The sequence below is a fragment of the Schistocerca serialis genome, chromosome 5 (genome assembly GCF_023864345.2).
Source record: "Schistocerca serialis cubense isolate TAMUIC-IGC-003099 chromosome 5, iqSchSeri2.2, whole genome shotgun sequence".
Lineage (NCBI taxonomy): Eukaryota > Metazoa > Arthropoda > Insecta > Orthoptera > Acrididae > Schistocerca > Schistocerca serialis.
The window spans coordinates 84,857,535-84,929,623 of NC_064642.1; the positions used below are offsets into that span (position 1 = coordinate 84,857,535).

At 43.9% G+C, this 72,089-nt stretch overlaps 1 protein-coding gene across 1 annotated transcript; it reads right to left on the reverse strand.

Annotated features, from left to right (window-relative positions):
• Positions 1–23,395: 23,395 nt before the first annotated feature.
• LOC126481759 (piggyBac transposable element-derived protein 4-like) lies at positions 23,396–32,249 on the reverse strand. Its single transcript, XM_050105714.1, has 2 exons — positions 31,401–32,249; positions 23,396–23,491 (listed from the first exon to the last, which is right to left on the reverse strand). Exons 1-2 carry the CDS (start codon positions 32,247–32,249, stop codon positions 23,396–23,398), a joined length of 945 nt encoding a protein of 314 aa, XP_049961671.1.
• Positions 32,250–72,089: the final 39,840 nt, after the last annotated feature.

A 72,089-nucleotide genomic window follows, 5' to 3' on the forward strand; every position in this document is an offset into this window, starting at 1 on the left:
CATAGGCACATAGACACAGGCAACAGAGCATGCACAATGTCGGCAATAGTACAGTGTATATCCACCTTTCGCAGCAATGCAGGCTGCTATTCTCCCATGGAGACGATCGTAGAGATGCTGGATGCAGTCCTGTGGAACCGCTTGCCATGCCATTTCCACCTGGCGCCTCAGTTGGACCAGCGTTCGTGCTGGACGTGCAGACCGCGTGAGACGACGCTTCATCCAGTCCCAAACATGCTCAATGGGGGACAGATCTGGAGATCTTGCTGACCAGGGTAGTTGACTTACACCTTCTAGAGCACGTTGGGTGGCACGGGATACATGCGGACGTGCATTGTCCTGTTGGAACAGCAAGTTCCCTTGCCGGTCTAGGAATGGTAGAACGATGGGTTCGATGACGGTTTGGATGTACCGTGCACTATTCAGTGACCCCTCGACGATCACCAGTGGTGTACGGCCAGTGTAGGAGATCGCTCCCCACACCATGATGCCGGGTGTTGGCCCTGTGTGCCTCGGTCGTATGCAGTCCTGATTGTGGCGCTCACCTGCACGGCGCCAAACACGCATACGACCATCATTGGCACCAAGGCTGAAGCGACTCTCATCGCTGAAGACGACACGTCTCCACTCGTCCATCCATTCACGCCTGTCGCGACACCACTGGAGGCGGGCTGCACGATGTTGGGGCGTGAGCGGAAGACGGCCTAACGGTGTGCGGGACCGTAGCCCAGCTTCATGGAGACGGTTGCGACTGGTCCTCGCCGATACCCCAGGAGCAACAGTGTCCCTAATTTGCTGGGAAGTGGCGGTGCGGTCCCCTACGGCACTGCGTAGGATCCTACGGTCTTGGCGTGCATCCGTGCGTCGCTGCGGTCCGGTCCCAGGTCGACGGGCACGTGCACCTCCCGCCGACCACTGGCGACAACATCGATGTACTGTGAAGACCTCACGCCCCACGTGTTGAGCAATTCGGCGGTACGTCCACCCGGCCTCCCGCATGCCCACTATACGCCCTCGCTCAAAGTCCGTAAACTGCACATACGGTTCACGTCCACGCTGTCGCGGCATGCTACCAGTGTTAAAGACTGCGATGGAGCTCCGTATGCCATGGCAAACTGGCTGACACTGACGGCGGCGGTGCACAAATGCTGCGCAGCTAGCGCCATTCGACGGCCAACACCGCGGTTCCTGGTGTGTCCGCTGTGCCGTGCGTGTGATCATTGCTTGTACAGCCCTCTCGCAGTGTCCGGAGCAAGTATGGTGGGTATGACACACCGGTGTCAATGTGTTCTTTTTTCCATTTCCAGGAGTGCATATCTGTCGCTATTGTCTCCAGCTCCTATACACACTGCCACAATCACAACTGTACCCTTTCATACACGTAGGCCCATTACCAAAGATAATTCATCCAGTTATTTGAAATGATCAGGGTAAGATATTCTGCGTAAATCACTACTTGTGCTATCATTTCATCCCCCCCGCCCCCCTTGTTTTCTAATTTGTTATTATCCACCTCCATACCCGTAACTCAATCACATGCCTCGCTTGCAAATTCAGCAACAGAATCGACAGAGTTCCCCCCCCCCCCCCAACCCCCCCCCCCCCCCCCACCCGCGTCCCGTGAACCACATGTGGCCCTAAGCAAGTATCAGTGCGGCTCAAGAAGTGAGCCTCTGCCACACGACCGGTAAAAGAAAAAAAAAATCATAAAATTCCATTTATGTAAAGTTATGATAAACTGAATATTTTCCATTTGTAATTCTCGTCACACGATGCTATTCTCTCATTGGTCCATCTCTTTCTCAACATCGCTGCCCAAGCTCTTCTTGAACCTGCAGAAACTCGTTCTCGTAACCGATCAATCTACCAGACATGCTGGTCTGTTATCTTTCGACTACTTCAATTGCATCTGTGAAGCTGGAGATCTAGACGTCTAATGAAACTCAGTAATGGAAAAAACAAGGATATTCTGTGTTATTTCTGTATATTCGTGGAACTGAATCATCGTCAGTTCCAGGAATTCCTGAGAAGTTGGAATGCTGAGTATGGTGATATCGTATATTTTACAAACGTGGGGTTGATCATTCGAGGCCAGATGTTAAGAAATTTGATACCATAATTAACGAAAGCGAGTCGTTCATGATATCAGAAATTGTTCCAGAACTTGACGATGGGCTTATTTAGCATTTTTGGCAGATCTGAATGCTCATTTAGGTGATTTACAGACGTCTTAAAAGTAAAACCTACATACAAGTACAATGTTTCAAACAATAAATGAGTTGCAAATGAAACTGAAATTATGGCAAGCACAAGTAAATACATACTTTCTTTTTTACGTTTCGTCACGTTGGCCAAAAATATTTACATAGAAGGTATAATGTACGCAGATATACTTTCGATTTTATGCAAGAAACGGGAAATCGATTCAGGATTTTTTAAAAATCATCAAAATTTTTGTATTTATTCTACAACTTTTACAAATAACATGGAGATGTTGTAACGCATAGAGCTGCAGTCTGATATCGATTTAAAAGAAAAGTTTGATCGTGTACTCTTTTTGGACTTTTACAGATTATACCCACCTAGAGACAAAAGCCCTTTTACATGTCATCTTTGTATAGAATTACGTATGTCTGCAAACAGTTATTTTCAAGATTAAAGCACACAAAGTGTTAAAAAAGAATTAAAATCTCCCATTAACACCTAGTGAACACCCTGATGATAGCAAGCACTTCGACTGAACCTGATCTTGATATGTAAGGTTACCAAATTCATATTCAAATATCACATTCATTCTATGATTTGTAGTTACCTATATACAAATTTACAATTATTTACAATTTGTACAGAAACCAGATGGCAGTTATAAGAGTCGAGGGGCATGAAAGGGAAGCAGTGGTTGGGAAGGGAGTAAGACAGGGTTGCAGCCTCTCCCCAATGTTATTCAATCTGTATATTGAGCAACCAGTAAAGGAAACAAAAGAAAAATTCGGAGTAGGTATTAAAATCCATGGAGAAGAAATAAATACTTTGAGGTTCGCCGATGACATTGTAATTCTGTCAGAGACAGCAAAGGACTTGGAAGTGCAGTTGAATGGAATGGACAGTGTCTTGAGAGGAGTATGTAAGATGAACATCAACAAAAGCAAAACGAGGATAATGGAATGTAGTCGAATTAAGTCGGGTGATACTGAGGGAATTAGATTAGGAAATGAGACACTTAATGTAGTAAAGGAGTTTCGCTATTTGGGGAGCAAAATAACTGATGATGGTCGAAGTAGGATATAAAATGTAGACTGGCAATGGCAAGGAAAGCGTTTCTGAAGAAGAGAAATTTGTTAACATCGAATATAGATTTAAGTGTCAGGAAGTCTTTTCTGCAAGTATTTGTATGGAGTGTAGCCATGTATGGAAGTGAAACATGGACGACAAATAGTTTGGACAAGAAGAGAATAGAAGCTTTCGAAATGTGGTGCTACAGAAGAATGCTGAAGATTAGATGGGTAGATCACATAACTAATGAGGAAGTATTGAATAGGATTGGGGAGAAGAGAAGTTTGAGGCACAACTTGACCAGAAGAAGGGATCGGTTGGTAGGACATGTTCTGAGGCATCAAGGGATCACCAATTTAGTATTGGAGGGCAGTGTGGAGGGTAAAAATCGTAGAGGGAGGCCAAGAGATGAATACACTAAGCAGATTCAGAAGGATGTAGGTTGCAGTAGGTACTGGGAGATGAAGAACCTTGCACTGGATAGAGTAGCATGGAGAGCTGCATCAAACCAGTCTTAGGACTGAAGACCACAACAACAACAACAACAACAACAACATATATAAATTTATTAATCAAATCTGATGTATAGAATGTGGAATTAATTCCACCCTGCTCTTCAAGAATAAAGAATCATGAATTAATGAAGTCTACATTATTTAGATGTGTGAACTACAGGATGTATCCACAGGAGACGAGCGGAGAGGTCTCGGGCAATACCCTTCTTTTCTCAGAATCGTGAGTGTTACAATGCCTCCTTTACTATAAGGGAGCTAGACCTGCTCTCAGGTCATCCTGATCCTCCACCCAATGCCAGACGCCATCCATATTCAGACGTTGCAGCACCTTTCTCTCGCGGACAAGCACTTTTTGCTTAATACGCACAACCACATCTGGGCAAAGGGCACATTTCCCCATATGCTGGCAGGGAGCCACCGTCATACCCATACCTAAGCCCGGGCCAGCCGGAGTGGCCGAGCGGTTCTAGGCGCTACAGTTTGGAACCGCGTGACCGCTACGGTCGCAGGTTCGGGCATGGATGTGTGTGATGTCCTAAGATTAGTTACGTTTAAGTAGTTCTAAGTTATAGGGGACTGATGACCTCAGAAATTAAGTCCCATAGTGCTCAGAGCCTAATCCTGGTAAGGACAAAAACCTTCCGTCTAGCTATCGCCCCCTTTCTCTTACCAGCTGCGTTTGCAAGGTGATGGAACGTATAATTCATGCGCGGCTGTCATGGTGGCTCGAGTCTCTCAATTTAGTGACGAATGCACAGTGTGAATTTCGAGCGCGGCGTTCTACAGTTGACCATCTCGTTACTTTGTCCACCAACGACATGAATATGAAGATGGTATCTGTTCTCTAGGACATGTCCGAAAGAACAGATACCATCTTCGAATAGTTGAGGTTAACCGGCCATTGACCTTCTTCTTCTTCTGTGCTGGATGCACACTCATTGCCCGAACTCTTACGGGACTCGGTAAGATTGTCTGCCACGAGTAAAGACTGTAATGGGCAGGGGCACTACGAATATAGTGTGTGGACATTAAGCTGGGAATGTGTGTCTCACAGGGAGCGTGCAAGTCGCATTATCCTCTGTGCCCTCGGTGTCTCAGATAGATAGAGCGTCTGCCATGTAAGAAGGAGATCCCGGGTTAAAGTCCCGTTCGGGGCACACGTTTTCAACTGTCCCCGTTGACATCTTAGGATCTTGATTTGATTATCATTTCATATCACGTCGTGAGTGGTTTTCTGCGGAAGTCCCAGACTGTGTTTTCCGATTTGGAGAAGGCACCCGATACATGCTGGAGAACTGGTATCCTCCGTACTTTTTACGCGTGGGGCTTCCGTGGCCGCCTGCCCTGTTTCCTTCAGACGTTTTTAAAAGACCGAGTTTTCTAGGTGTGTGTGGGTTCTGCCTTGTTGCTCACCTTTATCCAGGAAAACTGTGTGCCTCTGGTTCAATAAAATTCTTCAGGGTATCAGACCGCATCGTCATAATTTAAAATGCGCCAACGTGTGTGCCTCTGGGTTCCGCCCGAGCGTCGTCCTCTTTGCTATCGCCATTAACCCTATAATGGCCTGTCTCCCGCTGGTCATCTCCAGCTCCCATTTCTTGTTGACGATTTTGCCATCTATCGCAGTTCGCCACGTCCCTGTCTCACTGAGCGGCGTCTTCAGCGATGTCTGCATCGTCTTTACTCCTGGACAATGGACAATGGTTTTCGCTTTTCCACTGACAAAACCGTCTGTATGAATTTCTGGCAACGCAGTTCGTTTCTCCCACCATCTTTATATCTTGGGACTATTGCCCTTCCCTTCGTTAAAACTACGAAATTCCTGGGTCTCGTGCTAAATAAGAAACACTCTTCGTCCTCCCATGTGTCATACATGGCTGCCCCCTGTGCGCGTTTCCTCAATGTCCTACGTCTCCTCAATGGTACTTCTTGGGGTGCCGATCGTACCACCCTCCTCCGTTTGTACCAGTCCCTTCCCCGTTCGAAACTCGACCATGGGTGCTTTGTTTATGCGTATACACGTCCATCCCTCTTACACCGTATCTACACTATCAACCATCGTGGAATCCGTTAGGCGCCTTTTACACTAGCCCGGTTGAAAGTCTGTATGCTGAAGCTGCTGAACTACCACCGTCCTACCGCCGTGAGTTTCTCCTCAGCAGGTATGCGTGCCCTTTGTCTGCCATGCGTTGCCATCCATCCTATGCCTCCTTCGTTGTGATTCCTGTCATCTCCAATATGGGGCGCATCTTTCTTCTTAGTTACCTCCTGGAGCCCTCTTTCGGCACTTACTACCACGGCTTAACTTCACACTACCTGTAACTTTCCCGGTGGGTGTGAACCCTTCACCGCCTTGGCTTCGTGAAGCGGCCCATGTTAACCTTGGCCTTAATTCGCTTCCTAAGGACACTAATCAAGCCTCGGTCTATCGCCTTCAGTTTGACGACCTTCTCATGGAACTTCGCGATAGTACCTTTGTAGACACTGATGGCTCTCTGACTGACCGTGGGGGTCGGGTGTGCCTTCGTCGTTGGCACCCGTGTTATTCGATATTGTCTTCCGGCACACTCCTCAGTATTTACAGCCGATCTCTTCGTCCTGAATCAGGCCACAGAGTACATACGGTGAGCAGGCTTTTCAGTTATGTCCTCTGTTCAGACTCACTGAGCGCCCTTCAAAGTCTATGTGCGCTGTAAACTACCCATCCCTTCTGTAGGTTCCTGGTCATGCCCGTCTGCCAGGAAACGAGGCTGCTGACGCTACTGCCAAGGCTGCAGTGCTCGTACCTCATCTGGCAAGTTCCTGTATTCCTTCCGATGATTTCGGTGTTGCCATCTGTCAGGAGCTGGTGTCCCTTTGGCATTGCCAATGATCCTCCATTCATGGGAATAAGCTCCGGCTTCTCCCCCAGCGACTTGGACGACCTCCTCTCGACCCTCCCGCCAGGAGGAGGTCGTTTTACCTAGGCTGCGTATTGGACACGGCCTTTTTAACCATCGTCATTCGAAACGTGGCGCTACTCCTCCACTTTGTACACATTGCGCCCAAGTCTTAACTGACCGCCGTTTCCTGATGGAATGCCGAGTTTTTAACCGTTTACGTATCGGCTTGGGTTTTCCGTCTCAGTTAACGGCCGTTTTAGCAAATGACGCGCGGGCTGTCGACCGCGTTTTACTTTCTATCCACCAAAGCAATATGGCGAAGGCCATTTAATTGTTATTTTTGGATCTTCGCTTCTGTATGATGTTTTTCCACGTGTCTATTTTTAGCTGTCTTCTGTTATGTCAATTGGGACTGACGTACTGCCGGTTTTTAACTCCTCACTGTTTTCATGTTCGATAGTTTGTTTCTTGTGAGCGTATGACCCCAGTTGTTTTTTGAGCCCTAAAACACAACAAAACCAAACCAAACAGTATGTACCTCCGATCGTAGTTTCTTTTCCAATGCAATCATCATTAGTGTTAGGTATATCATGTGCGGGTCAAAAATACTCGCCTCCTTTCAACGCGGCCAGGGTAAGATAACAGGTTGGACATTCCTGCTGGTGACTTGCAGTACCCGTTGCCTGCACTAGCCATGCTATATTTCAAGGAGAACCAATGGCGAAAGAAAGGATACACCACCCCTGTCTCACTCCACTTTCTGGCTTTCGTCTGGCTTCGGGTCCTCTGTCAATTTGTGGATGACATCTACATCTACATTTATACTCCGCAAGCCACCCAACGATGTGTGGCAGAGGGCACTTTACGTGCCACTGTCGAAACCTCCCTTTCCTGTTCCAGTCGCGTATGGTTCGCAGGAAGAACGACTGCCGGAAAGCCTCCGTGGCGCGCTCGAATCTCTCTAATTTTACATTCATGATCTCCTCGGGACGTATAAGTAGAGGGAAGCAATATATTCGATACCTCATCCAGAATCGCACCCTCTCGAAACCTGGACAGCAAGCTACACCGCGATGCAGAGCGCCTCTCTTGAAGAATCTGTCACTTGAGTTTGCTAGACATCTTCGTAACGCTATCACGCATACCAAATAACCCTGTGACGACACGCGCCGCTCTTCTTCGGATCTTCTATATCTCCTCTGTCAATCCGACCTGGTACGGATCCCACACTGATGAGCAATACTCTAGTATAGGTCGAACGAGTGTTTTGTAAGCCACCTCCTTTGTTGATGGACTACATTTTCTGATGACTCTCCTAATGAATCTAAACCTGGCACCCGCCAGACCCACAATTAATTTTATATGATCATTCCACTTCAAATCGTTCCATACGCATACTCCCAGACATTTTACAGAAGTAACTGCTACCAGTGTTTGTTCCGCTATCATATAATCATACAATAAAGGATCCTTCTTTCTATGTACTCGCAATACATTAAATGTGTCTATGTTAAGGGTCAGGTGCCAGTCCCTGCACCAACTGCTTATCCGCTGTAGATCTTCCTGCATTTCGCTGCAATTTTCTAGTGCTGCATCTTCTCTGTAGACTACACCATCATCTGCGAAAATCCGCATGGAACTTCCGACACTATCTACTAGGTCATTTATATACATTGTGAAAAGCAATGGTCCCATAACACTCCCCTGTAGCACGCCAGAGGTTACTTTAACGTCTCTAGACGTCTCTCCATTAAGAACAACATGCTGTGTTCTGTTTGCTAAAAACTCTTCAATCCAGCCACACAGCTGGTCTGATATTCCGTAGGCTCTTACTTTGTTTATCAGGCGAGAGTGCGGAGCTGTATCGAACGCCTTCCGGAAGTCAATGAAAATGGTATCTACCTGGGAGTCTGTATCTAATATTTTCTGGGTCTCACGACAATAAAGCGAATTGGGTCTCACACAATCGCTGTTTCCGGAATCCATGTTGATTCCTACAAAGTAGATTCTGGGTTTCCAGAAATGACATGATACGCGAGCAAAAAACACGTTCCAAAATTCCACAACAGGTCGATGTCAGAGATATAGGCCTATAGTTTTTCGCATCTGCTCGACGAGCCTTCTTGAAAACTGGAACTACCTGTGGTCTTTTCCAATCATTTGGAACCTTCCGTTCCTCTAGAGACTTGCGGTACACGGCTGTTAGAAGGGGTGCAAGTTCTTTGCGTACTCTGGGTAGAATCGAATTGGTATCCCATCAGGTCCAGTGGGCTTTCCTCTGTTGAGTGATTTCAGCTGCTTTTCTATTCCTTGGACACTTATTTTGATGTCAGCCAATTTTTTCGTTTGTGCGAGGATTTAGAGAGGGAAATGCAGTGCGGTCTTCCTGTGTGAAACAGCTTTGGAAAGAGGTGTTTAGTATTTCAGCTTTACGCGTGTCATCCTCTGTTTGAATGCCATTATCCTCCCAGAGTATCTGGATATGCTGTTTCGATCCACTTACTGATTTAACGTAAGATCAGAACTTCGTAGGATTTTCTGTCAAGTCAGTACATAGAATTTTACTTTCGAATTCACTGAACGTTTCACGCATTGCCCTCCTTTCGCTAACTTATACCTCGTTCAGCTTCAGTTTGTCTGAGAGGTTTTGGGTGCGTTTAAATCTGCAGTGAAGCTCTCTTTGCTTTCGCAGTAGTTTCCTAACTTTGTTGATGAACCACGATGGGTTTTTCCCGTCCCTCACGGTTTTACTAAGCACGTACCTGTCTAAAACACACTTTACGATTGCCTTGAACTTTTTCCATGAACACTCAACATTGTCAGTGTCGGAACAGCAATTTTCGTTTTGATCTGTTAGGTAGTCTGAAATCGGCATCGTATTATTCTCGCTAAACAGTTGAAACCTTCCTCCCTTTTTTTATATTCCTATTTACTTCCATATTCAGGGATGCTGAAACTGCCTTATGATCACTGATTCCCTGTTCTGCGCTTATAGAGTTATCAGTAGGTCCACGATGTTATCTCTACGAGTCGGTTCTCTGTTTAACTGCTCGAGCTAATTTTCAGATAGTGCACTCAGTATAATGTTACTCCATGACGAGTAGGTTTTCATTCTCTAGTTTAATGCATAATATAGGGAACGTCTATTATTTGCCCTCACGGAGATCTTATCAGAATTTAAGGGTCGCCTCTTTTTTCACCTGTAGATGTGACATTCCGGTCATGAATCTTGTGACTGAGTGATTAATCAACCAATTTCTGGCAGCTGTTCCACTTTTATCAGCTGAAATGCCCCTGGGTAAGGTGAGCGGTACGTCTACCTCTGCCACGATTTTTCGATGACCTCCCTGACAATCCGAGCTCTCCACCTTCATTTAAAACCCAAAGATTATTTTTATTGTTGCACACATCTTTCCTTTAAGCAGACTGCCTTTTTGGGGCTGTTACCTCGTGACCTACATTCTACTCACGCGGACGGATTTGTACATTCGCAGTGTTGAGAGCGTGACACAAACACGTAACGCGATTAGACGGCCGGCATGCCTGCTGAGTGGTTACCGGGGCAACGGGGGAAGGGGTGCGGGGAGGGGGGGGGGGGGGGAGGGAATTCGCCCAGTACAGGACGGGCGCGGCGAGGCGCCTCGTCAGCCTCCATTCTGGCCGGTAATGGCTCCTTGTGTTTCTCTGCACCCCACCCACCACCCCTACCCCTCTTCGTCGCCGTCGCTCCCAAGTACAGGCAGCCGCCGTCCGCCCAATGACACACTCAGCGCCTTCAGTGAGGGTACTGCGACGCGCGCTTGAAACACAAGTAACTGTGCAACTTCAAACCGTCGCTGGCTGCCCGCTACAAAGTGACTGCCACTCGGATTCCACGGAGAGAACTTTTGAAAACGTTACTTGAAAAACGTTAGCGAGCTTAACGATTGCGCCGGCAACGACGGCTGACTACGGAACAGTTGCGTGAATTTCGCCGCTTCTTTCTTCCTCTAACTCTTCTAGAGCAATTTCACTCTCACACGTTACTCTTATGCATCCTTAGAATAGGCATGCTCAAAGTGTACGTCAAAGAAATGAAAGATTTTATTCTTGTAACCAAAAAAAGTTATGTCACACGTTTACACGGGCCATTGTAATTCAGTATTGCCCGCAGTTTAGACCTAATGGCAACATTGTGAGCCACATAAATTTGCAGACACATGATCGGTAATTTTGCCGGAAAAACATTCCAAACGAAAAGAACAATATAGGGCCTTAGGATGGCTGCGAATTGGACGAATGCGATCTAGTCGAAATGAATGCGGCATGCCTGCATATGCGTTCCACAAGGAAAAATGTAAGAAAAAGAAATCGGTGTTGTGGATACACTTTCTTTTAAGTCAGACAACTAGTAATGAAACCCTAACTTGGGAACTGACGCTGGATAAATACGTTTACCAGAGTCTTTGGACACGATGTATAACACAATCGTGTTCAGAAAAACACAGAACACGTCGAACGACTAGAGATAGGGCGTTCATATTCAAAGGACACGTAGATTACAATGTTCTGCAGAAATGGTTAGCATTTCAGTCATATCGGTTCAGCAAGTGTCTATTGCTTGGTAGGCACTGGGTCCGCCATGGGGCCTTACTAAGTCGTTCCATGCGTGATGGAATTAACTAGTTTAAGCCACGAATAAATTCCTATGATATAGCCATCCATGCTGAATTCACCTGGTTCCAAAGTTCATCTGTGGTGACTGGCACTGAATACCAGCGTTACACCCGTCGTTTTACCATATCCCACACCTTTTAGATTGACAAAAAGACTGGTGATCTGGCGAAAGCAGAAGGCTGACATCGTGTGACCCAAGAAGGCAAGTGTTCGTCAAACAACATGTGGTAGTGCATTGTCCTGCTGAAAAATGGCGTCTGAGGTATGTTGCAGAAAAGGTATGACTGTAGGTCGTAGGATTCCATTCACGTAGGTCACACTGGTCACAGAGCCCTGGACACGCAGTAACTGTGATTTGTGGTTGTACTCAGTAACACCCCACACTGCAATGCCTTGAGTTGGCGCTGTATGTCTTGTGCGAATGCAGTGACTGTGATGCCGCTCCCCATGTCTGCGGCGAATCACAATGCCGTCATCATTTTCAAGCAAACAGAACCTGGAATCTTTGCGAAACACCATTTGATACCGTTCCTGTCCCCAGTGACGACGTTCGATGCACCATTCCCGTCTTGCTTGTTTTCGCAAATATAGGCGGAGAAGTGGACAACGCGCATGTAACCCATGCCGTAATGAGCAGTGATGATCTGTCACCCCTACAGTGCACAATGTGTTACACTGTACCACTGTTGCGTCAGAGACGAGGAGGATGCAAATCTGTCCTGCAATTCCATTCGGATGAGGTGCCGGTCTTCTCTGGGGGTGGTCTGGGTGGTGCGACCTGACCCATCTCATCGGGTTCTACCGCCTTCCGTAAACCACTTTGCACACACCCGTTGCACTCCTGAAATACTTCGCCCCACACGAACAGCAATTTTCCAGATCGATAGATCACATTCTCTCACGCCAATAATGCTCCCTCCTTCAAGCTCACTGATTTGACGATATGGTTCGCGCATACGTCTGCGAAGCACCCTGAACATCTGCTCAAGTCACACTGATCCATTAACTTCGGTTTATAGCAACAACCAGAGGCGTAGATACATTTTACCAGTAGGTGCTGTTGCGCCGCGATATCGATGTTGTCCTTGAACCGGCGATAATTATTTCTGCAGAACATATTAATGTACATACCCTGTGAATATTAACGTCCTATGACTAGTCTTACAAGGAGTTCTGGTTTTCCGAACATGTGTGTACGTCATAAAAGCAGTTCATCCGAGAATAGGTAAAAGATGTATACCAGTTCCAGCCAGATGGGCGATCACTTTTTAATATTTTGCTGCTGGTGTTTCATACACGTTAGATGTCGTTCTTCAAAGAGCAGTTCTCATCAGTTTGCCCTTGGGTACTTAAAGTTGGCAACGCTTTTGTGGAAAGACTCCAGGAATTCATTAAGGTTATTTGAAATCAGAAAAAAATTTATTTTACCATTTTATTGTGCCTTACCAGTAAGATGCTGAATTGTGGATTTCATAAATGTGATACATCCACGACCACGGTTACGGAATATGAATGTTAATGCATGGGAAAATCCTAATGAAAAAAGGGCTCTTGGCAATTTCGTAAAGGGATTTGGTGAAGCATCAGAAAAGTTTAGAATTACTAAGAACGTATGAAAACTACAACTATGGTTCACTGCTGTCGATCTTACACAGCAATGCGCCGATGGCAGCAATGAGAAGAAGACTACTGTCTTTTTGTATACAGTATCTGATTAAAACTACCCGGAAAGCTGTTAGTGGATATTAACATGGGATACTGCCACTTGTAACACTCCCGGGAGTACAAATAGCTGGGGTCGTTCCTTTAACTGTTTGTCGTTTCGGCCGTGCGCCCTGTCCACACCACGTACCTGATAATCCCACGGCGGTCGTATTGTTCTGCTCCACACTGCTGTTGGCTTGCCTGAAATTATCTATGTAATATGGAAGCAAGTTAGGGGAGCCATTCAAGTCAAAGCACAACATTGTTCTACGTCTGGTATGAACAACTACACTCCTGGAAATGGAAAAAGAACACATTGACACCGGTGTGTCAGACCAACCATACTTGCTCCGGACACTGCGAGAGGGCTGTACAAGCAATGACCACACGCACGGCACAGCGGACACACCAGGAACCGCGGTGTTGGCCGTCGAATGGCGCTAGCTGCGCAGCATTTGTGCACCGCCGTCGTCAGTGTCAGCCAGTTTGCCGTGGCATACGGAGCTCCATCGCAGTCTTTAACACTGGTAGCATGCCGCGACAGCGTGGACGTGAACCGTATGTGCAGTTGACGGACTTTGAACGAGGGCGTATAGTGGGCATGCGGGAGCCCGGGTGGACGTACCGCCGAATTGCTCAACACGTGGGGCGTGAGGTCTCCACAATACATCGATGTTGTCGCCAGTGGTCGGCGGAAGGTGCACGTGCCCGTCGACCTGGGACCGGACCGCAGCGACGCACGGACGCACGTTAGGCCGTCTTCCGCTCACGCCCCAACATCGTGCAGCCCGCCTCCAGTGGTGTCGCGACAGGCGTGAATGGAGGGACGAATGGAGACGTGTCGTCTTCAGCGATGAGAGTCGCTTCTGCCTTGGTGCCAATGATGGTCGTATGCGTGTTTGGCGCCGTGCAGGTGAGCGCCACAATCAGGACTGCATACGACCGAGGCACACAGGGCCAACACCCGGCATCATGGTGTGGGGAGCGATCTCCTTCACTGGCCGTACACCACTGGTGATCGTCGAGGGGACACTGAATAGTGCACGGTACATCCAAACCGTCATCGAACCCATCGTTCTACCATTCCTAGACCGGCAAGGGAACTTGCTGTTCCAACAGGACAATGCACGTCCGCATGTATCCCGTGACACCCAACGTGCTCTAGAAGGTGTAAGTCAACTACCCTGGCCAACAAGATCTCTGGGTCTGTCCCCCACTGAGCATGTTTGGGACTGGATGAAGCGTCGTCTCACGCGGTCTGCACGTCCAGCACGAACGCTGGTCCAACTGAGGCGCCAGGTGGATCGTCTCCATGGGAGAATAGCAGCCTGCATTGCTGCGAAAGGTGGATATACACTGTACTAGTGCCGACATTGTGCATGCTCTGTTGCCTGTGTCTATGTGCCTGTGGTTCTGTCAGTGTGATCATGTTATGTATCTGACCCCAGGAATGTGTCAATAAAGTTTCCCCTTCCTGGGACAATGAATTCACGGTGTTCTTATTTCAATTTCCAGGAGTGTATATTCTGAGACGATTAAAGGAAATTGCAGGTTGCACTGTTTACATTCTAATTCATAAGTGTTTATCCCAATTAACGAACGATTACCAGTCCACAATATCACTCTAACGATCGTTCGTGTAGCCGACAAGATTGTTGAATATGCGGAAGCCGAATGATCGTACGAATGTTCTTACGCTCATCACGCATACACAGATATCTGGTACCAGTCCTCCTTGACACTAGTAATAATTTTTAACACTGTTCACAAAGTTAAATTTACAGTTCAGTTCTCAGTTGTACGAGCGTGCGCGTAACCGTCGCGGCGCGGCTGATTGTTGATGATGCGGAAACGCGATGACCGAACGCACGTTCTCACGCTCGCTACAAGACACTGGCACTTAAATACTCTCTTTTGTGGTAAACAGTACTACTGATTCACATCAGTTCATTCTTGGAGACCGAACACGGCGCGGATGATTGATACAGTACGGTACGACACGCAACGAGAGGATACACAAATACATTATTTTCCTCTGAATCATTTGCTTATTTTATCACTTTACTGTAATAGCAGTTGTAGCATCACTTCAACTTCCATACTAACAATGCTTCTTACATGCAGAGCTACCCACAACACAATTTAACAGTTCCGTGAACCGTGCTCGAGTCTACAGACGCGGCTGCCCACAATGATACTCCACAACCAAGCCAGCTATACGACAATACGCTTACACACTCTTCGACTTTATGACGGCTTCAACTCTGCTGGGGACACTTTCAGTGAGTTTTCTGAATGTCTGTGGAGGACTGGGAGCCAATTCTTCTTCAAGAGGCGAAAGGAGAGAATGTAGTGATAGTGATTCTCAACGCCCGGGTCTGGAGCGAAGTCGACGTTTTAACTCACCTTAAAGTAGTCCGTTTCAGGGACTCTGGTCACGAATGTTACTGTCCACAAACCATTCTCTCACAGACACTGCTTTATGACAGGGCGCACTGTCATGCTGATTCAGTCATAGGCTCCGAACTTTATCTCTACTATACCCAGTACACAATGTTGCAAAACGCCTCGCATCCTCCCGCAGTTAGTCTCTCTTTAAAAGGATGAGGAGACGATACGAAAACCAGCTCCATACTTTGACGCCACTTTCGGCGCACTTCACTGTTGGCACTACGCATGATGGCAGGTAACGTCCTCCAGGCGTTCGCCAAACCAAATCCTTGCTCTGTATTTCCTCAGGCTTGATTTATCATTCCAGCGTACAGTACTTACACCAGCCGACCGCTGTTACCGAGTGGTTCTAGCCGCTTGACTCCGGAACCGCGAGACTGCTACGGTCGCAGGTTCGAATCCTGCCTCGGGCATGGATGTGTGTGATGTCCTTAGGTTGGTTAGGTTTAAGTAGTTCTAAGTTCTACGGGATTGATGACCTCAGTTGTTAACTCCCATAGTGCTCAGAGCCATTTGAACTTACACACCTAAAGCGTTGCTTAGCGTCCACTACAGAAATTTATGGCTTGTAAGGAGCTGCTCGACCGTTGTACACATTCTTTTCAACTCATTACTCACGTTCTTCGTGCTAGCTGGACTCTCGGTAGTACTTTGGAACTCATTGCTTCCGTTGATTTCTTGCGATTCCTCACAACCACATTATGAAATGTTCGATGGCCCCTTCCCGTCAGTATACGAAACTAGTCCACGTTAGAAGTCAGTGAGCTCTCCTGATTGATCCAGTCAGCTGTTAACTGCTTCGAGATTTCGGCTTTCAGTCATTTACCTAACTCGCCTATGGCAAATAGCGCGATGGTTCTTTTGAAAATGACATGCCCTGTTTCCTTCCCACCCGTCTCCACTCCGAACACGTATTACGTCTTTAATGACCTCGCTGTCAGCTGGACATTGGCATAAAGTTCCCTCAAGTGTCCACGTAAACAGAGAGGGAAACTAGTTACAGCCTCTTTTGACTGGCAAGACGGTATCACAGATGATGATAAACTTAACTTGCAGGTGTTCGTAAAAAGTCGCCAAACATGTCAAGAGAACGTGTTTAGTAAACTTCAAGAACCACCTCAGAGGAGCGCATTTACCGATATTCTTCACTTCAAGAGCATCTCGACTGAGGTAAGGTAAAGTAGCTACTGCTCGCTACTGAATGTACAAACATTCTGGCCACGCTACGTCAGTGAATGCAAAGGAGAGAATCATTATATGCAGGACCGTAAGGAACTTTCCCTATCGCCCACTAAATAGGGGTCCACAAAGTACTCCATGCAGAGTTATCACATTAGGAACTTTACAAGAGTTATCTCGCAAGCAGTGGATCAGACAACATTTTAACACGAGATACTTTTGTTTCCGTATTCAGTTGCGTTTCGCAAGGTGCAGAGCTTGGGCTGGAATTTTGAGAGACGTTGTAGTGGCACGAAGAGGGCCTTAAGGTTTCGGATACCCTGTGCATTCGCAAAATACCCTCACGGCCATGTGACGATATTGCCAGTAGTGTATGGGGCGAGCCTAATTTTCGCCCGTACACGGCCTGTACTTAAGCTTGCCTTAGATGTGCACCACCTACGTCACAACAGGTTCAGAGTTTAATGCAGTGGGGGAGAGGCGAGGCGGCTGCAGCGTGGACAAGCGGGGCGGCGCCATCACAAGTGCTCATTGTTGCTTTTGTACGGCGCCGGGCCCCCTACACGCGCTGCCGGGAAAGCAGTTGTTCCTCGGCGGGACAATTAACAGGGCCGCCTCTAACGCACGCGACTCGAGCAGTAGCAGACACCGCAGCTGCCCAAATTGGATTCCGCCGCGGGACGTTAAAATATAGCGCCGCGCATTACCTCTCGTGCCTGACAGGATGAAGTTCCCCTCTTCACGAGCGATTAATTGCCGCAGGCCTCTGCCTCCATGTCCCGATATACGCTATAAGCTCCCCCAGCCTTCTGCCTTAAGTCCAATTAGTGGAAAGTATGTCTCCTGAAATATACCCTGAACTGAAAATGCGCTCTCATACATACGTGCAGTAAGTCATAAGTGCTATCGACAGGGGATGTCAAATTGATTCCATATTTTTAGATTTCCAGAAGGCTTTCGACACCGTTCCTCATAAGCGTCTTCTAACCAAACTGCGTGCCTACGGAATATCGCCTCAGTTGTGCGACGGATTCGTGATTTCCTGTCAGAAAGGTCACAGTTCGTAGTAATAGACGGAAAGTCATCGAGTGAAACAGAAGTAATATCCGGCGTTCCCCAAGGAACTCTTATAGGCCCTCTGTTGTTCCTGATCTATATTAAAGACATAGGAGCCAATCTGCGTAGCCGTCTTAGATTGTTTGCAGATGATGCTGTCATTTACCATCTTGTAAAGTCATTAGATGATCAAAACGATGTGCAAAATGGTTTAGATAAGATATCTGTATGGTTCGAAAAGTGGCAGTTGCCACTGAATAAGGAAAAGTGTGAAATTATTCACATGAGTACTAAAGGAAGTCAGCTAAATTTCGATTACGCGAGAAGTCACACAAATCTGAAGGCTGTAAATTCAACTAAATACTTAGGGATTACAATTACAAATAACTTAAATTGGAACGATCACATAGATAATATTGTGGGTAGAGCAAATCAAAGACTGCGATTCATTGACAGAACACTTAGAAGGTGCAATAGGTCTACTAAAGAGACTGCTTACACCACGCTTGTCTGCCCTATTCTGGAGTATTGCTGAGCGGTGTGGGATCCGTATCATCGACATCGAAAAAGTACAAAGAAGGACAGCTCGTTTTGTATCATCGCGAAATAGGGGAGATAGTTTCACAGACATGATACGTGAAATGGAGTGGCAATCATTAAAACAAAGGCGTTTTTCGTTGCGACGGGATCTTCTCATGAAATTTCAATCAAGTTTTCTCCTCCGATTGTGAGAACATTCTGTTGGCACCCACCTACGTAGGGAGAAATGATCATCACGATAAAATAAGAGAAATCAAGACTTGCACAGAAAACTTTAAGTGCTCGTTTTTCCCGCTTGCCGTTCGAGGAACGGTAGAGGCAGCTTGAAGATGGTTCATTGAACTCTCTGCCAAGCACTTTATTGTGAACAGCAGAGTAATCACGAAGACGTAGATGAAGACGAGGGGCGTCTTATAAGTAACGCAATTTTTTTTTCTCCGCCATTCGATGGGTGGTGGCGCTGCAGGTAGTCTTCAAAATGGCGTCTGCAACGGATCTGCGTTCGAACCGGAGAGCTGTCACAGAGTTTCTGTTGCCGGGAAACCAGAGCATCGCAGATATTGATAGGCGCTTGCAGATTCTCTGAGGAGACCTGACTGTGAACAAAAGCAAGGTGAATCGTTGGGTGAGACACCTGTCATCAACACAGCAACGTCACCCAAACCTGTCAGATATCCCACGTGCCGGTCGGCCAACACAACCATGGCTCCGGAAATGTTGAAACGTGCGGACACTCTCATTCGTGGTGATCGACGGGTAACAATCAAACGCCTCGCTGCACAAGTGGATGCCTCTGTTGGTACTGACACACTCGTCCACCAGTTAGGGTAATAAAACGTATGTGCCCGCAGGGTTCCTAAGCGCCTTACAGAAGACCCTAAAAATAAACGAAAGACGATCTGTGAGGAACTGATTGAGCGTTACAAGGCTGACCATGACAATTTTTTGCCGAACATCATTACAGCCTATGAAAGATGGGTTCATTACTTCGAACCTGAAACAAAACGTCAATCCATGGAGTGACGCCACACCACCTCTCCTCCGAAGTTCAACGCTGCGTCCTCAGCCGGTAAAGTCATAAAAACGGTCTTCTGTGACGCTTATGGGGTTTTTCTATTTCATGTCTTGCCTCATGGTGCGAAGATCATTTCCGACGTGTATTGCGCTACTCTAAGGAAACGAGAGAAACCGCGTGTTCGTTGCCGCAAAAAGTGCATACGAACTTCTACCCCTCCTTGACAACGCAAGGCCTTTCATCAACCCTACAGTCCGGATGTCGCATCTTCCGATTTTCATCTATCTGACACAATAAACGGTGCACTCCGCTGGAAGCTGTACTTGGATGACAGGTAGATTATTGATACAGCAAGACGTTGGCTCCGCGTCGATATCAGTAGAGTCGTACCATGAACACATACAAACCCTGCCAGTTAGGTGGCGTAAGGCCGTCGCACTGAACGGAGCTAGGTTCAAAAATAGGTTTTTGTGGCCAAAAGAGTGGGGAATAACATGATGTGTTGGAATCCTGAATAAAACCAGTCTGATTTCAGAAAATGAATGTCTTGCATTACTTATTGTGTAAGGTGTCAGGCAAATCCAACACCTTCCATGAAAACCCTGACATGATAGCAAATCCAGCAATATGTCACATAGCTCCGAACAAATCCTCATATTAAATTAACCAAAGTAATACGATCAACCAGTGAGCAAATGGAACACCACAAACTAACACAAGAACGCGTAAATGCAAGTCATACCTTCCCACCGTGAAACAGATGCAGTTCCGAGCGGAGAAACGAGAACAGAAGCCGAGAGCAGAGCCTTGTAGACTAGAAAGCCCTACGATAAGAGCGGGATAATGGGACACCCACACCGCCGGGAGGTCCATCCCTCAGCCCATGTTAAAAGATAGAGCCCTCCAGAAGAACAGTATAGATCTTACGATAACACTAAAAGGGCCACACCAGCTGCAAGTTTTAGCGTGAGACTATACGCATCTCTGTTACATAGCAAACTTAATTTAAACCTAGATTACAGATGTGATATGGCACAGGTCATCCTTAGATCCATTATAGAACTTGGAAACCCATTCAGGGAATATTAGTTCACATTTTTGTTAAACACAGTTAGTTTTTTTCATCCTGTATTAAAGTGTTTCCTTTTATCAACAGTACAATTTAGAAACAATGTTTTGTGAGTAGAATAAAAGTTCCAATGGTAAACTTAACTGCTTTTTCGACGTTATTTTACCAGCTAACTAAAAATAGGAAAGCCTTGAACCCCCTCCACTAAATTTAGTTAGTATTAAGATTTTTTTTACAGGGAGTGGAGTGGAGCTGACGCTGAAATCATTAAGTATTTGATTATATCATCGCTAGCCTCACTGAACTCTTCTGAACTCTACACGTCATGTGTGGTCTGGCGTCTCCATACCAGCAACAGGTCCCAGGTTCTAACTAGTCAATTCCCTAAAAAACACTCTCAGAACGTCGTTGCGTGAAAGTGGTAGGGAGACACGTCTTAGAACAAGCAGACACCACGCAGAATGCTAGAATTGAACGCCCGTCGTACATCGCAATACCGCAGATATTTGCAAAATCAACGAAATTTTACCTATTGTGTCTCTGCGATATGATAGGAAGAACAGCTCTTTAAAATGTAGCTGATTTGCGTGTATCCAGGGTGAATCAGAACAAAGAGCTGCCCTGTGGCAGAAAAGCAGGGGAACGTCGATTCTAACTGACATTGCGTAAGAGATCAGCCGCTTCGCTATCGATATTCAAAATCGTCGGCGTCGTGTCTCTTGATGATGCCTTCCCAAGCGCCCCACTAGGCGCCTGTGGGTCGTGCGATGACGCTTTAAGCTCTGTCCGCGCTTCGTGCTTCGGCTTGTCACCTCCAGCGAATGCAAGAACTAGCCGAGTCTCGGAAGTGGAGCTGATGCGGCGAATCTGGCACAGTGTTACACTGGACGGAAGTTCGGCGCAATCATTTACAGCAGGTGTTCGGAAGGGTCACCTGCGTGTGAAGTGGAGTTAGAGTTGTACTTTGAATTTAAAGTGGACATTGACAGAAAGGTTATATGCTTGCCGGCCCTGCTAATTCACCGCCGACATTACGAGTGTGTTTGCGTTTGAAAGGACTGCCGCCGGCTGGTGTGGCCAAGCGGTTCCAGGCGCTCCAGGAAATCAAGGAACAATCGGTAAAAAACCCAATTCATCACTTATTACAGCTATTTTCGTCTTCACATGATCAGCAATTCCCTCATTACATGTTGCGGTAAAATCGTTCACATATCCTGTTACATCATGTTAAGTATCTTCTGAGACGTCTCTAGGACGCTGTGTGGGAGGCACATTCGCTGATTTCCCAAAGTTGTTCATTTTATTTTCCTCAGTCTGCCTGCATCACAATCGTTGGATCACGATCGGAATTTGCAGGAGAGTACTGACGATCCTCGCCATCAGATACTTCTCCAAACGAACTGGCTACACTCTCATTGCATTCGTTTTCCTAGTCCAACTAACTCACAGTTGTCTCCGTGTCGGTCATTGTTACAAACTCACAAAGAAACGAACTCAAATCTTAATGGAAACACTACCTCAAACACACACAACCTGTACCAGCTTTGCACTGCTAGTCACTGCTAATGTGACAAAGGTCGTAAGCAAATCGTTCAAATGGCTCTGAGGACTATGGGACTTAACAGCTGAGGTAATCAGTCCCCTAGAACTTAGAACTACTTAAACCTATCTAACCTAAGGACATCACACACATCCATGTCCGAGGCAGGACTCGAACCTGCGACCGTAGCAGTTGCGCGGATCCAGACTGAAGTGCCTAGAACCGCTCGGCCAAACCAGCCGGCAGGTCCTAAACGCAAGGAAGCATTTGACTGCAGAGCAAACTACGAGAGTCGATAGTCACACCATCTGTCAATGGTCTTCGGAACCACGGCCTCTCCAAGAGTGCAGGGAAGATTTATATCCATATCATTTGAATGTAGCTGTGTATAGAAATTATACACACGACCTGCATGTTCTATCAATTTGATCTTCGTGGCCTGCTATGGGAGTCAATTTTTGTATCAGTTTGATGCACATGGCAGCCAGTGTGTTAATGCTTGCCAGTGATTAATCGGGTGTTTAATCGTCTCACTGTGTTTTAGAGCGCTCTGTTCCTTTTATATTGTGGATGGTACACGGTGCCAAGACGGTTCCCTAATTCTTGTGGCTTTTGTTTTGCCTGACTACTGTTAAGTCTTCTGCTGATGCGTATTGGTCTTGTGAGGAGTTGGTAGTAAAAGTAAATACATTTTTTTATAGCTCTGCTCTTGGTTAAGACTAATGATCTGTTGTCCTTAGAGAGAGAGAGAGAGAGAGAGAGAGAGAGAGAGAGAGAGAGAGAGAGGATATTTTAGTTAGATTTTGATTCAGCTGATGCAAGGTACTTTGTAATAATGTGGTGGCAAAGTTGTTTTAAGCATTTAATGCCTGATATTAGTCTAAGCATTGATGAAACCTTATTCTTTACGTCATAGTTAGGAGTAGCATTTTATTCAATGGCGGCCTCTGATTTAAGATTTGTGTTAGTTCCGTTACTTGGTTTTCAGATCGCTGTACCAAAGACAACATTCTCCAACCTTTAGTTCAAGCAACACAGCGGCTAGCCTAACTTTAAATCATGTGATCTAATTGTTTCTTAGTGTATTCTAGATCAATGAAGAATGCGATGCCCTATGTGTCAAAGTCGATCGGTTTGGAGATCCCACTACGTTTTGGGGGGCCGTATCCGACAGCTACTTCAAGCTCTTATGAGCAGTTGGGTTCCCCAAGGAATTTTTATCCAAGCCAATATTTATGTTATACACGTTTAAAAGGAAATTAATTGTTTCCGTTGAGGCTTTTATTGTTGTTTTAATTTTTTAAAATCTGGTCGTTTTAATTAGAGATAATTTTCTTTCTTTAAAGGTACTACATGTTTATTTCTCGATGTGTGCGTCTTGCTCCTCCCACTACTGAGGTGATTATTCTGTCTTGTAATTTTTCGATAGCTCACTGGTGAGATAGCCGGGCTGACAATATCGACTCCTTACGGTCAACGCACAGTACAAAAACTGAGTGTAACTCGAGCCCCGCTTCACATGCAGATGACCCTGAGAGCACTTACTATAGATGCTGCCGTGGAACTTCCGTCCAAGGCAACACTGTGCCGACATCGTGGCGTCAACTCCACCTGCAAACAGCCACAAAATTAAGCTTGCTCTTACAGTCACTGGTGATTACAAGCCCATTCACCATGCGCGTATTAGTCGACCATAATATTTTTGCACCTGTGATTGAGAGCACTTCGACTGGCTTATCATAGGTTTTTATTGTTACATTTCATGAGGACGCGCTGAACCACTTATGGTATATGCACGACTGTGGTGAAAGCATTCACAGTGCGGTACGTTTTCCTTAGTAACAACGGTACTTGTTTAATGTAACATCACCGCGTTTTCCGTTAACGGCCACGGGACACAAAGTGAAAAAATTGGATCAAATGGCTCTGAGCACTATGGGACTTAACATCTGAGGTCATCAGTCCCCTAGAACTAAGAACTAATTAAACCTAACTAACCTAAGGATATCACACACATCCATGCCCGAGGCAGGATTCGAACCTGCGACTGTAGCGGTCGCGCGGTTCCAGACTGAAGCGCCTAGAACCGCTAAGTGCAATAATATCGTGGTCGAGAAGTGCAGCTCTTTACAGCGTCATCGCACGACACTGCCGCCGGCAAGAGGGACGCCGTGGAATGCGTTTAAAAGCGACGTGGCGCCAATAACTGTGAATATCGATAATGGACCTGCTCAAGAGACATGGATATCCCATTCGTAGCATCTTCAGCTCTGTGCCAAGTACAAGAATTGTAGTTTCTCGGACACCCATGGGCAGATGTTTTCATTTGGTGACATATCTTGAGAACGTGGATCCTAGGCAACTACCGAATAGCCTCTGTATCGAAATAGGTCAGGAGAGCGCAGGCGACATGGGTCTTGTAGTGAGATAACGTCACGGAAACCTCGGCGATCAGGCAGATGCACGGAGCCTGATCTCGAAATTATGCAGGTGCTACGATCATGTGACTTTGACTCATGCAAACTGTTCTCCTCGGATCGTCCACACATGGACACAAGCATCGTGAAACTGTAGAATGGGCCAGGAGTCGTCTGAATAGAAGACGCGGTGCTACCGCTGTGTCCAGTGTTGTCACTGAACGCATAGCTGTTGGCGCACATGACTGTGATGCAACGACATGTCACAAAAATAGCTGCCATGTTGACTGTCTGCGGAGCTAAAGATGCAGGTACTAAGGCCGCGCCCTAACTTCAGGTTGATGTGGCTGTACGATTCTGCATGGACAATAGAAAAACATGGCTAATACAAAAAAAGGCGACGCATCACGATGGAATCGTCAAAATAGGACGGAAATCACTGGATGTGATGTGTGTATACAGACAAACAATTTCAAAACTGGATGAACTTTTCAAGAGAAAGAGCTTCGCAAATTGAACTAGCCAGTAACGCGCTGGTCCGTCTCTGGTCTTTGTACAATCTGTTAATCGGCTTTTAGAAACTAGCAATTATGTGCTCAGCAACATTTGCAGAAAGATGTCTAGCACCTTAAGTGACATCATTCCTTCAGTTCAAATTGACCTCAGTACATACGCGAGAGCTTTGAACCATCCTATCGTATATTAATTTTATTCTTGGTCCGAGCAACCTGAATTCATTAGTTTGTGGTTGTTAGTAACAGTTCTTGGTATGCTTTTCTGGCAGTCAGCCATCGTCTGAGGTTTCGCTGCCTTCGACGCACTTCGCTCAGCCACGAGTTCCACTTCTGTGCAGACATCTTCATCTCAAAGTAGCACTTGCTCGCGGGGTCCTCCATTATTTGTTGGATGTATTCAAAGCTCTGCCTTTCCCTACAGTTTTTATCTCTGCAGCACCCTCTAGTACACACAGGTTACTTCCTTATGTCTTAACACAAATCCTATCATCCTGTCCCTTTTTAAAAACATTCAAAAACCGATATCGCATGTTTTTGTTTAAGACGACCAGTTTCAACAGTCATTTCTGTAATCTTCAGATTTTTAACATCTTTTTATTTTAAGACATGTTCATTTTACGCTGAACCTTATGCACAAATGGATGAAACTCGGCACTGAGTTTAATCTATCTGACATCTGTGTGTGCCTCAGGTTCAGCGCAAAATGAACATGTTTTACAATAAAAAAGATGTTAAAGACTTCAAGGTGACAGGAGTGACTGTTGAAACCGGTCGTCTTACATAAAAAAAGTTTTTATCTGCTATTGGCTTTTGAATGGTTGTTAGCAGTAAAAACAAATCGCTCTGCTACAGTCTGAAAATGAGAAAATTCTGTCCCTCTTTCTCGTCAGAGATTTACATACGTTCCTTTCTTCGCCGCTTCTGCGGAGAACCTCCCCAGTCCACCCAAGTTTCAACGTTATTATGGAGCATCACATCTCAGACGCTTCTATTCTCTTCTGATCCGGTTTTCCCACAGTCAATTTTTCACTTCTGTACAATGCTGAGCTCCAAACGCATATTCTCAGAAATTTCATCCTCAAATTAAGGTCTGAGTTTGATACCAGTAGACCAGTAGGCCACGATTGACCTCTTTGCTTGTGCTAGTCTGGTTTTTATATCCTCCTTGTTTCGTCGCCATCGCTTGTACGCTTTCCAAGTTAGCTTTATTCCTTAACTGCGTATACTTCAAGATCCCCAGTTTCCTGCTGTTCTCATTTCTGCTACTTCTCATTACCTTCGTCTTTTTCGGGTTTACTCTAAAACCATATTCTGTACTCATTGGACTGTTCATTCCACCCAACAGATCTTGTAATTCGTCACATTCCCTCAGAATAGAAATGTCATAACCGAACCTTATCACTGATACGCTTTCTCACACTTCAACCTTTCTTTATTTCCGTCATTGCATCTTTGTTGCACAGACAGAACTGTAGCAACGAAAGACTGCATCCTGTTCTTACACACTTTCTGATGCGAGCACTTCGTTCTTAATATTCCAGTATTATTGTTTCCTCTTGGGTCTTTTACATATTGTATATTACCCGCGTTTGCCTAAAGTTTACGCTTATTTTTCTCTAAATTTCGAACATCTCACATCTAGTACGATTTAATATTTCCGAACGCTCTTCCTAGATCGACAAACCCTATGAGCGTGTCCTGAGTTTTCTTCAGTTTTGCTTCCAATGTCAACCGCAACGTAAGAACTGTCTCTTTTTTGCCTTTCTATTTACTGATGGTCATCCATCAGATACTCAGTTTTCTTTACCGTTCTCCTGTATATTATTCTTGTCAGCAGCTTGAATGCAGGAGCTGTTAAGTTGATTTTGCGAGAGTCTCGCACTTATCTCCCCTGCTATCCTTGGAATGGTGTGGATGATATTTTTCCGAACGGCTGATGTTATGTCTCCAGTCTCATAGATTTTATATACCAAATTAAATAGTCAGTCGCGTTGTTGGCAGTTCTCCCAATGATTTTAGAAATTCTGATGGAATTTTATCTATCCCTTCCGCCTTATTTGATCTCAAGTCTACCAGAGTTCTTTTCAGTTCAGATTCTAATACTGTCCTTATCGACTCCAGTTTCTTCTGTCACGTCGACAGACAAGTCCCCCACATACCTCGTAGAGGCCTTCTACATATCCACTCTCTCTCCCCAGTACTTAAAAGTGAAATTCTCATTGCACTGTTAATGTTACCACCCTTGCTTTCAATTTCCTCGCAGACTGTTTTCACTTTTTCATGCGCTGAGTTAGTCTTTCTGACATTGTGGAATAAAATTGTGTACTGGTCAAACTGAAACTGAATTAGCACAGTAAATTCAGGAAAATTAGCAGGAATGGATTTCATGACATTTGAAGGAAGCAGATAGAAGAAATCATGTAACATTTCGAAAGGAAGATATCTCTCAGATATTTAAACTAATAGCACAGAAACAACGATGAAAGTAAATTTCTATTGAGCGAAAAATTCATAAATTCTGCGTAGAACTAAGGGTAGAAATGAAGAATCAAGTGCCCTTAGTTTAGGTGTAGTAAACTGCCCAATCACAAGAGAAGAAAGAATGATTCATTACTAAGACAAAATTTGCAGTTCTGTACTTTTCGTCAATATGTCTCTCTTGCTCCTCATATGTACAAACTACATGGCGTAATAGTCTGATACGCTTCCCCTGTTTTATTAGACTAGTGCAGATTTGAAACACACTATCTTGTTTCGATTTCATGTGATTTCCTAAGTCACAAGAGACTGGTATACTTCCCTGGAAACTTAATCTCCAGGTTCTCCCGGTTCCTTTTCCCAACAAAGTGAACCCTTCGTCTCTGGTTATTTCGATGGCAACGGCTCACTAACGTTCGTTCCTTCGCTCTTGACATCGTGGAAATTGAAAAGTCAAAATCATACCTCTCTCCGACAAATTTGTAAGTATAAATAATTCACCACTTGTCCCATTCGTACATTTCAGATAGGCTACTGTTTCGCTGTAAAGTGTCAATCGACACCCCGTAAATTATGAAGGGGAAAACCGAGAGAGCTAATGTCTTACGCTTAAATTATTAAGCCCAGCATCCATGCAATGCGGTTAGTTTTAGTTGATTGTTTTAAGGCGTGAATCTTTGATGTAAAAAAGCGCGGATTTTACGCTTTTCTATTAATCTGCTCATCAATTTTGCGTATCGTAATGGAAAAGGCGAAAATACATGACCTGAATCACATTGTGATTCATACAGGCCTTTTATAAACAGTTCCGTATAGCGTGTGGTCTCGTTTATTGCTTCCCACAGACATTACGTACTTGCCCATCGCTGGCATATGTAGATTCGAACCTGATAAGTCATCTGCTTGAAGAAACGATAGTGCGTATCTAATTACATATTATATGCTTTCATAATGCTGTTATGCCACTATCTTGGTATATATGTGAATATCTCTTCGGTAACCACTTTCAACAAGCTAATGTTACATGTTATTGCAGCTGGATAACAGTTTCAGTAACATTACTAAATACAGTGCGTAATGATTACAGGGGAAGATTAGCATTTTTGTATGCCACGTGTGGAGACAGTGATATACTTAACTGGCCGAGAAACGGAAGAAGAAATATTGTACGTATCAAGTAAACAGAGTGCAAAACGCAGATAACTGTCTCCAAGCACTATGGGACTTAACATCTGAGGTCATCAGTCCCCTAGACTTAGAACTACTTCAACCTAACTAACCTAAGGACATCACACACATCCATGCCCGAGGCAGGATTCAAACCTGCTACCGTAGCAGCAGCGCGGTTCCGGACTTAAGCGCCTAGAACCGCCACAGCGGCCGGCAACAGATAAGATATATTAACAACAAAGTTCTATAAAAATAATTCCACATATAAAATTCTAAAAATTAAATACGGAAAAATCTGGAAAGATGCTCAAATGAAAGACTTAGGCGAAAGGATTCATGGGTTATGAAACTCATTGCTACAAAATGGAAACAGTTGTCACATTTACAACAAAAAATGCATCTCCAACTGTACAAAGCTGGGCCACTACATATCGGTCACTAAAGGAGAGCGTCTTTATGGAACTGGAAGAGTCATTCTAAGCACAGAGAGTGATACAGAACAAAAAGTGATCACGAAAGTTGTCAGGACACTAGGAACAAATAAAGAAATTCAGAAGTATATCAACATTTATTAAGATAAAAAGCCGACGCTAAAATTCTTTGGTCATATTGAAAGAAAGGAGCTAATCGGAATAAGTAAAGAAATTGTGGAGTTTTATGGAATTCCCAATTAACCAAAAATTTTGTCAATATAGTAGACCGCAGCAGTTAAAAAAGGTCTGAAAGAAAATACGCTATAAGAGTCAGCAGGAAGCATGAAATTTTCTGTAGTCTACAGCAAGATGGATCTTACTATCAGTTTAACTCGTATTGCTAACTGAAAGAAGTTCTTGCCTAAAATCTTTCTCCAGTAGTCTCTTTATAACGACACAGAAGCCCCTACCAAATCATCCCTAACACAGTTCTTGACATAGAAACACATACTTGCTCATAGTTTGTACTATCGGGATCACGTACACAGCACACTGAATAGCAACCAGGATAAATGTAGAACTGACGACCTACTGGTCAAAAAACCGCAACTTCTGACACTCAACAAAAAGTTGCAAAGTTCACACATCGTCTGTCAGTTTTGTATGGTCGCACATGGTGCGCACTTCACCAACGTTCTGTAATTCGAAATTTCTGAACTCCGACTGCATTAAACGCGATGCAGAATTTTCTGACTCATAGGAAAATAGTTACGACATTCACCAAAATTCTAAAAAGTACCGGAAACGTTGTTTAAACCTGCTCTCTTTAGTTTCCGAACCAATAAACTGCTCATTGAAAGGAAATGGCAACTTTTACAAAAAATACTAGAATACCGTAACATAGTTTCTCATGCTACTAAATCTGAATTACAACTTCTCGAGAAGAGCTCGTGCATATATCTCTTTTTAAGAATGCTCAGTCGTTCCTCAATCATATCAGACCATGCACGTAACTCAATGCTCAATTACACAATATAAATTAAATGCTGATTCATCGTGAGCCCTCTATTGTATATCTTTTTTATGAAACCATCTCCAGTGAAAAAAATTTCTGGTGACAGGATCTGACAAAAATGGAGAAGAAGAGAATAAAGAAAGGGTAGAGGTACGGTGTGATACACAATATATTATGTAACAGTTTGAAAATAGACACTTTGATTTATTTTCGATTTATTCAATATTTTATGTTTTTGGTCATACGGCAGCAAACAGAAAACATTTACTAATCATTAATCGTTCAGTTGCAGAGACATGGAAACATAATCTGTACTATCTTTAACTCTTTGATGCACAGATTTTATGTTTAATTAATTTTTTAATAAAACATGCATTTTCTATGTCTGGTGGGGTTGCTAATAAAGGAAAACATGAATTAAAATTTTTTATTGTATTGATTTTGGTTTTAGATGGTGGTATATATAATATACCACCATGCCACTTAGGGCCGTACCTAAAGTTTTTGAGATATCTTGGTTTGTGCTTGTAACTCACCTTTAAATTCTACTCTAAGCAGTAATAATTAGTATAATTAATGTAAAATAATTTTATTTCTGGCAATTGGTCATTTACAATACAAAATCAAATTACAAACCTTACAAATAAAATATGTTTCTTATTCCTTTTTGTGAAAATCTTGAAAGCACCTTTTTGTTTTGCTAAGGCACAAAGGCACTTTGCATTCAGCGCACATCCAGAAAGTGCGCACTTGCTTCTTTTTTGTACTGCATTTCGCACAACGTCTGGCGGTAGTACGCTCTGGCTGGTGGGATGAATTGTCGAGACGCTGGCGTGAGGAAACATATGGCTTGTTTTTCTTTACGTGGACTTGACTCTCATGAAGTCTAGATGGCCTCAATGGTGTTTTCTGGGTTACTAAGCTTTGCAGGATACTCATCCTGAAGACTTTGGCAGTCATTTTTTCTCTATCGCCTAGTTCCTTCCAAATTATATAGCTGTTGACGATACTGACATCAAGCAGGTGAAAGAATATTCGGTGCCACCACTTTTTACTTCTCCGGCTTATTTCATATGATTTTTTCAGTTGGTCGAACTTGTCGACATTGTTCATGTGTGCATTGTAATCCATCACTGCTTGAGGACAAGGTAGCTCTATGCGTGAACCATCTCTTTCACGGCGAGTCACTGTAGTAACTTCAGGACTGTGAAAATTTGAAAGGAGATGAACAGCTCTCTTATCTTTCCACTTCAAGTAGAGGATGCCACAGTTGCTGACCCTCCAGTCAAATTCACCTCTGCTTAATTCTTTGTCTGTTTTTAATTTGGGTAAATGTTTCCTTGTTGGTTGAACTGTCCCACAGGCATATATGTTTCTCTGCTGTAAACCAGCCAACAAGTTATAGCTATTGAAATAGTTGTCGAAATAAAGATAATGGCCTTTATTTACGAGTTCAGAGGACAAACTCAGCACTACATGCTCCCCAAGGCCTGTTTGCACTGTGTCACCTACTTTTCCGGTGTAAATATCAAATTTCAAGTTGTAAGAGGTCTTGTCACACAGCATCCACACTTTGTAACCACGCTTTATGGGTTTATCTCTCATGTATTGTTTCATACTGTTGCGGCCTTTGAATTTGATCATTGACTCATCAATTGCTAGGTGTTTGCTGGGTTGGTAACACTTGGAAAAAGATTCAGATAGTATCTTGATCACTGGTCGCAGCTTGTACAGTTTGTCATAACCTGGGTGTCCTTTTTCTGGATGCAATGTGTTATCATTCAGATGAATGTTCCTCAGTAACCATCCAAACCGATTTACTGCCATCAGAGATGCAATATAACGATCATGAAGTTCTGGGGCACTAGACCAGTAGTCTCTGTATGCTGGCATACGCTTTATACCCATCAAAATGTTGATTCCCAGGAAAGTTCGTATTTCATTGTCAGTTGTTGGAGTGAAAGACTTGCCAGATTGCGTCGCATATAAATTTGTTTGGAAAACGATTAGCTCAACTAGCTCTTTTGGAAATATTTTTTCGAATATATCGATAGGTTCTGGATCATCAATGTCCCTAATAAAAGCACTTGGTCCTGATTCACTGTCGAACTGCATTCCTGAGGTAGCATTGAATTGTTGTCCCCAAGTTGGCGCTGTGTCAGCAGCGCGTTTTGGCGGAGTGGACTCACTTTCTTCCTCGCTCTCTGAAACTTCGCCTTCAGACGACACAATAGCCTCCGCAACAATGCTTGCTTCATAATCAGATTCGTCATCTGTGGTGTCAACAGTGGAATCCTCGTCTGATGGAATTTCACACAATAATCGTTCGATTTCTTCATCTCGTAAGCCTCTTCTTGACATTTTCATTTTCAAACAACAGCCTGAATCCAAGTAAAGAATACGTAAGCAAAACAAAATGGAGAAAGAGCTAAAATAAGTCACAACACAATTAAAAACTAAACTTTGTAGCGGAGGATTTCGAATTTTATACTAGGAAACGAAATGCAATAGAATACTGCTACATGCACGGTGGTACAAATAATATACCACCAAAATAAATTGTATATAAATAACGGAAGATTGTGCATATGAATGTATACATGGGTTCATACCGTAGCTGTGACGTCCAAGATATGGAAAAAACACAGGCGCAACAAGAAATTCGTTATAAACCACTATTCACACGCAAAAACCATGCACAACTCAGCACGCAGCTTTCACAGTTGTAATCTATGCAATTCTTGGCGGGAACTGATTCCTTATAGGCAGTGAGTGCCATCTGTCTGATAAGTAGAGAACTAGGTGAGCATATTAGAGTGGTGGTCGTGCAGTTAAACCACTGTGCAAAGAGCCAAGAAAATTTTCAAAAGGTGGTATACTATGTATACCACCGTGCTCCAAAGAGTTAAGCATCATTTTACATACTTTACAAATCTAATTAGATGTGATTTGAGTGGCAAAAATAATTCATTCCCTCACCAGCTTTCGCGTTTGATTACACACACTCGACCTTCAGCAAAGATAATCTGTTTCTTAAACTGTTTCTGTCAAAATAATGACGCTAAACGCAGACCAACCAAAAGCAGTGAATCTGTGTGTTTTGCCTGATGGCAACATCATGCTTATACGAGCGGTTTCCTTAACACTATACTTAAATTTACGATTTGTTACCAAATGGCCAAACTATGCAATAGATGTTTCATTATTAGCAAATACCAACGCTCATACGTCCCATACATGTTGAATTCACTCCCACGCCCTCTCTGACACTCATGAATTAAAACAGTATAGTTAAATAACAGAAAATCGTAATCACTGTTTGAAAACTGAAACGGTGCACTTGATCCCATTATTCTGTTAAAACGAGTCTCTCTTCTCTTACTTTTGCTCAACCCTCTCTTCCTTGATCCATTTCCTTTATTCCACTGTAGAGATAGGAATTAAAATTAGTACAATTTCAAATAATTTTAAGCCTTTGATTCCCATGAAAGGTGAAATCTTAGAACCCCTTGAATCGGAAACAAGTACAGCCCTTGAGCTGCGCGTAAATGATACAGTGAGTAACAAATTGTGTCTGTAAAACATATTTCTTTCTATTAGTGAGCATTGTGTTTTGTCCCCCTACGTTTCCTTCTTGTGCTGGTTGTGCAGTAGTACAACATCAGTTACTTCGGTATTTGACGGCACTTAACGTAGGTGACATTGGACTAACGATCTGAACTGTTTACAGACTGTAGCGTCAACTGCGACAACAGTTTTCAGTGATCAACATAAGGAGCTTACTAACAGCATTGATGCGAATGCAGCTTCCCATGGAATTTGAAGTGGTTAGGGATTCGAGAAACCGGGAGCGGAAAGCGAGTAATCCCGCTCCCAGTAGAAAAAAATTCTCAAAATTATTTAACTCATGCAATTTACATAAGGCACACGCAGGTGAGCAGATCCGACTTCTGCTTGAAAAAAATTGGTTCCAGCTTTGGCCATCAAGTCCAAATCTGACGCTGTGGGTGGAAATAAGAGGTACAGATATGTTTCCAAACGCAATGGATTATGAAAGGCCATCGGAAGAAAAGATCAGTCAAGTGAGAAAGGCACAATGTTGATTTTATTACTAACCATCACTAACATAATTTTTTTCAATATGAACGCCGTAGAGATACTGTACAACGCCAGAGTTGCATCTGGTGGTCGAAATTGGAACCAATTTTTGTCTAGAGTAAATCGGTTTCGCGTAAACGCTAAAAACTACATCTATATCTACATGATTACTCTGCAATTCACATTTAAGTGCTTGGCAGAGGGTTCATCGAACCACAATCATACTATCTCTCTACCATTCCACTCCCGAACAGCGTGCGGGAGAAACGAACACCTAAACCTTTCTGTTCGAGCTCTGATTTCTCTTATTTTATTTTGATGATCATTCCTACCTATGTAGGTTGGGCTCAACAAAATATTTTCGCATTCGGAAGAGAAAGTTGGTGACGCACTTAACTTCCATGCGCAGCTGCACTTTAATTACAACCATCCAGTACGTACAAGTGCTACTAATTAAAGAAATAACTTAAGACCAAAAATGTTTCAAGGAGCCTCAGTGACTAAAACAAACAACTTAACAACAAAAATATTTAAAATCACCAGTAATTCGATCAGAAGCCGCTATTAACAAAATAGTGTGCTGGCACCAACAAGCAGAACAAACATATAATACAGATAAAATTACAGTAACATGAGTCGAATTACAACTCGATAATTTATACAAAAATTGCTGGCCAGACGGCCGGCCGAAGTGGCCGTGCGGTTAAAGGCGCTGCAGTCTGGAACCGCAAGACCGCTACGGTCGCAGGTTCGAATCCTGCCTCGAGCATGGATGTTTGTGATGTCCTTAGGTTAGTTAGGTTTAACTAGTTCTAAGTTCTAGGGGACTAATGACCTCAGCAGTTGAGTCCCATAGTGCTCAGAGCCATTTGAACCATTTTTTTTTGCTGGCCAGACACTGATGTCAAACATCATGGCCACATACTGAAACTTTGTTCAGAAACTCTTATAGTCATACTTACATTCTTCACAGGTACCAACAGTTCGTCCCAGTGGTTTGAAAAGTACAGTAGGACAATTAAGTTTTAGAGCTCTAAAACAAAACAAAAAAACCATATTACCACCACATCATAACATCTAAATAATTACAACGTTGCGGTACCTCGTTAACTACACGGCCCGTTTGGCAGAGGCGTACACGTTTAAACTGGGCATTAGCTCAAGCGGCTCTACACATAAGCCGTTTACGGCAAGATACCGCCCAGGCGGTGCAGTAGTTAAAAGATAAATCAAACTAACAAAACGCACATAAGTTACTGCTGGCACTCCCTTTGGAATTTAAATAAAAGAATACACAAATTATGGTACAGCCGAGTTCCCAGGAGCACTGCTAAGTTGGATTCACACCAGCAGTGTGTTTACTAGCCTTTGGGCCAACTTGGTAGTACAACAGACGGCAGCTCACCTTTAACTCCCACTGCGTGCTGTTAATAACAGCCGCAACAGTCCGCATCAGATACATCACAGTGAAGTATTTTTCACGGTGGGATTCCGCACTCAAATTCCCCAAATCTGCATTGGATGCCACAGGTATTTCCTACACGCTATATTCAAAGACAGCATATGCAGAAGTCTAGCACCTCTGGGGTCGCATTTGGGAGGACGACGGTTCAAACTCGGGTCCGGCCATTCTGATTTAGATTTTCCTTGATTTCCCTAAGTAGCTTCAGACAAATGCCGGGATGGTTCCTTTCAAAGGGCACTGCCGATTACCTTCCCCATCCTTCCCTAATCAGATGGGACCGATGACATCGCTGCTCGGTCCCCTCCCCCAAATCAACTAACCAACCAACCATGCAGAAGTAGCATCCTCTCGCGGCGTACCAAGAACGTTCCAAGTCGAAGCACCGACACTAGCTCACTCAAAAATATCGACACGAACGTGTCAGAATTGTAAACTTCTTCTCTTATCTTGTGTATTTGACGTTTCGTATTATATTCTCACCTTCAGTTAAACATTATTTGGAGCTACAATCTCCAATTCTTCGAGTGTTTCACCATATGTGGTGAAGTCGAAAAAGATATCTAGTGAAAAATCATACACTTTCAGTAACATCATAGATTGTGAACGCCAGACAACATTATGTTTCACATTACGTTTTACTATGAGAACAGGAAAATTCCTGCGCAGAATTTCATTGCACGAGACACACCTCCGTTCTATTTTCTCCAAGATTCGAGAGATCTTCAGGATATTCAGCATTCTGTGCTGTTCCTTAATTCTAATCTTTTGAGAGAAGTTTCTGTTATAGTCCTTATTTTCTTGGAAACAGTTGCGGCAAATCAACGAACTTACCCATATAATAAAGAAACAGAGTTAGCAAGAGGTGCAGTCTGAGCCTTAATACCGTAAAAAAAGTCCCCATCTAATCTCTAGAATGGATGTGAGTGATGTCCTTAGGTTAGATAGGTTTAAGTAGTTCTAAGTTCTAGGGGACTGATGACCTCAGCAGTTAAGTCCCATAGTGCCCAGAGCCATAATCTCTAGACCAGGGCTGTACACGTATTGGAGAGTAACGAAACGCAAATGCAATGTATAAACTGTTACATGAAACACTCGAGAAGGCGATCTGGCTGAGTTATCAATTCTGAAGAGTGGTGGAATGGAGGAAAAGTAGGAATGATGGATTACGGAGAACGTGGCGCCGAGGACTGGGCCGCGAGAGGCTCATATTTCATGCGTCGCATAAAAATTTTCTCCCCTGCATCAATCAGCTCTCCTCCGAGTCGGAAAATATGTTAGCACGCATCATCACTTCTCTCACACTGCATCAGCGATCGCGTGGGAGATGACAGAGTCGTCGCACTAGAGTACTGTACGTCGAAACAGTAGAATATTACGATGTCATTTATTCTTCTCTTCCGTACAACAGTGAATAGATTCGGAGCGATTTAAAGTGAAGTTATAGCCTGTATACTGAAATTTCAGATCATATGAAACGAAACTTGCGTTCCTTACAGATGATAGGCAAAACGAAGGAAATTGGACTAATGATGCCTGATTGATGCGTAATGGAAAGCTGTGAGATATTTAGTGAGTCATGGAACATCTATCAGAAGGACAGATTAGATGCCATACGAGGGTGAATGTACGTTGAAGTTAACAAGAATATTATCTCTATTGAGGTTGAAATTATGTGTGTCAGTAAAGTTACCAGGTCGCTTACAACAGGTCTGCTTAAAACCAGGTTAATTGTTGGATGCTTTTATCTGTCACCCGATTCCGCTGTGAAAGTTCTAGAGTTATTCACAGAAAGTCTACAGTCAGTAGCACGTAAATACTTAGATCATGCATTAATAGTTGGAGGTGACTTTAACATACCGAGTATAGACTAGGACGTGTATGCATTCAATTCAGGAAGTACAGACAGTAATTTTGGGCACGATTCCCGATTACGGTCTTGAGGAGATAGTTCTGCAGCCCACACGCTGTGGAGATATTTTAGACCTTGTAGCTACGAACAGACCAGACTTTATCGATGGCGGCAGTACAGAAACGGAGACTAGTGATCATGATGTCACCACAGCAACAAAAGTTAATAACTCAGTCAATAAGGTAAGGAGATTTGTTTCTTATAGAAACAGTAGATAAGCAGTTTTTAGCAACTCACTTAGGCAATGAATTGCAATCACATAGTTCCAATACGAAGCACATAGAGGAATTATGGGAGAAGTTTAAAAAGATGACATATCGAGCTCTGAACAAGTATGTGTTTAGTAAGTGGATTAAGGACGGAAAAGACCCATCGCGGTTTAGGAAATAAATTTGGAAAATCACGAGGAAGCAAATGTTGCTGCACTCTCGGTTCAAAAAAGACAGCGCACATTACGACAGGCAAGGTATAGTAGAGGTTTGGGGGTCTGTGAAATGATCTACAACAACTGATACTGTCATATCTTAGCAAAAGATCTGACGGCAAGGCGAGAAAATTCTGGTTATATGTAAAATCGCTAACCGGGCCTGAAGCTTCCATACAGTCACTCGTTGCCAGTGTGGTCTGGTAGTTGAAGACCGCAAAACAAAAGCCTAAGTTTTAAATTCCACGCTTAAGGAATCGTTCACGCCGGAGAGCCGTAGAAACATAACGTCCGTTGACCATCGGACAGAGTCCCATATGGACGACATAGTACTAAACACCCCGCCCCTCCCCTGTGGAAAAAACTGAAAGAGTTGAAAGCAAATAAGTCGGCAGGTCCGGATGGAATCCCAATTCGGTTTTAAAACGTCCCCTTAGAAAAATTATACAAGACTGTGCTTAAGCTGACACACTATATTTTTTTAGCGCAACGCAATCTGACTTTCAGAAATCCCTACAAAAGAATGGCCCTGATTAACATTAACCTATACCTTTCACAAATCACTTACCTCACAAAAATCTTCGTTACTCAAGCTACTGCAATACAGCGAGCGCCACTATTGCCACTTAAATAAAAGATTCAAACTACTGAAGGCACTAACTACTGATAGGCATAGTTAACAAATGAAAGATTTTAATAGAGAACAAACAATGTATTTACCTTAATAGTCATCAGAAGTCATAATATATATAGCATTTCATGACATCCAGTCTTACAAATATCAAAACTACGCCATTTCTCTCCCCACATCCACCACTGCTGGCGGCTCACCTCCAACTGCGCAATGCTACGCGCTGTTCACATCCAGCTGCCCAACACTACAATGGCAGACAACAATGCAAACTAGCCACAGACTGCACACAGCACAGCCAGTGATTTTCATACAGAGCGCTACGTGACGTTGCCAATAAGAAAACATAAACAGCCTACTTACATAGCCCCCATGCTCCCCACAAAAATTTTACAAATAGTTTTGGGCAGTGACAAATAATGATTTTATAAAATTTTGCATAATTACAATAACAAAGATATCAAATGCACACACTTATTGATACAATGTTGGTCAAAAGCTAAAATTTTCTCACAGTCCATAAAGACAGTCCTGATCATTCATCACAGTAAAATTGCAGTGTTTTTCTCAAAGACTGAGCAGTAAAAGAAAATGCACACGGAAGTAGTGGATTTCCATGCAGTCTTGAAGAAGTAATGTTGTCCTTCAAACAGAAAGACAGTGCTGACTCTCGACATGCATACAGGCAATGGGCCACAACAGAGCAAACCCACAGCAGTCATTCGACGTTTTGAAGAATATTTGTAGGTAGGTCATCACAGAGCAGACCCACTGTAGTCCTGGTAGAGATTATGGTATAGGTGGGCCACCAGAGGTGCAGACGCACTGCAGTCCTTGTAGAAATAATGGTATTGGTGGGTCATCAAAGGTGCAGACCCACTGTAGTCCTTGTAGAGACGGCCAGCAGCCATCTGTTGCGACCGTGCAGGTGCACAATCACCATCAAAGAGTCTTGCGGTCAATATAGCAAGTCCATAAACCAACACCTGGGTACTCACAAAACTTTTTGGAATGTCCTTAGAACCAGCAATGCTGTTAACCAGTCCCTTGCTGAACTATCAACACACGTGCAAGCACTAACAGTCCCTACTTCTCATATATTGTCCATATACTATGACCAACAGAAACGTGTGCAGTGAAATGTAAATTACAAGTTACTTAATTTGATGAACTGGTGTCAATTACAATTTTATAACATAAGAATACAATAACAAAGGTACAAAATACATCATTAAAGAACATAACAGTAAGATAACATTTGTAGTAAAACACGCTTTACAAAAGAATAGAAATAAACATGTACATCAGTGTTACAAGAATTATTACATAAGTACATACATAAAAGATCAGAATAACTTTTGAAACATCAACTTCACGCATGAGCATTAAAACAAAACAGAATAAATAATGTCTAAACATCTTTACAAAGAAAATAACATATTATTAGAAAAATTATGCAACATAAATCTTATTAGCTAAACACATAAAGACAGGAAAAAGACAAATACGCAAGAGTACACAAACACATAGTGGGTTTACACAAGGAAAGGACAGAGATTGTTTTACTGCAGTATTTTGCAGACAAAACTTTCTTTACTTCTTGGAGATCTCCCTTCATTCTTCATTATTTCCAAAAAGTCCTATCCAAACATGCTTTCTGTATTTTTTCACATCCTCTTTCAAAAATAGTTTTTCTCCGCTGTACACTACTTTTTTGGCCAAACCATTTTCTTACAGCTTCTCAATGCATTTCTTCCAATTCATCACAGCTTGTTCTCTTATATGGCCTACCCCATCTTAAGGTAACTTAAATCTACTGAGCTCAGATGCTAAACTAGGGGATGAGGCAATGCAGCAGCACAAAACAATTAACACAAACAACAATGACAAAAAATGCAAATTGGCAAAGCAAGCAGCAATATTACAACTAATATAAGGCAATGCGCAACAAACAAGAAAAATAAATCAGTAGTAAAACTGTTTTAACAGAGTAATGTAAAGTGAAATTTAGTAGCACTATGCTCGGCAAACAGCAGCAGCAAATCCAATAACTTATATCTAAACATGACATAGCTCAAGCAGAAAAAATATTACAGTAAAATGGCCATGTTTAATACCTATGTCACATCTTAACACTAGAGTGATGCATCACAATTTATTCTACAAAAGAAATTACCAAGTACTTGAAAAGAAAATTCTGTATGCAATTCCTGTGAAGGGAAATGTCTTTTTGTGCTCCTTCGTTTCTTTTTAAGTACATCATAAAGTTATTCTTTACTGGGTCTGTAGGCATAAAATAACTATATTAGTACATCTATTAAATTTTATTTTAACCAATGCTGCAGTGCAGCTAGAAACTAGATAGTAAACAAAATAGGCAAAGCAAGGCGTGAAACGTTATTCTCTAGCCATAAGTCATTTCACAATGCAGTAAACAATCTTCCATCTAGCAATACAATAGACGTGAAATGTTTCTCATCATTTCATTTCAGTAAATATCATAAATTAAGAACTCTATAGTGTAATCATGTTTTCAAGTTTGAGCGTGTGATATTTGCGATGCTTTCTACAAAGGAATGTCAATAGCGAGGTTAATGGCCTCTTTTTTCTCCACCTGTGCCTCTGAAAGGCACACACTAATGGCTTTCTTTTGTCAGATGACTATCTCTCAGTTGGGCACCCAAAACGCATTACGTCAAGGTCACTTACCTTTCTTACTGAAATATTTACGACAGCAGTTTCCGCTACAGTGACAGTCTGATATAAAAATATTTTCACAGGTTGAGAATTTGCATTACAAATGTGTAGAAAATAAAATCCTATAAATATAACATTGTCCAAAAAATTTTCGACAGCATTGTAATACATTCACTCATGTACACACATTTCATAATTCTTAAAGTACGATTCTTGGTTTCCAACATCCTTTTTCACAAGTCATAGTCCCTAACCACTACTCATTATTCCTTACCTTATTACACATATACATATTCGTCGACACTTCTTCAATATTTCATCATAATAAATACATAGCATAATCAAATTTCTCATATAGCATCAGCTTATTGATCATAAACATACCGCAACAGCATAATACACATCGTCATCATAACATCATAAACCCTCAGCCAAATCTCAAAATCGTCGTAACTTCCTCCAATAATTTCAAAACCTAAAAAAAATTCTCTGCTCATTTCAATAGTGTCATCTACCTCAAACGTACATTAAAATCATGATCCCATACCAAATAAATCATTCAGAGCTCTCATAGTATCACAATGGTTCCGAAATAATATGAACAGCTCGCAAAGTACAGACGAAATACAATTTCATAAGTGTGAAGTTATCCAACTGTGTAACTGCGTAAACATCTGTCACTGACGTAGTAAAAAAAATGTTTGTTTCTCTGTTAAATAATCAGATAGCTGTGTAATTCCATGTTAGAGGAATATGGTACCGATGTGTAAAGTTGTATAAGCAAATACCATATTAGCTAGGGCTCCTTGTGCTTGCCAAACACATGGTACACAAAGTAGGCGTGTACCCCCCTGATGATTAATGTAATTATACCCTCAGGTGTTACAGATTACAGCAATGGAATGAAATGTATCATGGAAAACCTTTGTATCATTGTAATTCAAAAATCTTTAAAAATAAATGTTTGAAGTACAAAATTAATCACTCAAATGCGTGTCCTGTAGCGCGAAACTGTGCGTCTTGTTGTAAAATAATCTCTGTTATTACTTGAGGGTAAAAAATTTGCCAAGTGTCGTAATTATCGTCGTCAGTAAGAAAAGTTCTGTGGAAGTCAATGTACTTACCTCGTAATAAACAAAAGCGAAATCTTATGCGTATAGATATCGTAGTTATTACATACAGTACCGTGATCAAGTAAGTACTGTACTGTAACATATTGTTGTGCTACAGAAAAGGCTGTCTCATTGTAGCTATACCACAAATGTTACAACTAAAACATGTATTTGTTTCCAGAAGAATTCAGAAAAACTGTGCATATATAAAGCAGATACAGATCAAAAGCAACAATGTAAATTGTGTCACACATTAGTAGCGTCGTGATATAGTCGTGTAGCTGTCAAATAAACTAACCACTGTGTCATCTGGTATCTCTCAGATAGCACTTTAAATCCATAATGTAATTTCAAGTAAACCAAAATGTTGCAGTAAAATCTCATTAACAATACTGGTGTATGTTCTAAGAATGTAAGCCTTATAGTCGTTATGTAATTGTGCAACTAATAAGCAAGAATGTACACACACATTAACACTTTGTCGTCTGTTCACTATAACAATGCATTCGTAATTACTATCTAAACATGTTCCCTAGGTTCTAGACTGGATAGTTAACTTCAAAACATTGTTGCATGTTCACAGTTTCTCAGTGTGACAAATTGTACTAGTAGCGTGAAGTGAAAAGTTTTATGGCAAAGACTAAGTTAAAAAACAGATTATCTTTCAATAAACGGTTTTACATGTGAAATGTGGTGCAATCCTTTACTCTTTACGGTACTCAGAGTTTCAACTTGAACGTAATTATCATGCGCTATACGTCAGTAAAGAAAACTGGAATTTTTCTCAAGGTTAGCTATGTTATTTTTCTCCCAGCCAGCCGGCGCACCTGGCTGACTGCGGTGCGAGTCATTGTCTGTCTCTTTGTTGGCGCGCGTCGTTATTGGGATTAGGAGGCATAACTTCTACAAATTCACCTTGTCGAGAGTGCCCTGCTCTGTTTGAATCCTGCCAGTTCTGATAAAATACAGGTCTGTCGTTATGATTATATCGTCTGTCGTCATGTCGGTAGTTCCTGTAGTTTCTTTCTTGTCGGTTAAGTGGTGGAGAATTTCTCCCTGAATTATCACTGCATGGTGGACCGTTGCGTCTGAAGTTATTCTGTCTCACGTTATAATAATAGTCCTGGTTGTCATATTGTCTGTTTCTATGATTGTTTCTGTTATATTCATTACTGCGGAAATGCGATCTTTCTCTGTAATTATTACTACTCTGCCAACGGTTGTCATACGGGTGGTGTCTGTTTTGGTCACGATTTGTGTTGTGAGAATAGCCCTGTCGTGTCCAGTTATTATTTCTTTCATCGCGGAATTGCGACGGATGTGACCTGTAATTGTTGTATTCCTCTTTTCGCATTCCGTGATTGTCAGTGTCAATTTCTAATTCTTGTAAGAGTCCCTGAAAAGTTTCAATGTCGTCTTTGCAACGTCCTGCGAAAATAATATTTCTTAAATGTTCAGGTAATTTGATTAAGCAAATGCGGATGAGTTCTGAGGGGCTGTATGAGTTTGACAGGTACTGATTCTTGTGTAACATGTCTTCAAAATATTTCACAAGACTGGAGAATTCAGATTGTTCGAAATGTTTCATCAATATGATGCTATGTTTTACTCTGTCTTGTGTGGCTTGAGACCAATACGCTGCTAGGAAGGCATGGTAAAATTCTCCTTCACTGTGACAATCGTGAATGACCGATCGCATTCTTACAGCTGGTTCATTCTCTAAATAGCCACACATAAATTCTAATCTCTGCTCTAATGACCAGTTTGGAGGAAAACAATGAGAGAATTGATGAAGCCACGCTTGTGGATGAATGTCGTTGCCTGAATTCTTAAATGTTTTGAATTTATGTGTAGCAATAAACAGCTTATAGACAAAATCATCATGTTGGCGAGTCGCATATCGGTCATTGTTACGTCGTGTCGGCGGTTCCATCTAAAAAATTCGGTGCACCTTGGCAATTTCTTTCATAATTTCCGAAATGGTCTGTGTTATTATTTTGTGACTTTTCCGTATTTCTAAGATTCTCTTCCCGTGTTGGAGCGCGAGTGTCCTCTGAAATATGTAATTCTTGTATTACTTGTGCCAACTGATCTTGTACTTCCCGAATTTCTCTTTTGTGCTGTGTATTGATTCGATTTTGATTTTGTTTGAATTTTCTAATTTGTTCATAATCTTCAGTGTCAGTGAAGGCTACAGGTCTTGTGTCATTCAGATCATCATCTACCTTTGTAGATAAGTTATTTAGCTGATCCGAAAGTTCGACTACTTTCTCTAATAATGAACTAATTTCCTCCATGTGTCTTTCTGAACCAATTTTCAGAGTATCTACTGTGTCCTTTTAAGTTTTCCTGAGTTTTTGCAAGTTTCGTAACCGAATCGGTAGATGCAACTGAGTCAATTTTAGCTTGCAAGGTCTCATGATTTTCATGAACAATAGTCTGCAGTTCTTTTATGGCTGCTTCGTGATTCTGTTATGCATTTTCATGCCGCGAAAGAATAGGTTGAAAATGCTCACAAATTTGTGTTTTTGCGTCATTACAGACTTTTTGACATTTAGATTCAATGTTATGTAACTCAGTAGTTAAATCTTCATGTGTCTGTTCAAGCGTGGTGTCTAACGTCCGAAGATTTTGTTCCATTGTGTCTAACTGTTGCTGTGTTTGTCTCTGGTGTTGTTCCATTGTGTCTAACTTTTGAAGCTTTTGTCCCATTTGTTGCATTAATTGTAATAACAATGCACTGGTGTCTGAACCATGTTCCTCAGTGCTTTTCGGCAGTGAATTTGCACCGGCAACATTCACATTTTGACAAGCGGAAAATGTGTCTTGACTCATTTGAGCAAACGGTGAGAACCCAAAACCTGAGTCTATAGAATTTGCAATATTGTGTTTTGTCATTGCGGATTCCTGAGGCGAGCTGTTGCCGACCGATCGATCGATAATGCTTCCCTGTTCGCTACTTGTTTCACTGTCTACACCATTATTTGACGCCCGCTCCATTTTCCTATGCACAGTTACCAAATTACTACTTTGAATGTCTGTTAATTCATTACACGGTGGTGCTGGTAAGCTACGCTCGTCGTCACTATTATTTCTCAGTTTACTTTGGAGCCTAGTGTTACGTTTTTCACACGCCATTATTGTCACAATATTTCACACGATAACACAGAAAAGCACAATTTGAAGATCAAAAATAAGAGAACACATTAACATAGCACTGAAAATAATATCTAGTTAACTGCAGCTGCGAAATACTTGGTGCAAATCTACATGCATGCCACAACTGTTTTACTGTACAACAGTGAAAGACTGCAACTATAAAGGAGATTCTTTCTTCAATTACGCGCTAGCAATAAACAAAAGCTACACTAATTACACAAACTACAAGAAAAAATCAGAAGATTCCAGTGAGGTATCCTCGGCTAAGGGTCGACATATGAAACGTCCCCTTAGAAATATTATACAAGACTGTGCTTAAACTGACACACAATATTTTTTTAGCGCAACGCAATCTGACTTTCAGAAATCCCTACAAAAGAATGGCCCTGACTAACATTAACCTATACCTTTCACAAATCACTTACCTCACAAAAATCTTCGTTACTCAAGCTACTGCAATACAGCGAGTGCCACTACTGCCAGCTAAATAAAAGATTCAAACTACTGAAGGCACTAACTACTGATAGGCGTAGTTAACAAATGAAAGATTTTAATAGAGAACAAACAATGTATTTACCTTAATAGTCATCAGAAGTCATAATATATATAGCAGTTCATGACATCCAGTCTTACAAATATCAAAACTCCGCCATTTCTCTCCCCACATCCACCACTGCTGGCGGCTCACCTCCAACTGCGCAATGCTACGCGCTGTTCACATCCAGCTGCCCAACACTACAATGGCAGACAACAATGCAAACTAGCCACAGACTACACACAGCACAGCCAGTGATTTTCATACAGAGCGCTACGTGACGTTGCCAATAAGAAAACATAAACAGCCTACTTACAGTTTTACAAGGAGTACTCTAAGTCACTGGTACCTCACTTAGCTTGCAATTATCGCGAATCTCTCACCTAGAGCGACTGGGAAGAAGTGCAGGTGACTCCTGTATATGAGAAGGGTAAAAGAAAGGACCAAAAAAATTACAGACTAATATCCTTAAAATCGTTTCGCTGCAGAATTCTTGAACATATTCTGTGTTCGAATATAGTGAATTTCCTAGAGACCGAAGAGCCCATGTCCAAGTATCAGCACGGTTTCAGAAAGCAATGCTCGTGTGAAACTCAGCTTTCCCTTTTGTTTCATGATATACCGTGAACTGAGGATGAAGTGCAATAGGCAGATTCCTTATTTATAAATTCCCGAATAACATTTGACACTGTATCCCACTGGAGAATTTTAACGGAAGTACGAGCGTACGTAATAAGTTCCCAGACATCTCAGTGACTCGAAGACTTCTTCAGTAATGGAACCCAGTATGTGGCATTTAACGACGAGTGTTCATCAGAGACGAAGTTACCGTTAGGAGTGCTCCAGGGAAGTGAGATAGGACCATCACTATTTTCTTCACAAATAAATGACCTAACCGACAGGAAAGACAAAAATCCGTGGATTTTTATTGATGATGCCGTTATGAACACGAAGCTGTATAAGATGAGTGACTATACGGAGATACAATATAACTCAGACAAAATTTCTAGCTGGAGTTGTAGGATACTTAATGCCTCCGCGCTTGTAAGATAGGACGTGGAAGGACTGGACGAGTGGGGAACTGAACATCGTTCAACGGACTACAAGAGTGAACAGCATTTATTAGTAAGAAAAGCCAACTTTGAAACAAACGCAGACTAGAAGCAACATACCAATTTTCCTTAAGATTTCAGGAACAGCCAGTTGAACTTCAAAGTAAATAGTGAATATTTAAATAACAGGAAACAAATTTTCTTGTTTAAGACTGACCAGTTAAATTTTAAATTATAAAATAAACATAGATAAGCTTCAAATCAGCTGTGAAATATTAAATGGGAAAATTGCTCCACAACTAAAATTTTCAATGTGATATCGGCTTTCAAACAGCAGTACAAACAGTCAAGTTTCAACAGACGGGAAAGTGCTTCAGACATACTGAATTTAACAATAAACACCCAGAAATATCAATAAAGGTAACTGATTTCTCAAAATCTGGCACTAGAGCATCAGTTCAACTCCCCTGACGTCACCGCGGACTGGCAAGCCTCACAATCGGCTGGCCGAAACAACCACATTGTAACTTCCTGGCAGATTAAAACTGTGTGCCCGACCGAGACTCGAACTCAGGACCTTTGCCTTTCGCGGGCAAGTGCTCTACCAACTGAGCTACCCAAGCACGACTCACGCCCGGTACTCACAGCTTTACTTCTGCCAGTATCTCGTCTCCTACCTTCCAAACTTTACAGAAGCTCTCCTGCGAACCTTGCAGAACTAGCACTCCTGAAAGAAAGGATATAGCGGAGACATGGCTTAGCCACAGCCTGGGGGATGTTTCCAGAATGAGATTGTCACTCTGCAGCGGAGTGTGCGCTGATATGAAACTTCCTGGCAGATTAAAACTGTGTGCCCGACCGAGACTCGAACTCGGGACCTTTGCCTTTCGCGGGCAAGTGCTCTACCATCTGAGCTACCGAAGCACGACTCACGCCCGGTACTCAAAGCTTTACTTCTGCCAGTATCTCGTCTCCTACCTTCCAAACTTTACAGAAGCTCTCCTGCGAACCTTGCAGAACTAGCACTCCTGAAAGAAAGGATATAGCGGAGACATGGCTTAGCCACAGCCTGGGGGATGTTTCCAGAATGAGATTGTCACTCTGCAGCGGAGTGTGCGCTGATATGAAACTTCCTGGCAGATTAAAACTGTGTGCCCGACCGAGACTCGAACTCGGGACCTTTCCCTTTCGCGGGCAAGTGCTCTACCATCTGAGCTACCCAAGCACGACTCACGCCCGGTACTCACAGCTTTACTTCTGCCAGTATCTCGTCTCCTACCTTCCAAACTTTACAGAAGCTCTCCTGCGAACCTTGCAGAACTAGCACTCCTGAAAGAAAGGATATAGCGGAGACATGGCTTAGCCACAGCCTGGGGGATGTTTCCAGAATGAGATTGTCACTCTGCAGCGGAGTGTGCGCTGATATGAAACTTCCTGGCAGATTAAAACTGTGTGCCCGACCGAGACTCGAACTCGGGACCTTTGCCTTTCGCGGGCAAGTGCTCTACCATCTGAGCTACCGAAGCACGACTCACGCCCGGTACTCACAGCTTTACTTCTGCCAGTATCTCGTCTCCTACCTTCCAAACTTTACAGAAGCTCTCCTGCGAACCTTGCAGAACTAGCACTCCTGAAAGAAAGGATATAGCGGAGACATGGCTTAGCCACAGCCTGGGGGATGTTTCCAGAATGAGATTGTCACTCTGCAGCGGAGTGTGCGCTGATATGAAACTTCCTGGCAGATTAAAACTGTGTGCCCGACCGAGACTCGAACTCGGGACCTTTGCCTTTCGCGGGCAAGTGCTCTACCATCTGAGCTACCGAAGCACAACTCACGCCCGGTACTCACAGCTTTACTTCTGCCAGTATCTCGTCTCCTACCTTCCAAACTTTACAGAAGCTCTCCTGCGAACCTTGCAGAACTAGCACTCCTGAAAGAAAGGATATAGCGGAGACATGGCTTAGCCACAGCCTGGGGGATGTTTCCAGAATGAGATTGTCACTCTGCAGCGGAGTGTGCGCTGATATGAAACTTCCTGGCAGATTAAAACTGTGTGCCCGACCGAGACTCGAACTCGGGACCTTTGCCTTTCGCGGGCAAGTGCTCTACCGTCTGAGCTACCGAAGCACGACTCACGCCCGGTACTCACAGCTTTACTTCTGCCAGTATCTCGTCTCCTACCTTCCAAACTTAACAGAAGCTCTCCTGCGAACCTTGCAGAACTAGCACTCCTGAAAGAAAGGATATAGCGGAGACATGGCTTAGCCACAGCCTGGGGGATGTTTCCAGAATGAGATTGTCACTCTGCAGCGGAGTGTGCGCTGATATGAAACTTCCTGGCAGATTCAAACTGTGTGCCCGACCGAGACTCGAACTCGGGACCTTTGCCTTTCGCGGGCAAGTGCTCTACCATCTGAGCTACCGAAGCACGACTCACGCCCGGTACTCACAGCTTTACTTCTGCCAGTATCTCGTCTCCTACCTTCCAAACTTTACAGAAGCTCTCCTGCGAACCTTGCAGAACTAGCACTCCTGAAAGAAAGGATATAGCGGAGACATGGCTTAGCCACAGCCTGGGGGATGTTTCCAGAATGAGATTGTCACTCTGCAGCGGAGTGTGCGCTGATATGAAACTTCCTGGCAGATTAAAACTGTGTGCCCGACCGAGACTCGAACTCGGGACCTTTGCCTTTCGCGGGCAAGTGCTCTACCATCTGAGCTACCGAAGCACGACTCACGCCCAGTACTCAAAGCTTTACTTCTGCCAGTATCTCGTCTCCTACCTTCCAAACTTTACAGAAGCTCTCCTGCGAACCTTGCAGAACTAGCACTCCTGAAAGAAAGGATATAGCGGAGACATGGCTTAGCCACAGCCTGGGGGATGTTTCCAGAATGAGATTGTCACTCTGCAGCGGAGTGTGCGCTGATATGAAACTTCCTGGCAGATTAAAACTGTGTGCCCGACCGAGACTCGAACTCGGGACCTTTGCCTTTCGCGGGCAAGTGCTCTACCATCTGAGCTACCGAAGCACGACTCACGCCCGGTACTCAAAGCTTTACTTCTGCCAGTATCTCGTCTCCTACCTTCCAAACTTTACAGAAGCTCTCCTGCGAAACTTGCAGAACTAGCACTCCTGAAATAAAGGATATAGCGGAGACATGGCTTAGCCACAGCCTGGGGGATGTTTCCAGAATAAGAGTGTCACTCTGCAGCGGAGTGTGCGCTGATATGAAACTTCCTGGCAGATTGAAACTGTGTGCCCGACCGAGACTCGAACTCGGGGCCTTTGCCTTTCGCGGGCAAGTGCTCTACCATCTGAGCTACCGAAGCACGACTCACGCCCGGTACTCACAGCTTTACTGCTGCCAGTATCTCGTCTCCTACGTTCCAAACTTTTACAGAAGCTCTCCTGCGAACCTTGCAGAACTAGCACTCCTGAAAGAAAGGATATAGCGGAGACATGGCTTAGCCACAGCCTGGGGGATGTTTCCAGAATGAGATTGTCACTCTGCAGCGGAGTGTGCGCTGATATGAAACTTCCTGGCAGATTAAAACTGTGTGCCCGACCGAGACTCGAACTCGGGACCTTTGCCTTTCGCGGGCAAGTGCTCTACCATCTGAGCTACCGAAGCACGACTCACGCCCGGTACTCACAGCTTTACTTCTGCCAGTATCTCGTCTCCTACCTTCCAAACTTTACAGAAGCTCTCCTGCGAACCTTGCAGAACTAGCACTCCTGAAAGAAAGGATATAGCGGAGACATGGCTTAGCCACAGCCTGGGGGATGTTTCCAGAACGAGATTGTCACTCTGCAGCGGAGTGTGCGCTGATATGAAACTTCCTGGCAGATTAAAACTGTGTGCCCGACCGAGACTCGAACTCGGGACCTTTGCCTTTCGCGGGCAAGTGCTCTACCATCTGAGCTACCGAAGCACGACTCACGCCCGGTACTCACAGCTTTACTTCTGCCAGTATCTCGTCTCCTACCTTCCAAACTTTACAGAAGCTCTCCTGCGAACCTTGCAGAACTAGCACTCCTGAAAGAAAGGATATAGCGGAGACATGGCTTAGCCACAGCCTGGGGGATGTTTCCAGAATGAGACTGTCACTCTGCGGCGGAGTGTGCGCTGATATGAAACTTCCTGGCAGATTAAAACTGTGTGCCCGACCGAGACTCGAACTCGGGACCTTTGCCTTTCGCGGGCAAGTGCTCTACCATCTGAGCTACCGAAGCACGACTCACGCCCGGTACTCACAGCTTTACTTCTGCCAGTATCTCGTCTCCTACCTTCCAAACTTTACAGAAGCTCTCCTGCGAACCTTGCAGAACTAGCACTCCTGAAAGAAAGGATATAGCGGAGACATGGCTTAGCCACAGCCTGGGGGATGTTTCCAGAATGAGATTGTCACTCTGCAGCGGAGTGTGCGCTGATATGAAACTTCCTGGCAGATTCAAACTGTGTGCCCGACCGAGACTCGAACTCGGGACCTTTGCCTTTCGCGGGCAAGTGCTCTACCATCTGAGCTACCGAAGCACGACTCACGCCCGGTACTCACAGCTTTACTTCTGCCAGTATCTCGTCTCCTACCTTCCAAACTTTACAGAAGCTCTCCTGCGAACCTTGCAGAACTAGCACTCCTGAAAGAAAGGATATAGCGGAGACATGGCTTAGCCACAGCCTGGGGGATGTTTCCAGAATGAGATTGTCACTCTGCAGCGGAGTGTGCGCTGATATGAAACTTCCTGGCAGATTAAAACTGTGTGCCCGACCGAGACTCGAACTCGGGACCTTTGCCTTTCGCGGGCAAGTGCTCTACCATCTGAGCTACCGAAGCACGACTCGCGCCCGGTACTCACAGCTCCGCTATATCCTTTCTTTCAGGAGTGCTAGTTCTGCAAGGTTCGCAGCAGAGCTTCTGTAAAGTTTGGAAGGTAGGAGACGAGATACTGGCAGAAGTAAAGCTGTGAGTACCGGGCGTGAGTCGTGCTTCGGTATTTCAGATGGTAGAGCACTTGCCCGCGAAAGGCAAAGGTCCCGAGTTCGAGTCTCGGTCGGGCACACAGTTTTAATCTGCCAGGAAGTTTCATATCAGCGCACACTCCGCTGCAGAGTGACAATCTCATTCTGGAAACATCCCCCAGGCTGTGGCTAAGCCATGTCTCCGCTATATCCTTTCTTTCAGGAGTGCTAGTTCTGCAAGGTTCGCAGGAGAGCTTCTGTAAAGTTTGGAAGGTAGGAGACGAGATACTGGCAGAAGTAAAGCTGTGAGTACCGGGCGTGAGTCGTGCTTCGGTATTTCAGATGGTAGAGCACTTGCCCGCGAAAGGCAAAGGTCCCGAGTTCGAGTCTTGGTCGGGCACACAGTTTTAATCTGCCAGGAAGTTTCATATCAGCGCACACTCCACTGCAGAGTGACAATCTCATTCTGGAAACATCCCCCAGGCTGTGGCTACGCCATGTCTCCGCTATATCCTTTCTTTCAGGAGTGCTAGTTCTGCAAGGTTCGCAGGAGAGCTTCTGTAAAGTTTGGAAGGTAGGAGACGAGATACTGGCAGCAGTAAAGTTGTGAGTACTGGGCGTGAGTCGTGCTTCGGTAGCTGAGATGGTAGAGCACTTGCCCGCGAAAGGCAAAGGTCCCGAGTTCGAGTCTCGGTCGGGCACACAGTTTTAATCTGCCAGGAAGTTTCATATCAGCGCACACTCCGCTACAGAGTGACAATCTCATTCTGGAAACATCCCCCAGGCTGTGGCTAAGCCATGTCTCCGCTATATCCTTTCTTTCAGGAGTGCTAGTTCTGCAAGGTTCGCAGGAGAGCTTCCGTAAAGTTTGGAAGGTAGGAGACGAGATACTGGCAGAAGTAAAGCTGTGAGTACCGGGCGTGAGTCGTGCTTCGGTAGCTCAGATGGTAGAGCACTTGCCCGCGAAAGGCAAAGGTCCCGAGTTCGAGTCTCGGTCGGGCACACAGTTTTAATCTGCCAGGAAGTTTCATATCAGCGCACACTCCGCTGCAGAGTGACAATCTCATTCTGGAAACATCCCCCAGGCTGTGGCTAAGCCATGTCTCCGCTATATCCTTTCTTTCAGGAGTGCTAGTTCTGCAAGGTTCGCAGGAGAGCTTCTGTAAAGTTTGGAAGGTAGGAAACGAGATACTGGCAGAAGTAAAGTTGTGAGTACCGGGCGTGAGTCGTGCTTCGGTAGCTCAGATGGTAGAGCACTTGCCCGCGAAAGGCAAAGGTCCCGAGTTCGAGTCTCGGTCGGGCACACAGTTTTAATCTGCCAGGAAGTTTCATATCAGCGCACACTCCGCCGCAGAGTGACAATCTCATTCTGGAAACATCCCCCAGGCTGTGGCTAAGCCATGTCTCCGCTATATCCTTTCTTTCAGGAGTGCTAGTTCTGCAAGGTTCGCAGGAGAGCTTCTGTAAAGTTTGGAAGGTAGGAGGCGAGATACTGGCAGAAGTAAAGCTGTGAGTACCGGGCGTGAGTCGTGCTTCGGTAGCTCAGATGGTAGAGCACTTGCCCGCGAAAGGCAAAGGTCCCGAGTTCGAGTCTCGGTCGGGCACACAGTTTTAATCTGCCAGGAAGTTTCATATCAGCGCACACTCCGCTGCAGAGTGACAATCTCATTCTGAACCACATTGTTGTTGTTGTTTTTGTTGTTGTGGGCTTCGGTCCTGAATGTTCACATTTGTATGAAACCTTATGGGACGTAACTGCTAAGGTAATCAGTCCCTAAGCTTACACACTACTTAACCTAAATTATCCTAAGGACGACCACACACACCCACGCCCGAGTGAGGACTGTAACCTCCGCCGGGACCAGCCGCACAGTCCATGACTGCAGCGCCTAGACCGCTTGGCTAATCACGCGCGGCTCTTCGGTCCCGAGACTGGTTTGATGCAGCTCCCCGTGATACTCATCCTGTGCAAGCTTCTTCATCTCCTAGTACTTACTGCAACCTACATCCTTCTGAATCTGCTTAGTGTATTCAACTATTGGTATACCTCTAAAATTTTTACGCTCCACGCTGCCTCCAATACTAATTTGGTGATCCCTTGATGCCTCAGAATATTTCCTACCAACTCAATTTGTGCCACAAACTCCTCTTCTCTCCAATTCTGTTCAATACCTCCTCACTACTTATGTGATCTACCCATCTAATCTTCAGCATTCTTCTGTAGCTCCACATTTCGAAAGCTTCTAATCTCTTATTGTCCAAACTATATATCGTCCATGTTTCACTTCCATACATGGCTACACTCCATACAAATACTATCAGAAACGACTTCCTGACACTTAAATCTATACTCGATGTTATCAAATTTCTCTTCTTCAGAAACGCTTTCCTTCTCATTGCCAGTCTACATTTTATATCCTCTCTACTTTGACCATCATCAGTTATTTTGCTCCCCAAATAGAAAAACTCCTTTACTACTTTAAGTGTCTCATTTCCTAATCTAATTCCCTCAGCATCACCCGAGTTAACTCGACTACATTCCATTATCCTCGTTTTGCTTTTCTTGATGCTCATCTTATATCCTCCTTTCAAGACACTGTCCATTCCGTTTAACTGCTCTTCCAAGTTCTTTGCTGTCTCTGATAGAATTACAATGTCATCGGCTAACCTCAAAGTTTTTATTTCTTCTCCACGGATTTTAATACCTACTCCAAATTTTTCTTTTGTTTCATTTACTGCTTGCTCACTATACAAGATTGAATAACGTCGGGTAGAGGCTACAACCCTCTCTCACTCACTTCCCAACCACTGCTTCCCTTTCATGTCCCTCGAAAACCACATAATCTACTTCTAAACCGCAGAAAATATAAATTTAAAACAAAGCGTAGATTTATATAGTCATATCCAAAGCAACATGCCAACCTCAGTGGCCCACAGTATAAGCAAAGCAATTTATTTTTTCAGTTCAGGAAGAAAAGCCAGCGTCGACGGATTATAGACGCAGTAATAACCACTTACCGTCAGAAAACTCACATCGTAAACACCGAACACTAGCAGTCTCTCCCTTAGACAAATACAGCGGCGGAAACGCAGGACTGCGCGATGCAACACCCACGCTAGGAGGTGTGTCACATCAGAACTGAATTGTCTAAGACCTCTAGAAGCTGCTCGCCCGGTCTTTTAAATAAAGGCCAGCGGGGAGCCTGCTTCCGGCAGCAAGTTGTTCGCCACTTTCCTCCCTGAAGCTGGAAGGCAACAGTGAAACGTGCCCTTCGGTCTGGAACGTTCATCCTACTGCCTGTACCTCCTCCGCAACCATCGAAACAGCTCACCCTGCGTAAGTAGGCTGTTTAGGTTTTTATGTTGGTTCAAATGGCTCTGAGCACTACGCGACTTAACTTCTGAGGTCATCAGTCACCTAGAACTTAGAACTAATTAAACCTAACTAACCTAAGGACATCACACACATCCATACCCGAGACAGGATTCGAACCTGCGACCGTAGCGGTCGCTCGGCTCCAGACTGTAGCGCCTAGAACCGCACGGACACTCCGGCCGGCCTTTTATGTTGGTAACGCCACGTAGCGCTCTATATGAAAATCACTGACTGTGATGTATGAAGTCTGTGGCTGGTTTGTATTGTTGGAATATTTGCTATTGTAGTGTTGGGCAGTTGGATGTGAACAGCGCGTAGCGTTGCGCAGTTGGAGGTGAGCCGCCAGCAGTGGTGGATGTGGGGAGAGAGATAGTAGAATTTTGAGAGCGGACGATCTGGACGTGTGTCCATCAGAAAGAGTAAATTTGTAATACTGGATATCATGAACTGATATATATACGATCACTTTTGAACATTATTAAGGTAAATACATTGCTTGTTCTCTATCAAAATCTTTCATTTGCTAACTACGCCTATTAGTAGTTAGTGCCTCCAGTGGTTAGAATCCTGTATTTAGCTGGCAGTATTGACGCTCGCTGTATTGCAGTAGTTCGAGTAACGAAGATTTTTGTGAGGTAAGTGATTCATGAAAGGTATAGGTTATTGTTAATCAGGGCCATTATTTTGTAGCGATTATTGAAAGTCAGATTGCGTTGCGCTAAAAATATTGTGTATCAGTTTAGTGTTGATCAGAATAAGTAAAGTGAGAAATGTCTGAGTACGTTCAGTTCTGCTCAGCTGTTTGAAAATCAAATAACGTAAGAGGTTTACCAGTACAGTAATTCACTAATTTTTCTAAGGGGAGGTTTCACCTGCTGCAACTGAGACACAGGAGCACACGTGTGCCGAAGCACTGTGGTGGACGCAGGCCATCTTGGCTCTACGCAAGCCGGGCAAGGTCATAATTGATACGTTATTCCATAAGCACGCAGTTTGACTACAAGCCGCTTCTTAGGTACGGTGTCAAAAGCCTTCTGGAAATCTAGAGATAAGGAATTAATCTTAAATCCCTTGTCAATAGCACTCAACGGACGCAACCGTCAAAGAACCCGACGGTGGTCTACGTGTTAGATATAAAATAAGCAGCGGTGTGAGGACGTGCTCGAACCGGACCGGCTCATAGTATAGCATGCACTTACTACGTGATCTCCAAAAATTGTCTTTGTGACCATTATATCAGTTGTAGGAGTGGGAAAGAAAGTGAGGCGAGAAAATTCTAACTCTAGAACGCCAGGCATTAATCCACGATTAACTGAAGAAAAGAAGAAAACCGCGTGTGTTACCTACTGCGTCGCCATGTTACTGTTGCGACGTTACTCAATAACTAGCGTTAATGGCAGCTTAGTGCATGAAACAGGCAGAGTTACACCGATGCTGCGTTCCCTCTGACTGCCTAATTTTTCAAAGATCCCGCAGACTGGCCTTGCTGTGAATATTAGCCACTTATCTCCCATGGACATACGTGTGTTTACAGCTATTTTCGAAGCGCGAGAAATCTACAAGAAGCATTTATTAAAGATGGAACGAACACTGTGTTTAACATACTTTCATTTTATTCATTCTGACAGAATTCGAGTAATTATACATTTATATGTACGTATTGTAAAGTTATGTTTCGCTGCAGACGTGCGATGTTTCTTGATGATGCTTTTAATAAGTCAGGGTTGTTGTGTGTGATACTCGCTATTTTTACAAATTTCTTTTACCCCTTTTCGTTAACTTACGTATTGTGATTATTTACTTTACAGTACGGTTAGATTTTTAGTGTCACACTAAATAGGGTACTTGTTGAGCGAATGGAAATAATAATAGGGTGTATTTCTCAGCATTAAGGATTCATCTTCCCCGCCACTGTTTGCTTTACATAAGGAAATAATTCGTAAAACAGATGAAAAATTTTGAACATGTTAGGAATCATGACTAGAACTGATCTTACACTTTCGCCCTCATTACCTATAACGTCAGTTCAGACAGCCAAGATATCCACCATCGGGAGTAAAATTCTACAAGCGCCGTAACTCCCTCAGGTTAGCTCTTACCATCACTGTGGCAACCATTCTCGCTTAAACGTGTAATTACGCTGTAACTACCGTTAAACAAAATTTGTGAATGAAAGAGCCAGGGAAGGAAACTGCTATTCGCCAAATGATATATCCGAGATTATCAAGATTGTAGATTACTCGCGCGGCGTGTAGTATTCTTAGAATCGTTCTTAAATCAGTATTTTAATTTTGTAAATACAGACATGTTAAGTAGCTGAGTGGCGGGAGCGCACGTAAGACTTTGATATGAGGCATCCACATTCCCAGTAAATGGCAACCATGCTTGTAAAACTATTAGCATGGTACTCTCAAGCGGAAGGGTAGAAGTTGACATTAGCTGGAGTTACATTAGCCAGAGTTCAACTAGAAAGGCAAACAAACAGAGTTCCATCGCTTACGTGAACTGAACTTGATAAAACCTTCCACTCTGGACTTCTACTGTTTGGAGAGGATGGAACGTCCACGTGAATGTTCCACTCCAAGCTCGCAAATACACTCCTGGAAATGGAAAAAAGAACACATTGACACCGGTGTGTCAGACCCACCATACTTGCTCCGGACACTGCGAGAGGGCTGTACAAGCAATGATCACACGCACGGCACAGCGGACACACCAGGAACCGCGGTGTTGGCCGTCGAATGGCGCTAGCTGCGCAGCATTTGTGCACCGCCGCCGTCAGTGTCAGCCAGTTTGCCGTGGCATACGGAGCTCCATCGCAGTCTTTAACACTGGTAGCATGCCGCGACAGCGTGGACGTGAACCGTATGTGCAGTTGACGGACTTTGAGCGAGGGCGTATAGTGGGCATGCGGGAGGCCGGGTGGACGTACCGCCGAATTGCTCAACACGTGGGGCGTGAGGTCTCCACAGTACATCGATGTTGTCGCCAGTGGTCGGCGGAAGGTGCACGTGCCCGTCGACCTGGGACCGGACCGCAGCGACGCACGGATGCACGCCAAGACCGTAGGATCCTACGCAGTGCCGTAGGGGACCGCACCGCCACTTCCCAGCAAATTAGGGACACTGTTGCTCCTGGGGTATCGGCGAGGACCATTCGCAACCGTCTCCATGAAGCTGGGCTACGGTCCCGCACACCGTTAGGCCGTCTTCCGCTCACGCCCCAACATCGTGCAGCCCGCCTCCAGTGGTGTCGCGACAGGCGTGAATGGAGGGACGAATGGAGACGTGTCGTCTTCAGCGATGAGAGTCGCTTCTGCCTTGGTGCCAATGATGGTCGTATGCGTGTTTGGCGCCGTGCAGGTGAGCGCCACAATCAGGACTGCATACGACCGAGGCACACAGGGCCAACACCCGGCATCATGGTGTGGGGAGCGATCTCTTACACTGGCCGTACACCACTGGTGATCGTCGAGGGGACACTGAATAGTGCACGGTACATCCAAACCGTCATCGAACCCATCGTTCTACCATTCCTAGACCGGCAAGGGAACTTGCTGTTCCAACAGGACAATGCACGTCCGCATGTATCCCGTGCCACCCAACGTGCTCTAGAAGATGTAAGTCAACCACCCTGGCCAGCAAGATCTCCGGATCTGTCCCCCATTGAGCATGTTTGGGACTGGATGAAGCGTCGTCTCACGCGGTCTGCACGTCCAGCACGAACGCTGGTCCAACTGAGGCGCCAGGTGGAAATGGCATGGCAAGCCGTTCCACAGGACTACATCCAGCATCTCTACGATCGTCTCCATGGGAGAATAGCAGCCTGCATTGCTGCGAAAGGTGGATATACACTGTACTAGTGCCGACATTGTGCATGCTCTGTTGCCTGTGTCTATGTGCCTGTGGTTCTGTCAGTGTGATCATGTGATGTATCTGACCCCAGGAATGTGTCAATAAAGTTTCCCCTTCCTGGGACAATGAATTCACGGTGTTCTTATTTCAATTTCCAGGAGTGTATTATAACAACAGGAAACACAATATAAATGTAGTACCAATTGGCTGTTTTCATGTGCGTAATGCAGCAATATCTGGAATTTACAAATGCTAATAAGAACGCAGTGATCACTTACCCGAACAGTAGTTACGTCGCCATGATTTAGGAATTCAATCTACCGCCGTTCAGAATAGCAGTGACATCATGCTGTCTCTCAATAGACAAGCATACAGCGTAATCGACCCGGTACTGACGTGGATAAACACTAGTCTAATTTCTATCAGAACGCAGAATAACCTCGGATGACTCGGCATAGTGTTCGAAGTTAGTTATTGCTCCTCAGAATTTCCCCCTGAATGTGTGAATACATATCGTCTGATCAAAAGTATCCGACAAACCAGTAGTGGTCGTTTGTGTGAGGTATGTCCAACCTTCGCGTCTGTGGAAGAATGACAGCCCACTCTTCCTCAAGGACTGAAACTAGAGCAGGTGGTATGTTGGATGCGGGATTTTGAGTGATGTCAACGTTATAACTCGTCCCAAAGGGTATCCGTTGTGTTCAATTCGGGAATCTGGGCAGGCCACCCCATTTCAGGAATACAAGTATTGCTGCCTAAATCCCGCTGCCTCACCGATCCTCGCTTCTGACAGAGAGCACTGTCATGCTGAACAATGAGTCATCGTCCCCGAAATGTTCCACTGCTGTGCGCGGTAATTTCTATTGCTGTCCTCTCACGTCTAGTCTTTTCTCTAGAGAAAAAGGGGAATATCCCTTGACCACGAAAAACATCCCTATACCATAACACCACCTCGTCCGTGTTTCACTGTTGGCACTGCATATGCTGGCAGAAAGCGTTTTACAGACATTCACCAAACCCTTAACATTCGATCAGATAGCCACAGATTATAGCGTGATTCATCACTCCGAATCACTTGTTTTTAGTTACCTACTGTCTATTGGCGTTGCTGCTCTTTTCACCACGTCAAGCGTCACTTTCAACTCACTACAGAAATGTGTGGCATGTGGAAAGCTTCTCGACCATTGTAGCCCGCTTTGTTAACCCTCTACTGTAGTGGCTGGACTGCAGATAGTACTTTGGAACTCTCGAGTAATTCCTTCCGCTGATTTCACACGATTTTGTACAACAAACAGCCTTAATACACGACTGTCGCTGGACCTCAGTATATGAAGTCTTCCTGTTCCTGATTCAGATGTGGCTCTTTTCTCGCGTTTACACTTCAGAATCACATTACCAACAGTCACCTTGTGCACATTCAAATGGGCTCAAATGTTGTTGATGGATTTGTTACTCAGGTGACATTCAACGACTGCTCCACGTTCGAAGTTATTGGGTCCTTCGGAGCGACTGATTCTGCACTGACAAAAAAATATTCCCTGTCTCTTTTTATGGTGGTGGATGCTTTTGATCAGGTAGTCTGTACTACGAGCACCGAACTCAGTACTATCAGGGTCGCACCTCAGTACGTCTGTTCGCCGTGATAACGAGTTAGCAAGGCCAGTGTGCCGAAGTAATGCAATCTATACCCTCGCACTTAAGAGTATCGCCCCGAGGCCATGAACACGCAGAAACTACGAACTGGTGGCTTGACATATCCCTCCATACACCGCCAGAAAGAAAAATAGTCCACCCTTTGGAGGTTTCCAGTTCACTCGAGATTTGTTGTTCCAACAGCGCGTATGGAGCATATGAAATTATTACATTTACATATCAATAGCAGAAGCGGCACTGAAGTACCTGATCTCGACTCATGCTGGTATTTGTACAGCTCAGTTGCCTTTAGGAAGCACGAGGTGTCTCCATGGCTTGGTTGCCTGCTTGTTTTACACGTTTGCACTATACTGAGCCGTCCGCACTTGGTAGCTGAAAGGTCAGCGCGACGGAATTTCATATCTCACGGCCCGGCTTCGATTCCCGGCTAGGTCGGAGATTTTCTCCGCTCAGGGACTGGGTGTTGTGTTGTCCTTATCATCATTTCATCCCCATCGACACGCAAGTCGCCGAAGTGGCGTCAATTCGGAAGTCTAGCACCGGGCGAACGGTATATCCGACGGGAGGCCATAGCCACACGGCATTTACCATAGTGAGCCTTCTGGTTGTGAACATTGTGTATTAAATGTTAGACACAGACGGGCCCTCTGGTAGCTATGCCGCTGCCCCCAGGTGGCATACGCAGTCATCGAAGCGAAATCGACGTCGTCTTTCTAGGTGTAGCATCTTCTTTATTTTCGGCAATGTATTTTCGCGGCGAGTTTGCTGGTCTAGTAGAATTCGGCCGTGCAGTCGTAGAAAATCCATTTCTTCAACTGATGCTACGGCTGCATACTTTGCCACTTTCGGACTTACTAGGCAAATTGGAAAAATTATACGGCAGCACGCTCGGAACATGATGGATGTGATAACTCGACAGTTCCCTGTTCTGATGCTTGGAGCTTCTCGCTATTGATCTACTCGGGTTTTATATGGCAGCGAACGTAAGAGCCTTTACACATAAATCTACCTGCAGTATATTCATAAAATGAGCAAAGTAGTATAAAAATGTCACAATTCATCTATTTATTTGTTACTTGTGAACTATTAATATCAGAGGTTCAGTTTATTTAAGTTCTTATCATTCTAATTTTTTTTTGTTTTTATGATTTTAATTTTAATAATAATGCTCTCTGCAGTTTTTGTCTTTCTCAGAAGAGTTTATCAAACAAGGGCACTACTCTGTGATATTATTCGATGTCTCAGTACCTCTTCATGTAGACCTACGAAAGAGTGAGAAGTTGCGGTAGGAGTGATCTGTGATGCACCACAGCTGCAACAGCACTAGTAGCCAATAGTTCAGTCATGCAAATATGCCCCCTCTTGCAATATCGGCAGGGTAGAAGCAAGGACTTCTTTCAGCCTGTGACACACGCAGTTGGTACGGCGAGTGACATAGGCGTCTCTGTTAACGGACACAGGTAGGACGTTTCGGCGGCTCAGATAGTCTGTGACATGCCTGGAGAGACGTTGTTGTCCTGCTGCTTTGCGTTATCGTTGTCGATCTATGCGACACAGATAGGGCAACAAGCTTCAAAATGGTTCAAATGGCTCTGAGCACCACGGGACTTAACATCTGTGGTCATCAGTCCCCTAGAACTTAGAACTACTTAAACCTAACTAACCTAAGGACATCACACACATCCATGCCCGAGGCAGGATTCGAACCTGCGACCGTAGCAGTCGCGCGGTTCCAGACTGAGCGCCGAGAACCGCTAGACCACCGCGGTCGGCGGCAACAAGCTTAAAAACTTTTACGCGTATTCATAACGTGAACGAAGTAGTACAAAAAAAGTTTGTGTGAGAAAATGGAGCATCTACAGCCTCCCTTACGATGTCAGTTATTGTAGAAATACCAGCGTCAGCTACGGCCTGAAGATGGTACAGTGAAGCACCGAAACCGCTAGCCGTACGAAAATGACATCATAAGGCTACAGGTGTTTCATTTTCTTACACAGATAAAAAGCCGCTATTTACTTTTACAGCCGGTTCATAGCCTTAGAACCGGCCGCTTCTCGATGACCGCGTTGTCCACAGTTACAGACTAGTATAAGCCCAATCTGAGCCACCGTGTCGCACTCATCCGACAATTTGTCACGGTAATCAGTCTGAGGACTTAAATTTGCGTTGCAGTCGGTTACTGTTGTCAGTTTCTGACGACGTGCCAATCACTTCTCGTCGCCACAGGTGCTGTCGGTCACCGATTTCAGCACATTTGCGAGCTGAAAGGTCGCCCACTTGCTGTTCGTGTTGCACATTAGTAACCTCGCAGACAAAATTAATAGTAACCTCAGACTTTTCGCACATGATACAGTTATCTGTAATGAAATAATGTCTACCAAATTGTGTAAGAAATTGCAAAAATCTGTCGAAGTTACAAAAGTAATTTTCTTTATTGATGATTAGTTTTGAGCCCTAAGCTCATTATGAAATCATCCCGTAAAATAGAAAACAAATAACACAGCATGAAGGTGACTGATGAAAACTGGTACTTACCACTAAGCCTTTCAATGCCATCCAATGCGACAGCCATACGCTTGCTCGTTTTAGTTAAAGACTTGTAAAATAGTGCTGGACGGAACCTCAATCACCTAACTGAGAGCCGGCCGAGGTGGCCGAGCGGTTCTAGGCGCTACAGTCTGGAACCGCGCGACCGCTACGGTCGCAGGTTCGAATCCTGCCTCGGGCATAGATGTGTGTGATGTCCTTAGGTTAGTTAGGTTTAAGTAGTTCTAAGTTCTAGGGGACTGATGACCTTAGAAGTTAAGTCCCATAGTGCTCAGAGCTATTTGAACCATTTTGGAACCGAGCGGGGTGGCGCAGTGCTTAGACACTGGACTCGCATTCGGGAGGACGACGGTTCAATCCCGCGTCCGGCCATCCTGATTTAGGTTTTCCGTGATTTCCCTAAATCGCTCCAGGCAAATGCCGGGATGGTTCCTCTGAAAGGGCACGGCCGACTTCCTTCCCCATCCTTCCCTAATCCGATGAGACCGATGACCACGCTGTCTGGTCTCCTTCCCCAAACCAACCAACCAACCATTTTGAACCTAACTGAGATGTCGCAGTGTGGAAGGTATTGGGAAGACGAGGATAGGGGCATTCATCGGAACTGTGACGTCTAGCAGCAGTTTCATTTTACATATTGTCTTTCTTCTCTCTTTTTTTCAGTTATCCATAAAATGATAAACCGCATTTGAGGTAACAAGTATTACAAAATATTTCAAATGCAAACAAAATATTCACAAGTAGACATTTAAGTTAAAGTCTGTAACGGAAACAAAAGCCGTCTATACGTTATCATCCAGATCCATAATCGGCAATCTGATGAAACAAATTTTGAACGCCCGTGTAGGCATTTTTTTTTTCTCATCGGTCTTCTGACTGGTTTGATGCTGCCCGCTTCGAATTCCTCCCCTTTTCGAACGTCTTCATCTCGTAGCATAGTAGCACCTACGTTCTCTATTAGTTGCTGGATGTATTCCAATCTCTGGCGGCCTCTACAGTTTTTGCCCTCTACAGCTCCCTCTAGTACCGTGGAAGTGATTCTCTGATGTCTTAGCAGATATCCTATCATTCGGTAATAGTGCAAAAACAAAATTTTCAGAACATCAGCAAATACATCCTGAGACAAAAATTTTTTCAGACAGCCTAGTACGATATGGCAAGACACGAAACAGGAAGATAAGAAACTCCTACATTATTAAAACCATACGCTCAGGAATGAAACGATTACATAAAGTCAGGCATCAAACAGTCGTAAACAACGTACTCAAGTATAAATGATTACATAAAGTCGGAATTAAAAAGACAACTACGTAGACCACGGCAAGATATGAAAAGTCCACGTAAATAAAAACACAGGTAGGTACAAAACAGTTCCATAAAGATTATCGAAGTTGTGGTAAAACCACACAGTCAGTTATAAAATCATTACATAGATTCGGACACATTAGAAGTAACGGATGCCTTTGAACTACTGGTAAGAAAGCCCAGCTCTATGCAAGAAAGAGCACATATTCATACAATTTGTAAATTATCGTTCGTACATGTACTGTTTTTATCAAGCTGTAGAACTTGATTCTTTTATCTCTCAGCAAGTGAATGTAGACCAGATATCAATATAAAACATTAAGATATTAATGTAACAGCATATTTCTGATAGAACTTCAAAATAATGCTCCACTTTAAAATATATTTATGGCTATAAAAAGGAAACGTCACCTATTGTAAAACTAAGTTCCCTTAGAATATTGAGCATGAACCCAAAATACACCACTCTCCAGTTTTCATGCCTACACCGATCAGTAAGGTGAGCCTACTAACCAAATTAACGGCCCAAAAATGGTTATGTACTATATAAAGGAACCTTTTTGAAAATTAGTTCTATGAAGTATCTAACCCGATACCCAAACATACGCAAGGTGGATGCAGGGGCGTGGGAAGATCAGAGGGAGTGGAAGGGGGTCGGGAGGGGAGCGAATACGGGGTGACCAAAAGGAGATCTGACTTCAAATCTGAAGTTGTGATTGTTGTGATAGCTCAGCAAATAAATAGAAGCAATCGGTGCATTGGCTCAGATAATCTCAGAGCGCAACACAATTGTATTCATCTAGTCACTTAAGGAGCAACATCGTCAAGCAAGAGATAATTTTAAGAGCATCCACACCCATCTAACTCACCTGTATAATCAAGGGAGGATGGGAGAGGGGAGGAAGGGAGAGGGGGTCGTGGTTGATGAGGAATAGAGAAACAGATAATGGTTATGGATTAGAAGCAAGGACCTGGATTTAAAACCAAAGCTAGGAAAGCATTGATAGCTAAGCGAATAGAATAAAGTAATCAACACACTGGCATACAGCACAGCATATGTATAACTGTATTCATTACTTCCTTAATGTATAATGCCAGCAAAAAGTTGCACAAATATTTAGTCAGGTCTTGATAGGATTTCAAAATGGTGCAAAAATGGCAACTCACTTGAAAATTCAAAAATGTAGAATTATGCACTTCACAAAACGCCAAAACATTGTACCCTAGGTCTACACTGACCTGCAGTCGGAATCAGTAGGGATTTCAAAAAGAATCATCACACGGCCTCAGTCGTACGAAAATCAGATGGCAGACTGCGGTCATTGACAGAATGCTACGGAATCGGTCTACAAAGAAGAATGCACACAAAACACTTGTGCGACGTACCCTAGAATATTGCTCGAGTGTACGGGACCTTTACCAAGTACGACAAACAACAGGTACAAAGAAGGGCATCGCGAATGGTCACATGTTTGATCAAGGAGAGAGTGTCAGCAAGATGTTGGAAGAACTACAATGGCAGTCGCTTGAAGACGGATGCAAACTGTACCGTGAAAGCCTATTTAAAAAGTTTCGAGAATCCAAGTTATAAGTCTAGGAATATACTGTAACTCCATATGTATCACTCCATAGCATTCGCGAACACAAGATGATCCCAGCTACAGCACGCGCAGAGACATTTAAGCAATCACTCTTTCCGTGCTCCATGCTTGAATGGAAGGGGAAAAGCCGTAATAACTGGTGCAATGGGCTGTCACTCTGCCTTGCACTTCACAGTGGTTTACAGAGCATGGATGTAGATGCACATATGTGTGCGTAGCCCAGTGCTTCTCAGGTGATTGGTCCTGAGTGGAATCGTATGTTAGCTAGTATACGCTTCCCCTTCTGCCACCATCATCAACATTAGCTCCAAAGCAATACGTACTTGAATTTTCTTTGAACATTTTCATTTTTAAAATTATGAAAGTTATATAATACTTTTTGTGGTGATTTTACTAAATCACGAACTAATGTGCCAATATGACTTCTTTTATGGAATGATGCAACTATTTTCGATGCATCACGAGTGCCACCTACAACTTCTTCTCAGAAGAGAAAGTTAGCTATCCTCATTGAGGGCAGACACTTGGTACAACACATGCTTCCTCTGCAGTGTTCCTTTCCCTAGAAACACTCTGCATCCCTTGTAAAATCAAACAAATTGAAATGTGTTTACTGTACTCAAGCCTTCTATCTGTAAATCGCTTGATTACTAAATTCCTTATTTGTTAACTGGCAGAAACTGAAAGACTTCAAGCTGCTAAGGCTTTGTGTCTGACCATTCCGCCTTCCCGTGACAACGGGAGTTCGCTTATACCTTCATTCCCATCAACAATTTTTACCCTCGACACTTCTCTCAATTAAAAATTGACGATTCTTTGATACCTCAGGACGTCTCGTGAAAACATCCTTTCTATTGGACAAATTGTGCTATTAACTTTTCAGCCTCAGATAGGTACAATACCTTCTCATTAATACGATCCGATCTGCCCATATAATCTTGAGCGTCCCACTGTTCCACTTTATTTCAAAAGCTATTCTCTCCCCCTTTCAAACGTTTATCGTCCATGTCGCACTTTCTTATAATGATATTGACAACTGCCTTCAGCGACTGATGACCTCAGATGATAAGTCCCATAGTGCTCAGAACTGCCTTCAGCACGGACTTCAAAACATTTAAATTGCTACTCTACTTTAAAAAATTCTTTTTTTCTGCGAACGACCATTTCGCTGGTGCCAGCCTGCATTACCTCAGCCATCATCAGTAAATAATAGTAAAACATGTGTATTACTTTTAGCGCCTCGTTTGTTAATACATTCCCTGCCTATTTTTATTTGATTACATTGCATTATCTTCGTATTGTTGACGTTTATGTTACCACCTCTTTTTAAGACACCGTCTCTTAGGTTCAACTTGTAACGCCGGAAATACATATCCTCCTATTGCCATCTATTGTACTATAAATTTTTTCCTTGTTTTGTTACCTGACGATTTGACATTTCTGTGTCTTTGTATATTGTAATTGTTTTACAATTTGTATATATATTTATGCATTTATGTCGACGCATAATTGGTTTGTTTTGTAAATATTATTTGTATATTTACGCTGGGTCTTGCCTAGGGAAAACTATGCTATCGAACGATTACATCGATAGGTCGTGTGGAGAACCAAAGTGTTTAGGTTCTTTGGTAGTGTGAACTCTGCCGCGTGGAGCGCGGGCAGAGCAGAGTCTGGCTGGAGTAGTGCAGTGGAGCAGGTGTGTTGCGTGACGCTCCCGCGAGTTGCCGCGCTTTCGGGGTTTGGCAGCATGTAATTGCGTTCGACTTGCTATGATAGTTTCTGGCATGGTGTCGCGGACAGGAAACATTAGCTGGCACACATCAAGAGCCCGTTTCGCCTGGTGACCGTGTCGAGAAGAAGGCGCGCTAACATCCAGCTTCTGCAGCAGCGACGGCCGACAATAAGTGACTGTCGCCGCCTCCTCGATCGACGACTTCAAACCTTCAATCAACCAACAAGGAAGACTGGAAGCACGTCAAGTTTTAGAACAGTATGGCAGGCCTCAACTTTTTAAACTGTTCCATTTGCATCACTAAAATACAGCAACTTAGCATGAATCTTTGTTGCTCATTGTCCCAACTGCATTACCAAGCAGGGTCCCTTCCTTTTCCGGAATGAACCCGAGTGTCGAAATTCAAACGCCAGCATTAAAGTAATATCATTCCACTTCACTGATTTAATTTCAAAGCTCAGTTAAAGTATTCATAGCTGGCTACAATAACCAAACAGAACTATATTTAGATTGCACAAGCACAAATTAAGAGCGCGAGTTTTGTTACCATATTTTAGCTTACCTGTGACTGCAGCTCAGCTTGGTACTTACTAAATTTTACTATCGTTAATTGTTCAAAATCATTTAATTCAGGTTCAAAGTTAAATATCTTATTTCTAAATTGCGTACATACAAGTTGTTTTTGAGATAGTTGTTGAGGTAGCCCAAGACCAACCTTATTTAATTTAATTTCGTAGTGCTTCAGAAACAAAGTTCACTTTTAATTTCAGTCACTAAATTAACTTTAAATTTTCCGGAATTCTTTTGCTAAATGAAGTCAGACTGTAGCGAAATTTATAACTTCTGACAAACATTCAGTTTTCACACAACCCGTGTCAATCATCAGTTGCCTCGCATTTAGTGCTAATTATGTGTGCATTAACCTTTCTTTTTCAGTTATTATAGTAGTTGTCCATAGGACTGGCGACCGTAATTTTCCCCGAATCTCAAATATATAATTAATGCCAGATAATTGTTTACGTAACGAACACATCTTTACTTTCTTTATTAACTTTACCCTTTTTCAAAATTAACTTCCTCCAATTTCATTCGTATTTTTCCTTTCATTTAGATGTAACCCTTCCTCCTTTTTTACCGACAGATTAACTTCGGTGACTATTGCTTTTCCCAAATTTCCATTAGGTACACGCGGTTTAATTTTTCACTGTCATCAAGGTCGATAAGAGAGGTGAAGGCTACAAACTGCCCGTCGAAATTCTTTTTTTTCTCTACGTAATACAAATAGTAGGCGTACTCGGTTGGCTAAAGAGCAACGTGCGAAAGAAAGTTCCACTGGAGACGAGCGACAGGGGCACAGTATTAGTTTCCGAGTGTGCGCGTACCGGCAGGGAAGTAGGCGCGAATTGGCCATCCTCGCTGGATGTAGGGAGTGACGCTTACGCTGCTACGCTCTACGCTGAGACTGGTGTGCTGGGCGCGCTACGGCCCGCTGGCTGCTCGCTGTTACTCGCAGCTGGTTGGACACGAGGCTGCCGGTCAGAGCAGCCGCCGAGGCGGGTCGATGGCCGAACACGGCGCGGCGCTCCCTGGAAAGTAGACTCCCTGTCACCCGTGTGTGTGTGTGTGTGTGTGTGTGTGTGTGTGTGTGTGTATGTGTGTATGTGTGTGTGTACGTGCGCGCGAGTGAGAAGCACACGAAGCCACACTCTTGTCATCTCCGCGCTACTGCACTCCACGTGTTACGAGTCGGTCTTCCTCTACTACATGCGTTTCCTTTTATTTATTTAATAAATTACCAGTAGTAAAATTACTACTGTTTCACCAAAGGTTATTAATCACAAATTAATACACAGAATGTAAAGTGGAAGTAGGTGCCAAGGAATAACTGACTCTAGGCGCTACAGTCTGGAACCGCGCGACCGCTACGGTCGCAGGTTCGAATCGTGCCTCGGGCATGGATGTATGTGATGTCCTTAGGTTAGTTAGGTTTAAGTAGTTCTAAGTCCTAGGGGGACTGATGGCCTTAGAACTACAGCAGCCGCCGAGGCGGGTCGATGGCCGAACACGGCGCGGCGCTCTCTGGAAAGTGGACTCCCTGTCACCCGTGTGTGTGTGTGTGTGTGTGTGTGTGTGTGTGTGTGTGTGTGTGTACGTGCGCGCGAGTGAGAAGCACACGAAACCACACACTTGTCATCTCCGCGCTACTGCACTCCACGTGTTACGACTGATGACCTTAGAAGTTAAGTCCTATAGTGCTCAGAGCCATTTGAATAACTGGTGAAATTACACACTATTTTCAGTAACACTCTTTATTCAAATTTGGTGCTAGACTTTACATTATTTTTTAAAAAGCAACAATCATTTAACGAATAAGTCACAATTTACGATAATAAAGGACTTTTAAATTATTAAATTACTATAAAAAATTTCACGCCAGTAAAAGGCAAGTACAGGCAAGCAATTTAACGTATACAACGCGACGCTGCATAATATTTCAAGCTCAGCTAAACAGGTGAATTTCACTCCATTAATAAATGAAAACAATTTGAATATATGACTTCACTTTTGGGGAGACAGATTTCCCATTTTGTTACAACAGCCGTATCTACGGCCGCCCACAACAGCCTCACCAAGGCTCATTAAGTCCGCAGCTCGTGGTCGTGCGGTAGCATTCTCGCTTCCCGCGCCCGGGTTCCCGGGTTCGATTCCCGGCGGGGTCAGGGATTTTCTCTGCCTCGTGATGACTGGGTGTTGTGTGATGTCCTTAGGTTAGTTAGTTCTAAGTTCTACGGGACTGATGACCATAGATGTTAAGTCCCATAGTGCTCAGAGCCATTTGAACCAAGGCTCATTAAATGGCGCAGAATCTAACTTGTCTGCAACATATAAAGACTGTCCTGTTTACAAAAGTTCTCAAAATAGAAAAACCAAAACGCATGAGTCATGCACACGGGGGGTGGGGGCACACACTCACAGTTAATAACATTAACATTTCCAAAATATATAAAAACAAATGTTACAAATTTCTGTCAGTTAACTTATGGCAAACACACACGCTCGCAAGGTAACAACATTCTCCTCTCAAGGCAACAGTTTCTACCCGTCATGAAATGGCAAACTTTTGGATGGCAAGAAAACACACTAATAACCAGCTACCTGTATAAAACAGATAAGCACGTTGAGTAAAAGCCTTAAAAGGTATTGAACTGGAAAAAACACACAACAGCTTTTGATGACTAGAAACAATACAAAAAAAATCCACTACGGGGTACATTAACAACCTTGCTTGATTATAGCCAAATATACATAAACACAAATTTACGTAAGTTACAGCTTCCAGATGAGCAGGAATTCGTTATGCAATTGACTAGTTCTTATCACGAGGCAAAAGGAATTTTTCTTCTTTCTTAGAGTACCTTTTACACGTGAGTCTAGTAATACTAGAATGGATCAGGTCTTAGTGCCTTGCATTTTAAACAGTACAGCCATTGGTGCCTTAGACTTTCACAGACATGGCAGGGGCTAACAGTCGAATAACCCGTAAGTAAGCTGGGAAGGGAAAGCAGCAGTCCGAACCACAGATTTACTCTGACTCCTCCCCCCCCCCCCCCTTTCGTCCTCAAAAGGGGACAAACGGACCACTCTTTCTAATATTACCACCTTCCCGCGACTGGGCAGACGAGAATGAATGGCGGGGCGGGAAACCCCACAAAATGTACGGCTGGTATAATTAACAAGAATAAGCAAATTGAATTCAATTAAACTTTATAAAATCTGTTAACAATCAATACTCAACTTCTGGTGCGTTACGACTCCCAGGACTGAACCAACGCAGCACCTCCAAATGCTCTGCCGAGCCGCCCGCTGCCAGCCGTTTCAACGGACGCAGTAAGGCGCGCCGATTTTCAGAACCTCCTCGCCGGTCGAAAGCATACGGCCGAATTGCAAATTAGGCCCCTTGCGGACCCACGCTCAGGAAGATTTCTTTCGCGACGAGCAGTTAACGCCCCATACCAAGGAGCCGCTGCTCGCGTCGCTTGCGCTCATGCCGCGGTCTGTGTGTTGTCCCTCTAGCACCGACTGCCATC

Bases quoted from the DNA above. Each gene is read 5' to 3' on its own strand.
- LOC126481759 (XM_050105714.1), bottom strand. From the start codon at position 32,249: ATGTCAAGAAGAGGCTTACGAGATGAAGAAATCGAACGATTATTGTGT. The intron at 23,492-31,400 runs GTAGGTGACACA...GGCTGTTTGCAG, and splicing joins TTGATATTTACACCGGAAAA to GTGGAGTTGACGCCACGATG.